The 72,089-nt window shown below is 37.0% G+C and overlaps 1 protein-coding gene and 1 long non-coding RNA gene across 3 annotated transcripts; both read right to left on the bottom strand.

The window, feature by feature from the left end:
* Positions 1-12,281: 12,281 nt before the first annotated feature.
* Positions 12,282-25,048, bottom strand: LOC122291601. Its single transcript, XR_006236715.1, has 2 exons — positions 25,001-25,048; positions 12,282-12,656 (listed from the first exon to the last, which is right to left on the bottom strand). It is a non-coding gene; the product is annotated as an uncharacterized LOC122291601 (long non-coding RNA).
* Positions 25,049-29,625: 4,577 nt separating this feature from the next.
* On the bottom strand, positions 29,626-47,940 carry LOC122291501 (CBL-interacting serine/threonine-protein kinase 3). 2 transcript variants are annotated; one of them, XM_043099230.1, is made up of 15 exons: positions 47,736-47,940; positions 46,687-46,895; positions 46,523-46,585; positions 45,001-45,072; positions 44,751-44,858; positions 44,573-44,653; positions 37,319-37,372; positions 37,091-37,216; positions 36,920-37,009; positions 34,807-34,929; positions 34,598-34,708; positions 30,663-30,776; positions 30,507-30,563; positions 30,346-30,420; positions 29,626-29,989 (listed from the first exon to the last, which is right to left on the bottom strand). In XM_043099230.1, the coding sequence occupies exons 2-15, from the start codon at positions 46,855-46,857 to the stop codon at positions 29,915-29,917; spliced, it is 1,320 nt and encodes a 439-aa protein (XP_042955164.1). In that variant the 5' UTR covers positions 46,858-46,895; positions 47,736-47,940; the 3' UTR covers positions 29,626-29,914. The 2 variants fall into 2 exon arrangements, with proteins under 2 accessions (XP_042955164.1, XP_042955165.1); XM_043099231.1 differs by lacking the exons at positions 46,687-46,895; positions 47,736-47,940 and adding an exon at positions 45,916-45,974 and having other exon boundaries at positions 46,523-46,571.
* Between the last annotated feature and the right edge of the window lie 24,149 nt (positions 47,941-72,089).

Below are 72,089 nucleotides of genomic sequence, written 5' to 3'. Positions count from 1 at the left end.
TGGCATACAAGGGAAACATCTCTGTGAACTTAGAACCACTTTGTGATTGAATGGGAGAACACTAAACATCTGAATGTATCACGTCAAAAGGAATTGTAGACATCCGAGAGGAACTAGAGAAAGGGAGAGTCTTGATTTTGACTAATTGGCAAGACTCACATACAAATAAATTATTGTCACCACTGGACATGGAGATAAGACACCTAGACTTCAAAATTTGTAGGATAGCAGCTGCTAGATGATCAAGTTGATGGTGCCAAGTGAAGAATTAGTAGAAACTCCAAGGAAGGTAGCATAACAGTTTTACTAGCAGAATTTGCAAACTTGATGGGATAGAGACCATTTTTACTGGGCCCTTGTAAAACAATCTGCCTCATAAGATTGTCATTCACAACAAAAAACTTGGATGTGAGTGCAAACCAACAATCGTAATCCTCACAAAAACTCAAATGAATAAAAAATTCGCTGCAAATTAGGGCAGTGTAAGACATTATTTAAATGGAACTAGTGGATGTGATATAAAAACCAGAACCCTTCTTAACGGCATGTTCTTCACCTCCATTATAAGGTTCATTGACAGTAAGGTTGTTGAGGTTTGCAATGTTACGTGTATTAGCACCACTATCTGGAAACTAGATTTGTTCTGCATCTGAACTAGATTGTTTGGCGGCCATGGAAGCAAGCAATGATGGATCGTGATGTCCTCAGTATGAGAAGTTCATGCAATTGAAACAATCCAAAGCTTGATGTCCACTTTTTCCATACAATTTGGTAGGGAGCACGGTAGCCAACATAGAATATATTATCTAAGTTCTTGTCACCTGAAGATGTAGTGGTCTTGGTAGGGTGACTAGTTTGTTGTGAGCACTGTTGTTTTGAATGCCCATTATGGCATTGGGGCTTGTAAGAGCCATTTTTCTTTTTGTGGGAATAGAGTGCAAAGGAACCTAAATCTTGAGTACTTCCAAATTGTGGTTAGTAACTAACATTTTATAATTCAATAGTTTAGTTTGAAACTCATTAAAGGCAAGAGATGGGGTTTGGATCACTAAAGTATAAGGGGGAAACAAATGCATGATAGGAGGTCTTCAAACCACTGATGATATAGGGGATCAAATCGTCATCCCCAACAGGCTTTTCAATTATAGCCATTCGGTGTTAGAAAGAGTTTAATACTTCATAAAAATTCACCACATGCCTTGAAACCATACCAGAGAGATTGAAGTTGGAGCTTCAAATTAGCAATTTGAGACCATGATTGAGAAGCAAAGTGGGAGATAAGAAAGTTCCATACCTGTTGTGAAGAATGAGGGCCATATACCAAGGCTAAAACATTTTCTGAGAGTGGCATTCAACCAATTTAATGAGAACTGATCCTTTTTATACCAAAGGTGTGGCACCCCATTCCTTATGAAAGACTAGGCAAGGTTATGTGGTGCCAAGGTGCTGGCCAATCAATCAATACACTAGAGGAATAATAGGCGTGTAGTAATTTAGAGGAAAGTACACATGTCAGATATTTAGTTTACAAACTCGCATCGAAATAAAAATAGAACATGTGGTGACAACATTGTCAAACAAGTACCACAATACTGTACTTTACAAAAAGGGGCATCGTTCCCTTTATTAACCTCAAAGTCTTACATTGTCCAAAAATACATAAGGTTACTCGCCATAAGTTGGCAGACTGTGATGCCCCTAGACCTCGCTTGGGATTTAACGAAGGCTAAAGTTTTGAGACATGTAACACAAGGTTACATACCCCTTGTTCATGAAAATGAACCTGCAATACACCTAACATGTTACTAACATTATGCAATAATTGCAACGGAAAATTTTAAAACTAATCACAGGTTGAGCAATTTAATATGGTACCAAACAAGAAAACCATTTATCCCAAAACTATCTTGATAAAAAATTTCTCCAACACAAAATAAGGGTTTAAACCACAACCCTTTTCCCATAATTTTCCAAATGTAATCCCAACATTGTTTCATTTCATTTTCTAAGTGCAATTGTACTTCTGATTTAGAATCCTTTGGAATTCCTTAACTCGTTCTAGTATTCCCACTATCATGATCACAGCGTCCTCAAGACTATCCTCATCCATAGGTCGAGAACTAGATGCTTAGCTTCCTTTGACCCTTCGAGTATCCTCATTCCTACGCTCTTCACATTCATGTTTCCCCACTGTCTTGTCACAACTTCTACCATTTTGGAAGAAATGGTGGTGGAAACTACCATAGTGAGATTTCAAGAAATCTCTGCAAATTAAACAAAAAACATACACAAAGATAACATAAACATGTATAAGTTAAACCATGAATATGAATGTATGAGCATACAAGTACTTTGACAAAAATACATTTTTTGCTCATCAAGATTCTGTTTTCAAAAACCATTGATCTTGTAACTGTGTAATAAAATAACCATGTAACAAAATAACAAAGTTCCATTTCTCATTATTCACTTGTGATATCATTCCATATAAAAATGTAGGTGGACACCTCATGGTCACCCCTTGGAATCGTGGGTTTCTTACTAGTTACTTCATCACATTGTCGACCCTTTGACTGGGTGTGAGTATGTTTAATTCACTATGATATGGCAGTTCGTAATTTGTCTTCATCATAATTACAATATGATATGATATTTCATAATTTACTTGGGTTTTATTTTCAATGTGTTGCACCAACTAGCATTAAGTGTGGCTACTTCACTCCAGAATCAATTCAAAATTTGTTGACTATACTTTGTCAACCTAGGGGTTACCACTCTAATTAGGTACTCTAGAATAGACAGAGGAGTTACACTAGGACACTACCCCATCCTAGCATTGAGATCGTGAAAAAAATCTTTTTCTTTCAATGCACAACCCAAAAAAATTTGATGAAGTCATGCAACTTTTCATGTAACCATGTCATCTACTTGTATTCAATAAGCCAATAATGTATCACGTGAACGACTTGAAATAATTAAAACATTTAGACACATAAATATGAATATAATATTTGAAGACTCAACATGGCATATATCATTTTCCAAACTCCAAACATGTCATTAAAATTATAAAATCCAGCAAGTGTCATATGAACATACAAGGTATAAACTAATCATGGCATGTAACAAAATAGCAGTTCATTAACCAAAAAAAGTAATCAAAATGCAAAGTTTACACAAAAACATAAATATATTATCCAAGAGTAAGTTAGAGGCTAACTTGCAAAAATCTAAAAAGAATTTTTCCAACGAACAAGCAAGCTGAAAGTGTATATTGTAACTATTAGACTTTTGAAAGCAAAACATTAAAACCAAACATGGGTTTTGTGCACTAGGTTTTAGACTTGCTAACCCTAATCGGTCATGAGCCCTCTCTTGTGATTTTCATAAACATGGTTCACACATGCTATGAGAACCCTAGGGCCGAGTATGTGTGTATGTGTAATAAAAAGTATGGTTTCATTCCAATCAAACCATGGTGGCCAAAAAGTGATTGCACTCAAGATTATGCTTCCTCAAGTGGTTACTAAGTAAAACTCTACATGAAACCCTAGTTATGGTTGAACAACATCCAAGAGCTTTCTCCTCACTACTTATCTTGCCATCAAAGACTTGGTTTTTGAAGAAAACCCTAAGGACTAACCATACTTAAATCTGGATTTTGAGCATGATTCATTCTTCCATGGCTGAACCTACTACTCAATCACCTCCTTTGTACTTCTTACAAAATGCAACACCACTTGAGTTCTACTCAAATCGAGATCTCCCACCAACTCCTTTAGCAAGTTCATGTGTGTGTGAGAAAAGAATAAGGCTAGGGATTGAGTGTTCTTACCATGCTAGACTCGAAATGATGTTCTTGACTCTTCATTCTATGCTTGGACATAAATGGTGTTTGGAAGGGAAGAAATGATGTTTAGCTTCTAGAATCCTCAAGCCTCCCAATGAAAATGGGTGATTGATGGTCAGATTGGACCAAGTGTGAACTATGGAGTGACCCACAAGGTCACAGACATTGTGAGTTACTTTGTCACTGACTGGATGTTAGAGTATTGGACAACTTAGGATAAGCGTAAGTTCCTTGCAGATGTGCGATTTTATTACTTTGACACTCCTTATCCTTTTAAGTATTGTGCTGATCAGTTTATTTTTCACTTTTGCCATATTAAGGCCTGTGGAGGCCATTTGGCAGCTATGAAAAGTGTTGCTAAAATTCTGTAAAGTGGACTCTACTGGCCACCATTTTTAGAGATGTGGAGTCTTTCTGCAGGGCCTGTGAACCTTGTCAAAACCTTGAAAAAATCACATTTGATTGTTGGGGGATTGACTTTATAGGACCATTCCAAAACTCATTTGGGCATTCCTACATTTTAGTTGCTGTGGATTATTTTTCAAAATGGGTAGAGGCCATACCTTATAGAACAAATCATCATAAAGTTGTCATTGGTTTCTTGAAAGAATTGGTTGCACATTTTGGCATGCGCAAGGTGATCATTAGTAATGGGAGTTTGCATATTTGTAGCAAACATTTTCAAAAACTTATGTAGAAGTATGGAGTGACCCACAAGGTCTCTACTCCATATCACCCATAGACTAATGTTCAAGTTGAGTTGGCCAATAGAGAGATCAAGCTCATTCTTGAAAAAGCAGTCTGTCCCACCTAGAAGGATTGGTCTGAAAAATTGTTTGATGCTCTCTAGGCTAATAGGATTGCATTCAAAACTAATTTAGGGAGGTCACCTTATAGATTGGTTTATGGTCGGACTTGTTATTTATCCATTGAGATTCAACATTGTTCTTTATGGGCTATTAAGAAAATTAACTTTTCACTTGATGTTGCGAAGATTTAAGAAAGTTGTAGATTTTGGAGCTTGATGAAGTAAGGAGGAAGGCCTACAACAATTCCTGCTTGGAAAAGGAGTGAATGAAGGCCTTGCATGAGAAAAATATCCATGACAAACATCTTCCCTGATTAGAAAGTGCTACACGGCAATCCAATACTGCATCTTTTTCCTGAGAAGGTGAAATCCCGATGGATTAGACCTTATGTTGTAAAGGAGGTTCATTTTCATGCCGTAGTAGACATTGTGTCAATCCAAAGAATAGCAATAGCTTCACTATCAATGGATAAAGTCTCAAGCCTTTTATAACTGCCTTCGATCTAAATGAAGAGATCTTACTTGTGTAAGATTCCGTGAAAGTTTTTTGATCTTTTTCACCTTTATGACTTTCTTTAATTATATTTTGTCTTTTATCTATATTTGTTGTTTTACTTTGATTTTATATCACATGCTACGTTGTTTGTTTTGCTTACTTATTCTTGTGCATTTTGTTTTCCTTCATTCATTTCATTGAAGATCATGTCTCACTAGTTGAGGGTAGCGTGTGTGCATAGGATAACACAATTTTTACATTAATGTGACGTGCATTGATACACAAATGATTGATACACTATTTCTAGCATTTTGTGACATTTGAGCATCTTGGTGGAATGGTTGAGTAGACTTATTTTTGTGCATATTTATTTTCAAGCCCGAGCATAAAGCATGATTTCTGATGCATCATATTTTGTTGGTAAGATTTATATAGAACGAAGGGTAAGTTTTGAAGGACATTTGGCACATGCTTACACTTGTAGTGTTTCTCATTTACTGTTCACTAATTTAACACAAGAGAAGTAAACTGTAGGACTATCAAACTTTTTTTAAATAATAATAATAATAATAATAATAATAATAAATAAAAAGATCTGAAAAGAATAGAGAAAAAAAGACGAAGGTGGTTTAAGGAGCTCTCCTATGTAAAGGGATAGAAACAATTATTCAAAATTTTAGGGATTTGAACAACCTTTAAGTAGAGTTGGTGTGAAAACTGCTATTTAGAATCAGTAATGATTAATCTTAAGGTTAAAAAATCTTAAGACAAATCATGTCTAGTAATGAAGAACACACAGCCAGTTTTGCTACATATACACATCTAAGTTTTGAGATGTTTTATCCAATTCTATGCGAAAGATTATTGAGACAGTCTTGGTGGATATAGTTCCCGGGGTTGAGTAGTCGTGGGTTACCTTTTGTGAGAATTCAGAATTGTGTTTGATTGCTTCTGTTTGGATTTTGATCTTTATGCAATATTCATCTCAATTAATTTTTACCATTTTGCTCAAGGATTAGCAAAGTGCTAGTTGGGGGGGTATGATTGAGCTCAATTATTGCATATTTTATATATATTTAGAACCAATATATTTCAATTATTTCATGACATTATTATTGGTTTTAGATAAAAAATTATTAAGAGGCATAAATCCGAGTTGCGATTTAAATTGATTGATAGAATGGTTTATGCTTAATTTTATAACTCGTGATTTAATTAGGCAATATTTCTTGACATTCACAACACATCTTTTATATTCTATTATTCCCTTTACTTTTTTTTTTGGTTTTCTATTTTTTCATATAGGCCAAGACATGCACCGACAAAAAAACACATATACACAATCAAAAGCCTAGCCGTTCAGACTCCTCTCTCTAATTTCGTGGTGCGCCTAACCATCTCATGCTGATCCCCTATTGCCCTTAGGAGAAAAAAGAAAAGAACAAAAACATATGCACACGGGAAAGCAGCAGTTGGGTTTTAGGGGAAAAATGCAGAGGGTTTTTTGGTTCTCCTCTCAACACACAACAGTTTTTTTGTTTTCCTCTCAACACGTAATAGTTTTTTTGGTTCTCCTCTCAACATGCAATTCGAAGAATAGCATTGCAGCTTGAAAAGCCCCTCGCAAGGTCTGAATTGCTGCTGTCCAACCTTCCACCGTTGCCTTAACATGACTCCTACCGCCTCTATCTCTAGCCATTTTTCTAGCTCTTTCCATTTCTAAACTTTCTATTTGGTTTTAGTTTGAATTTTATGGTGTATTTTTTAGATCTTTGGCTTAGAACCATTCGATTTTGGGTATTCTATTTCTTGCTTGTTTAACTATGATGTTAGTTGTTTTTCTCTCTCCGTTAAACTTCCGTTTGACAGGTATTACTATTGTTTTGAATTGATTTTGAGAATTTTTGTCATTTGAATACAAGGATGAACCCTAGAATTTTGATTTTAGGGCTTTTCAATTTCTAGCTCGTATTGTATCAATTATTTTCTAATCTAGCTTAGTTCTTAGCTTAGTTTTGTTAATCTCTTAAATTCCATTAGACATTAGATTGATTAAGGGTTAATTAGGACTTAATTAATTTCAGTTTCGTTAATTAATTTTTTGTTAATAAGATTGTTTAGCTTCGTTGGTTTCTTGGTTATTTAAATTCATTTTGTTAGATTTAATTGTTAGTTTTGAGTCTTGCAATTAGTTTGGAAATTTTCGTTGGTTAGTAGGTGGGTAATTTAGATCTAATTTTCTATTTTACCTCATTAGTTGGTTAGTATTTGATGAGTTAGCTGCTTTATAATTTGGTGTTTAATTAGTTTCGGATTTAATATTTAATGTGCTGTTAATTAAATTAGTTTAGTAAGTTTCCTCTTGGTTAATTAATTTCAGTGAGTTTAGTTTAGTTATTAGTTTACTATTTTGCATATTGGTCTTTTACTTTTCCTTGCAACACTAAAAAATCCAAAAATATGAACCTGGTACACAACCAGTGCCCTTTTTATTTTCGTTGCACTCTTCTATTCATTGCACATATCACCACTTTTATTTTTTCTTTGTGAATTTTTTCACCATTTTACACGAGTTTGATTTTAAGCAACTTTTCCCAATGAGACGATTTTAGAGTTTTATTCCTAATTATTACATGACACCCTCCTGCACTTAGGACTGCTGCATATTTTTGAGTGAGTCATTTCTCTTCATCATTGGAATCATCTAGAAGCCTGAAACTACCATGCATGAGGAACAAGTGGGGTGTAACTCTTGGGAAGCCAAATCCTCTCTTTATCTCTTCCTCATGGTTTCATCTCTCCCTTTGGGAAACCTAAAAGTCCAAAGTGCATGAGTGCCAAATGGCACTTCCTTCCTCGTGGAAAAAAATGGCCTTCCTTCTTCTATGGTGGCTTCTTCTAAAAGCCCTAATGCCCTATGCATGTTTGCCAAGTGGTGTGCCCTTTGGCAAAAATCGAAATCCTCATTTCCTATGTGCCTAGTGATTGCCACTTGGAAACCCTAAAGGTTTCCTTCTTGCTTATCTCCATGTGGCACCTCCTTCCTATTCCCAAAGCCCTAATGAGCTTTTCTAAAGCCCTCATCCTTTTAGTGGCCGAAAATCCGTTGGCCTAGGACTTTCTCTTGGCGTTGGGCACCAACTTACTAAGCAACAAGGGCAAAAATTAATTCCCACCTCACTAGATTCTAATTCCATGGCCCTTAGGTCTTTACTCACTTAGGCCCAAGTAAAACTAAATCTCAACCTCAAGAACCGAGCTTGGGCTGGGCTAACTGCAAGGCATAATGTTGTACATCCTATGAACGGCACAAGATAGCTATGGCAAGTGTGATGCTTCCAACCTCTGCCTGGGATTGGACAGAGACTTGGATGTAATATCTTGCTCCTTTCTCTCTCTTATGGTCATGAGTCTCGTTCTACGTGCTAAACCTCGATGGTGTATTTTTAAAGATATCAAGTGATTTCTAAAGCAAGCCCAGTGTTTTAAAGTCCTTAAATATTTTAAATGTCTTGGAAATATTTATACGGGATATTTACAGTGTTATTGGATCAAGCTTGATTTTAAGTAAAACAATTATAATATTTTTAAAGAACTTCACAAATATTATAATTGTGAAAAATCATTTTAATTAAATTATTTTAGTCATTTAAAAATATTATGAGATTTAAATTATGTTGAAAACTCTAAATTTATTTAAATGGTTTTATTCTCTTAAAGATAATTAGCAAAACTTCATCATTTAATAGATGATGAAGATTACATTTTATAAGCTAAAGTTTAGTTAAAATAATATTTTATCTTAACTCCTCTCTATGTTTTCAGTTAAATCAATGTTTACGCATTTTCAAATCAGTATTTAAAACCCACCATTAGATCATTTTGGAGACCCCAAGATGAAGGGCTTGGATTAAATACCCAAGCCCCTAGCATTTCTCCCTCACTTTTTCCTTTCCCTCTCCCTCCTCCCTCTCCCTCAGCTTGCACTGGTAGTAGCCCCTTCCCCTCCACTAAACCTCTTCTCCTCCAGCCCAGCTCCATCGTGAGCCACCCAACCTCACCGCCACCATCAGCGGCTCCCCCTCACGGCGGCAATCCTTCATTATGGAACCCAACCCCCCATGCATCTCTCTCTCTCTCTCTCTCTCTCTCTCTCTCTCTCTCTCTCTCTCTCTCTCTCTCTCTCTCTCTCTCCTGTAGTAGCTCAACCCGAAATGGATTTCACCCATTTCTCTCCTCATTGGGCCGTCGTACGTGGCCAACCACTCCACTAAAGATCCACCGCCCTATAGCCATCATATCGCCTCCACCTCACCACCACAACTCTACCACACCTCTCTCAAGTCCTCAATGACTAGCCAACAACTAGCCAAGCTTACCCTCCATTTCCATGCCTTGAGACCCACGGATCCCCCTTGAAACCCATGGCTCAGCTGTACTCTGCCACCCCATCCACCAAGAGCCTCTCGTGGCCTTCCCTGTGCCAATTTTCGTGGTGGGCAGCCACCATACAGGGTGGATAGACATCGTATGCGATTTAGCCGCCACATACGATTCTTCCGATGCCTTTGACGGTGTCGGGTAGCAAGCAACGCACGGGTTAATCCTGATGATGGTATAATCCTCTCTCCCTCGTTATTTATGTTAGATGTTAGTTGGTTGATTGTGGAGTTTGCTATGTAGTGAAGTGTTGGGCCTAGTTGTGTGGTGCGCTGTGTAGTGTTGTGGACTGTGCTGTGAAGTGTGAGTGTGAAGTATGTGCTGTAGTAGTAATGTGGCGTAGTATTGTAAAGTGTGTGTACTCTATGTTGTGTAGCGTTGCACCGTGTGGTGTGCATCATAATGGTGTATGGCATAGTGTAGATGGAAGGGTGTTCACGTGGAGTGTACTCTATATAGTGAAGTCGTGATGCACCGGATGACGTGTCACAAAGGTTAGATGGCATAGCTGAGGAGCATAGAGCATGTGTGTAGTGTCGGGAACTGTTGAACAGTGTCCCAAAGTAGTCATGAAGTGACCCGATCATAGTGACAAGTGTTACGATGTAGCTTGGGAATAACCCCGAGTTACGCCCTCGGTAGAGGTGTAGTTGCGAATAGAGTCTTGTCATGTTAAGTGTTGGGATGAACTTGTAAAGGGCAGGGAAGTAGGAAAGTCTTGCCGACCAAGTTTGAATAAAAGTTGGTATCGAAGTATGAAACTTGTTTACACAAGTGAGCATTTAACGGATTATAAGTTGATCTTAGGTAATAAAAGGGGGTAAGGTACGTGTGTAATCTGGTTAGACACATGTGCCATACGAATTTACTATATGTAATGGGTAATCCGTCCTAAGCATGGGTACACGATGTTTAAGTCTCAGAATTGGCTTAAAGTCATGTGGCATGTATGGATGAGAATGAGGATGAAGCATAAGCTAGGATACCAGAAGGAAGTGACGTATGTATTGTCTAGGATTGGGATGCGTGACTTAGTGTATAAAATGTGGTTAATAGGAAGAGTAAGACAAAAGTCTTAGTGTCTTAACCCTAAGGTGAATTATGGAGGCTCACTTTAGTAGATGAGCACTCGAGGTAGAGCATTGAGTTTGGAAGAGGTAGTGACTGTAAGTGGATCCTGAAGGTTTTAGCATAGTAAGGAACAATAAGAGCACGAGATAGAAGGAGAGTATTTCCAAGTGAAGTGTCATTCTATTTCTAGTTTAGTTGCTTATGTACTGGATTGAGAATGACGTTGAGGTTATGTGTATGCATGTAGGTTGCCATCTGACACGCATATGAATGGATTGCATGAAACGAGTATGGCATGAAGTCTAAGTAAGTATTATGTTCATACTCTTCTAGAGTTTTCTAAAGATATGAAAATGAAAATGAAATACTTTTCCTTTACGATGCTTTACGAAATGACACGAATGACGTTTTATGAAAGAATGTTAAGTATAAGTTTTTAAGTATATGTATGTAACGACCCTTCTTGGTAGCCCCTTTTGCATCCCAAAGTATTAAGTGTATGCATATGAATGGATGGTATACGTAGTAAGTATTGGACGTATTTTCATGAAATGAAATGTTGAGGCTTATGCCTTATGCCTTAAGCGATACTTTAAATGATGCGAAGAAAGTGTTTTGAATGTCCCTATGAATTGATATTTTTAAATGATGCCATGAAGTGATGTTTTAAGGATGCATGAATGGATGTTTTAAATGATGACTTGAAAGATGATGTTTAAACCTATTCTTTTAAATGACGTTTATGAAGGAATGGACTGAAAGAATGAATGAAAAGACCAAATATTTAATGTATGAAAATACGTAATGACCATGATTAAATGAATGGGTACCAAAGGACTGGGTAGATTGCAATGCCGTGTAAATAGTACTAGTAGTGCACCCAGTGCTGCCCCCTGATTGAGGGATTCTCAACTCGCTGCCACAAGCAGAATTAAGTCTAAAAGACTGCTAACCCCAACACACGGGACATAACAGTATGTAATGGCCAATAAAAAGTGATAAGAAAGAATGCATGTATGCTTAGACTCTTCAAGAAATGAAGGCATGAAATGTAGGGAAATGTTTTACGAAAGAAAAGAAACGTTTTATGAAAGAGAATCCTTTTCAAGGAAAACCCCGCCTTGAAATGTTTTAAATGAATGAATGTCTTATGCATGGTATGTATGGAGAGATGCATGCATGACCGAAAACTTATGTTATTATATTTTGACTATATGAAGTAATATTTATATTTTAGTTTTTATGTGTGCCCTCCCGGGGACAAGATGAGAAGTACGCGTTAGGACGGACGCAACCCAAGGGGAAGAGCATGGAGCCTAGGCACAATGTTTTGTATGAAAGACTTTTAATTATAAAGTTTAATATTTTCTGCTGTAACTCTTTTTAAATTAAGAAACACGTTTACTTTATAAACATGAAGTCTTTTGTATCCTAGCATGAAATGAAAAGTTGTTTTAAAAGAAACGTTAATCCTCCTCATCTTTCTTAAAATTATTTTCCAAAGGTCCTACCACAAGGACGGTCATTACATCGAAGCATTAGGACATGCAATACATGATGTTAATATGCAATGCATCCTAATATTGCATCCTAGTATGCAATAATCACAGCAATAATAAGGATGACCAAAATATTTGATGCCAGAATGAACTAAACATCCCAATGATTAAAAAACCATAAATAGATACTTCCTCACCTAAGAGATCTACATAAGTTCAACATAAAGTGGGAGATGAAATCTCTTTAATATAGATGCTACATAGTCAAATAAACTCTCACATCCGCTCTATGGTGTATAGAGCCATTGCTATAAACACAGATTAAGTCCAGGCTCTTCTCAAGATTGGGCTCATTCGTAAACATTTGAAGCCAGGGGTTCCTCGTGCTTGCTATATGTTGATCTTGACATAACTTCTACCATTCTAGGGGGAATGGTAGTAGCTCCATAAGGGTGAGATTTACTTGAAATCTCAGTAAGTTAAACAACCAACCTGTACAAAGATAAGATATACATCATTAATGATAAACATGAGATTCATGCCAAAAAACCCGTATTTGTCTCCCATCTAGATTTCTTCATGTTTTCAAAAAAACTTTTATGCACATTTTCTTATAGAGAACATTTTTCACTTCATCTTTTTCAAAAACATAATTCTTCATCGTTATTAAAACCATCATTAACAATAACATAACACATTATATCATCACAACTCTCTTATATGCACTGTGAGTACTTGTCGACGATTGTAGTACCACTCATGTTGAAACTACATTGTCTGTAGACTCATTATCCAATGCATTGGTATCATAAAATTTTATCATAACTTTACATCATCATAACATATCATCATAATGTACGCACCCACAACATTAGGTGTCATAAATGATTTCGCTCCAGTATTCTTTAAAAAGAATCTATTCGAAACCTGTTGATGGTTATTTGTCAACCCAGGGGTTAGCATTCCATTTTTACTTACTCTGGAGTAGACATAAGAGTTCCACTAAGATAATTCCCCATCCTAGTCTTTGGGGTCATAACAAAATTTATTTTCATGCAATGCTTAAAAAGAAAGTTCATGAAATGTGCATATATAGTAAGCTTTTCATGAAAAATGACAATTATATATGCAATATCCCAAAAGGTTGAGAATTTCACAAGTCATTTAAACAAGTAAACAAATATTCAATGATGTATCATATGATGTTCACGCTTAAAATGACATTTATAAAATGAATGTGGTGCTTATACAAAAATTATAAATAAATTATTTAAGAGTTAGGGTTTTAGGGAATTGGTGTGACTGTAATAAGAGTTATTCTTAGTTAGTAATTACATAACTATGAAAGATGTTCATAATCAAAAGGGTTCAAACAATATTTATGAAATTACCCCTACAATTTTTCAAAATTGCCATTAAGTCCCTAGATTTTTCACCATTTGTAATTTGACCCCAAAATTAACCAAATTTTACAAACCTCATATTTTCCATGTTTTAAATCTATATATGACCTTAGAATTTCAAGAATCAATTAACTTCTATGTCAAAACCATCCAACACGTGGCATGCAATTTGGTGACCATTTCTGCGATTTCAAGCCTATAGATCCTTTATAAACGTATAGGATTTATACATTTGGAGGATTTATAACTCTAACTTCTGGTGTGGATTTGACGTGGCACTAGAGTTTTTTTCTCTCAACTTTGAGGCGATCTAGGTTACTCGTGCATGGTGTTGGGTGCTAGCCCTCAGCCGTCACCGGTTGGCTGTGGGAAGGAAGGTGAGAATTACAAGGATCTGGCAGAGGAATGTTTGTCTATAGATGGGAAGGCTGGGATGAAGCGTATGGGACACCGATTTGTGGAAGTGGTGGGTTCCAATCCACAGATGCTTCCTCATGTTCCCATTCCACATAGAGATCCAAAATTTCAAGATGGAGAGATGTTCTTTGTTTTTTCCAAAATAGAGGTGCACTTGTCGGCAGAATCGTTCTGGTTCTCGGTGCTTTTAAAATTTCTACAGAGAAGGCCATCACTTGATCAGATTAGGGGATTTATACAAGGCCGTTGGGGATTAAAAATAATACCAATTATTGGTCAATTGCGAAATCCTCAAAATATTTTGGTAAGAATGGTTCAGGAAGAGGATTTTATTTCGGTTATGGCAAGAGGGAATTCGGATATCCTTGGATTTCCGTTCTGGGTTTTTCATTGGACTCCAGATTTTATTGAAGAGGAGGATTCGCCTCGGGTCTTGGTGTGGATGACGTTGCCTGGTCTTCCTCCAAATTATTTTCAAGAATCAATTTTACAAAGTATTGGGGATGGTTTTGGGAAATTCTTGAAGAGGGACAATGTTATTGCTTGTGTTACACAGCCTGAGATGGCTCGAATTTGTGTTGAATTGGATATCTCTTGTCCTCTGAAGTAGTCGTTCTGATTGGGTCCTCCTGATGGAAGGTCTAGTCATTTTCAAGAGGTTTATTATGAGGCAGTACCTAGTTACTATGGTTCATGTTGGAGACAAGGGCACCAAGAGTTGAAATGTAAAAGTGTACGTGATTTAAAGCAGAAAAAAGATGTGTCGGCGGTTGGGGGAAATAAAAAATCTGGGAAATTGGCCTGGAAGGAGGTCACAAATACAATGAGAAAGGATGATATGATGAAAACGTAGGTTGAAAAGGAGAGACATCAAGGTCTCGACATGTGGAGATTCTGGACAAGATTTGTGAACGGAAAAATGAGGGAGTGGGGGGTGTTGAGCCACTATTATTTCTTTTAGAATCGAGTGTGGTTTATGATCATTGTGACAATGAGCGTTGTAAGAATGACCGAGGTGGATCGGTGCAAGAATTTCCAGGGGTAAATACCTCTGTTCCGTGCACTTCAAATAATAACTTGGATTTGTGTACAGAAAATGTGGTACAAGATGGCTTGTTGGAGGTTATTTTACCAGTGTGAATTCATGATGCTAATCCGGGAAAATGGAGTGATATGGTTGAAGAGGATTCGTCGATTTCAGAAATGGAACAGGGTATGGCAGCCTCTAGTTCTAGAAGAACACTGTCTATGGTGGATGAGGCATTGGAGTTTGAGCTTGGTGGATTGGCTAGAGAAGATGTTTTTGTACAGTCTGATATGAGGGACGTGGTTGCCACTTCCAGGGCAGTTTCTGATGGGGAACAAGAAGGTGAGTTGAATGAGTTGGCTGCAAAAATTTTTTATTTTGACCCAGATATGAATGTTCCGTTGAAGAAGGTGAAGGGGGTGAGGAAAGAAAAATCTATTGTTGTTCTGGAGCATTGTACTCGTTCCAAAAATTTAATTTGATCTTTATGTCTATTCTCATATGGAATATTAGGGGTATTATTTCGTTGAAATTTAGGCTTCGGCGTATTTTGAATAAAAGTCGTCCGTTGGTGATGGCTATTTTAGAACCTTTTCTTATTGCTAATAAATGTAGCCGGTGGGCAAGATGGATGCGGTTGCCATCCTTCGTTAATAACTCATATGTGGGGGCCGCGGGGGGGGATTTGGTTGTTTTGGGCGGAGGAAGTGGAGTTCGAGCTATCTTCTTTTTCTAATCAAGCCATTTTAGGGTGGTTCTCTTTTGGTTCGAGACGTGTATTTGCTTCATTTGTGTATGCCAGTTGCTTCCGTGAAAAAAGGTTTGAACTATGGGAATATCTCAGGATGCAAAATCCTCAGGGGTTGCTGTGGTTGGTTGGGGGGGATTTTAATATTATTCGTAATGATAGCGAAAAAGTAGGGGGGTGTCTCAAGCTCCTCATGCTAAGGCTAAATTTAATCAATGTATTTATGATTGTGCTCTGATTGATCTCCCTTTCAAAGGGAATTGTTTGTCACAGTGCAATGGACGTCTTGGTGGGAGACGAATTTGGGATAGATTAGATCGTATTTTGGTGAATTTGCATTTTCTTCATGGTTTTGAGGGGGTGAGTTCTAGTTATCTTCCACGTACTTCATCAGATCATTCACCTATGTTGATTCATTTTTGTAGTAAAAGAGAGCATATTGCAAAGCTATTTCGGTTTCTTCAGATGTGGGTTACTCATGATGACTTTCTTCCTTTGGTGAGGAGGTGTTGGGAGGGTAGTGTCGAGAGAAGTGCTATGGTGCAGATTAGCAAAAAACTTAAATGTGTAAAAAGTGAGTTAATGACATGGAATAAAGAAGTGTTTGGCCGTGTGGACGTGGAAATTCAGAAGCTAGGAGATCGTGTTCTTTTGTTGGAAGAGGAGGTGGTAAGGACGTACTCTACCCAAGCTGAAAATGAGCTGCTGAATGTTAAACATTCACACCTCCAGTGGATTTATCGGGAGGAATTATTGGCTTGTCAAAAGTCAAGGATCAAATGGCTAAAGGAAGGTGACTCTAATTCGAATTTTTTCCATGCTGCGTTGAGAGTGAAGAATTCGAAAAATAAGGTTGAGAAAATGGTGATGAAGGACGGTAGAGTGCTTGATTCTGGTGAAAAAATTCATACAGAGGCAGTGAATTTTTTTCAGAGGACATTTACGTGCTCTAGCGTAAATACAGAGGTTCTGGAGATGGACCTGCTTGTTCCGGTTGTAACTGCAGAGGAGAATGCAAAGTTATGCAGAACGCCGTCTATTAAAGAAGTGCAGGTTGCTCTTCAGTATCTTCTTGTAGACAGCAGTCTGGGCCAGGATGGTTTTTCAGCTTCTTTCTTCTGTTTAGCTTGGGATATTGTGAAAGAGGATCTTGTACAGATGACAAAGGATTTTTTTTTGTGGGGCAACCTTTCTCTAATTTCTTCGGGGCGGCAAATTTGGCTTTGATTCCGAAGGTAGAAGAACATGTGGGGTTTGGACAGTTTAAGCCAATTAGCCTTTGTTCGATGGAGTATAAAATTATGACGAAGATTATGGTTGCTCAATTGGTCACGGTGCTTGAAAGAATTATCTCTAAGGAATAGGCATTGTTTATTCTAGGTCAGAGCATTTTTGATAATATGGATTTGGCTTAAGAGTTGGTGCAAGGAATAAATCGAAAGGTCCGAGATGGGAGTGTGATGTTGAAGATTGATATAGCAAAGGCGTATGATCGTGTGAATTGAAAATTCTCAATGGAAGTGTTACGTCGTTTGGGCTTTTCCGAGGAATGGAGGAATCTAGTTTATAATGTTATCTCCTCCCCTTTTTATTCGGTAATGTTGAATGGTTGTTCTAAAGGTTTTTTTCCAGCATCACGAGGAATTCAGCAAGGTGATCCTTTATCACCTTATTTATTTATCTTGTCTCAGGAAATTCTCTCGCGCATGTTGCACCAGCAAGTCAGATTGAGTCGTATTAAATGCTATCACCCAAGTGGAGGAACTCTCATATCTCATTTATTGTATGTGGATGATATATTGATCTTTGCTAATGGCGGAAAGGGTTCAATCAGAAGGCTAACGTCAACTTTGCATCGTTATGAGGAGATGTCTGGCCAGCTGATCAATCCAAGTAAATCAACTATTTATTTTTCCTCCTCTATTGGTGTGGAACGGAAGAGGGATTTAAAATTGATATCTGGGTTTGAAGAGGGAGGGTGGCTATCTGGATATCTAGGAATTCCTTTGTGTGTGGTTCAGTTAAAAATAAAATGCTTTGATGGTTTCTTGACCAAGATACAAAAAATTGGCGGGTTGGAAAAGTAAGATATTATCCTTTGGGGGGAAGATCATTCTTCTAAGACATGTGTTAAACAACATGCCGATTCATATGCTTTCGGTGTTGAAAATGCCTAAAGGGGTGTTTGTAATGATAAAAAGAATTTTTTCAGACTTTCTTTAGGGTTCCTCAATGGAATCTAGAAAACGAAAGTGGGTATCTTGGAGTGTGATTTGTAAACCTGTGGATGAGGGGGGTCTTGGTGTTCGAGACTTGATAAAGGTGTAGGATTCTCTCTTTATGAAGTTTGCCTGGAAGTTGCTTAAGGGAGGGTCTATTTGGGCAGATTTCTTCAGGAAAAAGTACCTTGGGCGAGAACATATATATAAGGCAATCCAGTTGCAAAAGGGATCACGATTTTGGAAGGGTGTTTCTGAGTTACTAGAGTTTTACAGAATTCTAAATGGATGGTTGGAAATGGGAATTTAAATTTTTGGATGGATAATTGGGTTGGGTATGGTCCTTTGCAAGATTTTTGTCCGGTGATAGGGGATAGTGGCCTTTCGGTTGCTGAAGTGTTTGATGATAAGGGTCCAAAAAATGAGCTTATTTGTGATTTGGTTTGGTCTGAGGTGCTGCAGCAGATTAATGCAGCTAGTGTGCGACTGAAGACTAATAAACCAGATGTGTTGATTTGGAAGCATTTGGTAGAGGGTAACTTCACAACAAAGTCTGCCTGGGAGATTTCTAGACAAAGGGGACAAACTTGTGAATGGAAAAAGTGGTTGTGGCAAGCCAATATCCCCAAGAATATGTCTTTTTTCTGCTGGAGGGCGAAACGAGGGGTTGTGCCTACAGATGGATATAGTCCAGCGTTTGGATATCCCACTTGCATCTAAATGTCATTGTTGTGTATTGCCGAGTGTGGAGTCGCTGCAACATATATTGTGTGAGGGGTTGAGTGCTCAAACAGTTTGGAGGTATTTTGCTAATAGCTGTCAAATTCGATTACCACAGATCAGAAATTAGAAGGGAATGATGATGTACTGGTGGCAGAGAGCAACAAGCAGAACACAAGTAGGATCGATACGGGGTGCACTTCCAATACTGATTTCTTGGGCTTTATGGAAGGCTAGATGCTCAACGAGAATGGAAGGAATTAATTTCAATATAGAAGGTACGATTCGCTATGTAAAATGTCTTCTTAAAGATGTTTCTTGTTCTCTGCAGAAGTTTCAGCAAATAAAAAAGGGAGACAACGTGGTAATGGACAACTTCAGCTTACCGATACTACCAACACATAAGAAAAAAGTAAAGTATGTTAAATGGGAAATGCCAAATGCGGGAATGGTAAAATTAAATGTTGATGGTGGGGCTCGGGATTCAAATGGGAGATGTATTGCTGGTTTTGCGCATTGCTACGAGAATGCTAGTAATACAGTTGCCGAATGTCGTGCATTACTAGATGGCCTATGCCTTTGTAAACAGTTACGATTTCAGAACGTTTTAGTAGAATCAGATTCATAGGTAGTATTGAATTGGCTAGCCTCCAGAATTTGTCGTCTTTGGTTTCTTTGTGATTTTTGGGAGGAGATAAAGGAGATTTATACAGAGATTAATGCGAGTTTTAGACACATTTATCAGGAAGCAAATATGGTAGCTGATTTTTTGGCAAAGGAAGGAACACATGTTGTAAATTCTGACTTTTTTGGCTTGGGATTTGAGATCTCACGTTTGCAATGTTTGATTCGTATGGATCGGTTGGGGATGGCTTGTATTAGAGAGAAGTAATTTTTTTTTTCCCTTTGTTTGAGATTTTTTATGGTATTCCTCCGATACAAGTGAGGATTTTTAATAAATTTGGGACGGGGCTGCTATGTGAGTGGCTAGTGGCTCTTCATAAAAAATAATAATAAAAAAAAAAAGATCCTATATAAACATTTGTAATCAAATTCCAACAATTAGCAAACGACAATCTCATCTTAAGGGCATGTTTATAACTTAGGTTCATGTCACACGAGTTTATCCCAATACTTATGCATTGAATAACACCAAATCATCAAAATTCTTCAAACCTTGTGTATGCATTATGTTTCTAGCTTCTCTTTGTCAATGTAAGTTTTAAAACCTAAATGAATCATGCATTTCAATCCCTAACATGATGTTAAATGGTTCCTAAAGGTTAATAATACCATCTTTGGGAAAACAAATCATGATATGCCATGGTGACTCTCATACAAGTGCAAACTGAAGCCTTAGATGATCAACACAAGATATTGGCTTATAAACCTATCATGACATGTTGTTTCCCTCAAATTTAAACCTTCAACCAATCCAAGATGTTAACTAAACTTAAGATAACATATCAAGACATGTCATGGCTAAAATTCTCATACCAAAACAATTTATACATGCATAACTTCAAATCTGCCAAAATGCTTCGCTTTGAGTAAAACCTTTTATAACTCAATCAAACCCTCATTCTCATGCCTTAATTCAAAGCCTAACATGTCAATCTAATACTCAACACAAGATAAGGCAAAATTACATACAAGAATCATGGCCCTTGAGCTCTCAAAACTTAACTCACTTTAGGAACCACACTCAAGCTACTCAGCTCCAAACTTCTCTCATACTATGAATGTTTTGCTCTCAAAAACACCAAACGAAAGCTAGAGAGAGTTGTGTGAAGAGTGAGGGGTGAGAGGTGAAGGGGCATTGGGCTTGGCTAAAGGGTGTGGGAGGTGATTAGTGGAGGTGGGCGGTGGAGTGTTAAGTGCAAAAATCCAGTTGTGTTATCCTTTAACTAGTTGAATAGTGACCTAAACTTCACGATTACACCATGGTCAAGTATTAGAAGATGCGATAGGTGCAGTGGGCTGCATTGGTGTAGAATTTGAAAACAAAAAAAAAAAAAAAATCTCAAAAAAGCATGCCATGGCTAATGACTGATTGGGGTTTCAAGGTTGTCCAGATTTTTTTATCATCTTTTGTCCCATCTTCTTGGTCTAAAATTGAGGGTATAATTACCACCATTTGATAGCTTTTCTAGGTGAGGAGAAGAGGGGTGATTGGCAGCCATGTGATCATGTTAGAGCAGAAAATGAAAGGAGATGAAATGGGTGGTGCTTTCAACCAAATGGTTCAAGTATGCCACTCCTTTTGCCAATTGGTTTTGCTGTCTTAGGGGGGTAATTGGACAAGCATACACTTGATTAATTTGTAGAAACTTCCTTGGGACTAAAGGCCAGAGGTGGTGGCATGTGGGGGTGGTTAGTTTTGGTCCAGAAAATCCTTGAAGATGGAGGTACATTCGGTTTAGTCAAGACATTAAGTTTCTAGGTGAAATAGTTGGGTTTTTGGCTTGATCTATGGTTTTTGGCTCCTTTTTAGGTCAGATTTTAGGGGATATAATGGTGGTTGAGAGGTGCAGAATACCACTTGAAAAACTTGTGGAAGAGGCGTTGGTTCGGTGGCTTGTGTGTGGGTTACTCGGTTTTCTTCATGTGTGTCGATTGGTGGGTTTAGTTGGGATTGACATGCCTTAGCTTCAAGTGACAGGTTGGGTTAATTCTAACCTTTAAGGGCTGTCTAAGAGTGATTTAAAACAAGTGTAAAAGACAAAAATTTCAGATCTAAAATCAGGAAGAAAAGAGTTTCAAAAAAATTATGCAAATTCATTATGCTTGAGTTACTATTCATGGGTGAGATGAATAGTGATCTTTAAATAAAGTTAGAAAAGTTACCAAGGTTGAAGGGAAACCCTAGGGGTGTGTGGTTGGAGCATTGGTAAGATGGGATGGAAACCAATGGTATAGTGTATGTAGGTCGCATTTGGAAGGGTGAAAAGAAATACAAGGCTTGAGTTTCAATTGGGCCAAAGCCATGAATCTTACTAAGTTGGGCCCAATAACCTTATCCTTACTAGGTTGGGACTAATAACCTTATGTCTAATAAGTTAGACTCATAGTCTTGTGCTCAACAAGTTGGGCTTAAGCCTTAGTCTCTCTTCTTATGTCATAAGCTAGGACCCTATTAAACCAATCTCTTGGGCCTTCCCAAATCCATCTAGCATTTAACCAAATCACTTAGCCCATTGATGTGGCAAACCTCATGTAAGGGGATTTTCCCCCATGGGCTGAAGGCCCAGAAGACAAGCCCAAATACGGAGAACTTAGCCCAACTGGATAGCCCCTCAGCTTGTTAGGGGCCCTCGGCCTAAAGCTGAAGTCGACTCGTGGCCACAATCACGCGGGAAGTTCCAAAATGTAAGGAAGGATGGAACACATCACCCTGGCACTCCTCTATGACACTAGCCTCAAAGAATCTGTGCAGGTAGTTGGACAAGAAATGTGAGGAACCCTTGATCTTCTGACAACAAATGAGGAGGAGCCTGACGGCGTGCACTTGCAAGATAAAAGGGATAGGAAGCCACTCCACATTAATGGTGCCGATCCTAGGACTCCACGCTGTATTAATCATGCCACCTCAATAACCATGTCGGATTAAAGGATTCTAACTAAAATAATAGTTACAAGGACATAATATACCCCTGCCACAAGGTATGGAAAATTCCCCCCCCCCCCCCCCCCCCATCCTTTCCCCTGAAAATCTAGTATAAAAACCGATCACCAGGTATGAAGAACTCTCTTTGATTCCTTGACACTTGCATGAAATACTGAGATACTAACTTAAGCATCGAAGACTTCCTGGCCTCCACCAAGGCCCAACTCTCTATGTTTCCTCTAAGTGTACAGGTGAAAGACCGAAGGCCCAAGTCACTGGAACCTGGCCCAAAAGTGTACGAAACATGATGTTAATAGTAGTGCTATCTATGGGATAACTACAGGCTTCACGTCCTTTGTATGCTTGCGACAACCTGTTCTTAGGCGACTTAGGGACAAGAAGAAGTGACATTGACAAATATGGAAGAAGGGCTCATAACAATGGAATAGCTGGTAGGGAAGCTAACTACCGAGGTGGAGATCCTTCAGAAGGAGAACGAGACACTTAGATGAGCCACTAACAAGCTAGAGAATGACGTAGAGCCAAGTAACAGTAAGCATGTAGGCTCCAGGAACACTCCAGGGGGAAGCGACACAGAGGAAGAAGGAAGACCATGTAGAACGAGATGCGTAACCTCAAAGGGATGTACAAAGATGTGGCGAAAAAGATGGGCACGTCATCGTTAATAGACCAACTGCTCACCAGCGTGGGCCTGCCTTACAGTGAAGAGGCGAGATGGTTGTATCCTTACCACTGAAGTTTCAGGTTCCCCTCATGGAGATGTACGATCATACCAGAGACTCTTTCGAGCACTTGGAAACCTCTAGGGCTGACTTGACCCTACACAACTTCCCAGGAAAGGTGGCCTGCAGAGCTTTCCCATTAACCTTGAAGAAGCCAGCGAGGGTATGGTTAGGGTCCTTGGCACCTAGGTCCATAGATAGTTTTAGGGAACTACCCACCTATTCCTCACGTAGTTTATGGCAAGCAAGAGAAGGCGCCCTGCGGTGTACCTCTTCACCATCAAACAAGGGGAAGGCGAAAGCCTGGAAGCGTACTTGTCCAGATTCAACAAGAAGCGCATGATGACAGATGACCAAAACAAGAAGATAACTCTAGCAGTGCTCCTAGGAGGAGTATGGCCCCAGTCCCAATTCATGGCAGAATTGGCAAGGATAACTCCCACCACATTGCAAGAGTTCATGAATCAAGTCGATAACTTCATCAATGCTGAAGATACACTCTGTGTGACGCCCCCAAATTCCGTTTGGGATCGGACAGACATTTGAAGCGTCGAGACATGCAATACAAGGTTACCTGCCCCCGTTCATGACATATAAGATGCAATGTTCCTAACATGCATCTAACATTATGCAATATTTGCATCAGATAATTTTTTTCTTTAGCAATACTATGCACCAAATTGAAAATATCCCAAATGCTTAAAACATATTTCATACATACAGACCCATGGAATAACTAAGATCACAACACTAGTCCAAAATGGTTATGATCCAAAAAGTACTAGAGATGCAACTCCATCGTACAAGTAGTAATTTACGTTAACTACTATATTAACATTGACGTTGCACCGTCGCTTAGTCAACTGTGTCTAGTTGATCAGCTCCTGATTCTCCTTCAGGTCCTGTAACAAGATCTACCATTCGGGGGGAATGGTAATTGGGACTACCAAAGTGAGATTTGATTACAAATCTCAGTAAGTTAACAAAAAACTTCCACACAAGCTAATGATGCATGGATGACAGTAAAATCATAAATGCATAATCAAATTCATAAGTAATTAAAACATAACTTGGCGTACAATATAGCATAATTGACATAACTTAAATTGAAACATGAACTGAACTTGACTTGACATGAACTTAATCTGAAACTTGACTTAGTATGAATTTGCTCTGAAACTTGAATTAACATGAACATGATATGAAACTTAACTTATCATGAATTTGTTCTGAAACTTGACTTATCATGAACTTGTTTTGAAACTTGACTTAATATGAAAAATACATACTCCACAGTTGTTGTGGCCCCATGTATTCTACGTGTAAATACATACTCCACAATTGTTGTGGCCCCATGTATTCTACACAAACTTGACTTAACATGAAAAATACATACTCCACAGTTATTGTGGCCCCATGTATTTTACGTGTAAATACATACTCCACAGTTGTTGTGGCCCCATGTATTCTACACATTACAATGCAGTTAAATACATACTCCACAGTTGTTGTGGACTCCATGAAACTGAATGTACTCAAAATGAAACGTGACTGGAATATGAAAGGACTGAAACTCTGACGTAACGTAACGTGACTTGAACATAACTTGAAATACATGACCAACTTGAGATAGAAACATTTCGTAACATGGCATAACATATAATAGATAACATATTTAACATGACATACTTGCAACAGTGAATATTACATGACTTGACATACATGTAATAGATGACATACTTAGCATGACGTACTTGTAAGGTACAGTAATACATGACAGAATATATTATGTAACAAATAAAAATTGATGACAGAATAAATTCTGTATAGTAGACAATTACGTGATAACTTGGCATGGCATGACATATATGATAATACACATACATACACTGTAATTCCTTTACTTAGCACACATACACAGTAGACTGCTAGTAAGTTAAAAGCTAACTTACCTCGATCTTCGCGTTTCTTATAAAACCTTAAGCGCGATCACGAGGAACTGCAATTAGTGACTATAAAAGTTAGCACTAAATTACTAATAAATTGAAATATGGAAAATACTAACTTAAAGAGTAAAATTTCCATTTTACTCTCTACATGTAGGAAAATGACCGTTTTACCCATAACTTAAGGATTTTGCATACTAACTCCAAAAGTCACCAAAATTTACATGCCTCATGTAAATTTTATCCTCAATTCAAATATCAATTTAGAAAAATTTAAAACTAATCACAACTATTAAAACTCCATAGGGCCGAAATTCTCATATGCTATTTCTATTGATTTTTGTTTCCAACTTGTTTTGATCAACCTTTTGATCTATGACTTATAAATATGTGATCTTCAAACCAAACCATCACATGGTTTAAAAAGATGTTCTAAAACATATATAATCTTCTAATTCAAGATCACATGGTTAAAAATTAACCAAAACATAAATTTAGCCAAGAACATCCACACTTTGGCTTATTTGAATATCTCTTTGCATAAAATTTCATATCTTTGAAACTAACATCAAATATCTTCAAAATAATAATATAACATGTATATAAGATGCTTAGAATCCTCCAATAAAATTATCAAAGTCATTGGAATAGGTTTAGACCACCAAAGAGTTAAACTTTCTCAAAACAGAAACTGTTTTTCCTCTTCCAGTTTCTAAGTTTCTAAATCTAATAAATCTTTCATCAAAACCTTTAATCATGAAAACATCCTCAACCAATAATCATATACACATGTTAACAATACTCTATAAAAATTTCGGACCAATATCTATCTATTAGCTTGGTCAAAAACTCCAAACTATAACATATTCTTCAGTTTATCTCCCAGAATGACCTTTCTATAGTTTACATAATATTTGATGGACCAAATGATCTTTAAATAGGACAAATAAGATATTCACGTAAACTAGACTAAAAAAGGAACAACTTATATGAAGGAGACTTTATGATAAAACACTTGCAGAAGCTTCGAAATGGGCGTGCAAAAGAACACCTAAAAGCTGTCCGAGAGAGAGTGTTTGATATTCTTTTAATGAAAAGTGTAAATGAAGATAATTTCGTGGGGAGGGGTGGCTGGAGATACTTATGGATGCGATATGGAAGAGATGAGGCTGGAGTGAGAGTTAAGTGTAGGACTCTCTTACCTGAAGTGAGAGTTAAGTGTGGGACTCTCTTACCCAATAATATCCACGAAATTAGCTTAAAATATTTTTATCCAATAATATCCACAAAATTAGTTTAAAATATTTTTATCCAATAATATCTACAAAAATTAGCTCAAGATATTTTTATCCAATAATATCTACAGTTTTGAGCAGACATTTCGTCCGAAAATATGAAAAAGTGTTATTGCGCCATAAGACCTTAAATAACCCTCCGAGTCTAATGGCACAAACCATAATACATTTTGACACTTCTAACTATCTCCAATAATCAAAAACACACTTCGGATACCATAGTAAATAATAACACTAACTATGTAGTTAGACCAAAACCTATACGATTAATGGATTCGTGAAAACTCATGGGGTCTTCACGAGATTCCTAAAGCTAATAGAAATTTTACAATTAAATTTTTAGCGGGCTGTTACACTCTGTGCCCTGACTGAGCTAATGAGGAAGGAACTAGAGCATGCAGACAAGAAAGGGAAGGCCCCAACCAAAGGCAAGGCTCGCATGAAGACAGAGAAAGGGCCACACAATGGCAGGAGGGAAGAAGCCCTCACGAGGGCCTAGGACTCTGATTTGACTGGTTAGCACTCACCATCCAAAAAGATGATCTTCAACCCGCCGAAGACGATGACCATGAGAGTTACTAGTCACCGCTATTACACCTACCACCAATCCACCACCCATAATACCGAAGATAGCATTTTCTTGAAATGGGGAAAATAGCAAGTGGGTTGGCCAAAGCCGAGTGTAACACCCCGCTTAATTACCCATTAGAATTAACCTTTGAATGCCCTTAGTATAAGCTTATAATTTTGGGCCTTATATATATATATTTATTATTATTTTATATTTTATTTGATTTTATTGACATAGTTAGACTTATTTAGACTATAGCACTCAGTATTGTTAATGGTTAAACTTGAGGGTTAAGACTAAGCAGTTTAGTAAGCAAGCTCATTAGTGCTTCACTCAAGGCCCTTAGAACCTTTTGAAAGTTATGGGCCAAGACCTATAAGCCTTATAAGAATTTGAGTCTTGGTGGGTTAGCCTTTGAAAGGATTGACCTAAGTATGAGGAAGGCATAAGGCTTTTTGGGCCTAACTTGATGTTAGGTTTGACCTATGGCCCATTTATGATAAGACATGTCTTTCAAGCCCCATCTTTGTGGATCTTGAGGCCTCTCATGATCTCTCAAAATCTAGAACCAATGCCTCCCATCAACTCACACCCAAAACCCATGAACCATGCAACTTCCACTCAAGGTCTTTTGAGCCCAACGAGGCCCAAAGCCTTGTCTTGCATTTTTCTTTTTCACTCTTCTATTTGAAGCCTAGTACACCATACTATTAGTTTCCTAGAGCTCATATGGTACCCCATGCTCTAAGGAGTTCTTTGGACTCAAAATTAAGTTTTGAAATTGGGTTAAGAGCATTGATCAAATTTACTCATGATTAATGAACTATGATTAATGAACTTTAAACCATGTTGTGAGTTTAATTTTCTTTCCTAATCTTGTCTTTTTTATCTTAACTTTGTTATTTTTATTATCGTCTTTCATCATTCTTAGACTAAATTAAAATATTAGTCTTGATCCCACACATTTCATTAAGAGCAAAAACGTATCATTGCCCAAAAATCTACCAATCAGCTCACACATGCACTTTCTTGATTGCATAAAAACAACCCCTTAACCCACACAAATTCTAGCTTATTTTTAGTTCCAATCACACCTCATGTCATTCCTTTAGAATCAAACCCAGCATTGGACAAAATTGGTTGCAAGAACCAAACTAAAAATTCCAAATTGATTGCACCTAAACACTAGTTGGATGGAAACTGGATTGGTTATGTTTTGATCTCACTTCTGCCCATGGCTAAGCCACAACCATAAGCCATCTCCCTTTCCACCAATCCCTAGTAAACCATCAAGGCACTCATGAGTTAGTTTGTCACCTTATACCCCAAAAAAGATCCAAACCGATTTGACAAAGGAGAAGGATGAGGTATGTCACGGCTAAACCACCACCACCTTACTCTTCTTTTTCCTACAAGTAAATGATCACTTGGCAATCTATGATGCCCCCAACCTCTGCTTGGGATGTAATGAAGACTTAAGAGCGTCCGGACATATAACACAAGGTTACATACTCCGTACATGACAATTAACATACAATGTATTTTATAAGTGCAACTAGCAGAATGCAATATTCAAAGTGGATAAAGAGTGACAACAAAACTTATGCCAGAATAACTAAAAACATCCCAATTCATTAATAATCATTATCAGTTCAAACCAAATAGTAGCATTATATTAGTACAACTAATCATTATAAAAAGTCTCCAAAATTAGATCAACTGCTTTATGTGTTCTAGAGCATGAAAAGTTAATGCTATAAACATTAGGATAAGGTCTAGTCTTTTCTCGAGGTCTAGCTCTTCCTCAATCAGTTGGATCCACCAGTCCATCCAGTTCGTCCTCCTTAAGTTTTGACACAACTTCTATCATTCCAAGTGAAATGATAATGGGTCCATAAGGGGTAAGATTTACTTGAAATCTCACTAAGTTAAACAACTAATGCACAAGGATAAATCATGCGAGATGAATGATAAATATGAAATGCATGTAATGCGAAAAAATCAATGTATATCTCCCATCCAGATTCCTTAACATTTTCAAAAAAACTGAGACAAATTTTCTTACAGAGAACACTTTCAGAAAAATATCACAACGTGTGGTATCGTTATAGTTCCCCATATGCACTATGAGTACCTGGTGGTGACCATAGTATAACTCACATTGAAACTACGTTGTCTGCAGACTCATTGTCAATCATTGGTAGCATAACATAACATCGTAACGTGTACACCCACCAATCTTAGTTAAAAAGAATCTATTTGAAACCTGTTGACTGTTCTTTGTCAACCCAGGGGTTAAACTACTCCATTCTTAAACACTCCAAAGCGGATAGAGTAATTCTATTAGGATAATTCCCCATTTTAACTTTTGGAGTCATGACAAAAATTATTTTTCATATTATGTTGAAAAAATATAATTCATGACGTGCATATGTAGCAAGCTTTCATATGAAAATGATATTTATATGCAATATGCTAAAAATGGTAAAAATATCACGTCATGTAAGTATGACTCCTAGAGATTGTACCCAAGAAGATTTAAATCTTAGAGCTAGGGAGAGCATATCCCTACCCAAGGCATTTTCCATCTGAGCCAACGGGTTAGCCCCTTTTTACTTCATTAAAAGAAGAGAAATTTTATATATATATATATATATATATATATAATTGTTTTGTAAGGAATTCTTTCTTGCTTTGGCATTCTTGTGGTTCGATTTCAATATCAAATCCGATCTCATATTAACAACTACTGGAAAGAGGACAGGTGAGAAAAAACACATCATTCTCATTTATAGTATCAAATAAAGATCGTTCTGTTTCAAGTGTCAAAAAAGACAAACATTGATCCTCTATGGGAGCTGTCCGTGCTTTCCAACAATAATAACATGGAAAACAATCGATAACACGTTGTCTAACTAAAGAAAGGGGGAAGAGGTGGATGGAGAAAGGAAAGAAAGGAGGACAGAAAAGAATAAACATTGAACAATACAACATTTTGCAAGGTACAGCATGAACAAATCGTTATGGACAATACTTTGAAGTGGAAACAGGAATTTACTTCATTTCTTGCATGTCTTCCTCGGTTTTCCAAACAACATCGTCCAGGCAGGTTGAGAGGCTTTTATAAAACTGCACAGAGAATGGGGGAAAAAGAAGATCCAGTAATTAAAGTATGTCAACTCCACTGCTCTGATTATTAGGCCTCTGCATCTATTCTATTATCTATATAAATTTCAAAGAATGTCTTTTACTTCTATTGTGTCACCTCAACACTTTTTTAATTAATTTTATTACAATTATTCATACAATGTTGTCAGTATTGACAGGTAGAAGTATTACTTGGTGATCTGTATGATCACGGGTACAGTCCCGTGAAATGTGGGAGGGAGTTACCAATCAGGAAATGAAAATCAGGCAAAATAAAAAAATGAAATAGAAAAGTTCAAAGCAAAAGAAGTTATCACAAGAGAATCAGAGATGCATACCTTATGAAACTCCAAAGTGTCCCCTTTTGCTTTCCGAACTTCAACCATATGAAGAGAAGGTGCCACTTGAAATATCTGATTAGAGGCATAAGAACAGGTAAAAATAGCGTGCCAAGCGTACCAAATTCATTTCATCAGTATCAATAAAACTTGAAATGTACCTCTGTAGCAACATTAAGGTTTCCCTTTCTTCCAGCTTTCACATTTTCAAGCTTCATCTATGGCATTTAATTAGATACCCATTTATTACACCCAAAACAGATAAAAGTACCATAAATCTTTGTGATTAATTTACATGCTAACTCTAACTCTCTCACCTTGTAGTTTTTCTTCTGTACGTCAAAACCAAGAGGCTTTGCGGCTTCTTCAATCTTATTGATGATCTCATTGGCAGGGCATTTAGATGTAAATCTCGTTTCTCTCTTAAATGCCTGCATCCAACAACATTATGAAGAAGCCCTCGCACAAGCATTAAACAATATATTTACCTAAAAACTTTAATCACCCTACTGACCAGATATATGGTCTGCCTACAAAAGATGGAGATATTCGCTACATAATATGCACACAGCCCTTTCTTTTCTTCTCTTTTTCCCTAGAAGTTGATTAACTCGCAGCCCTAATAAGCAGAAACCTCCATGGGTCTATTTTACGATAAAAAGACAGAACAAACAAACAACTCCCAAGATGAAAATATGATAGATAAAAAACCAAAAAACATATTACCAATTGATGTCCTAACCAAATGAAAATCCCTCCTATCACCAACAATTTTAATGAGAATTAAAATGGATTAGAGAATTCAGATCTAGGGAAACTTCTTCTGTAAAGTGATACTCCTTGAAATCCTGTTAGTCCTTCCTTAATGAAGAATAAATGAATAAGACATATACGGCCAATAGGGTAAAGAAAAAAAAGTACTATATCATCTTACCCTCAAATATGCCGTTAAATAATGACTTGTGACAATTCATCCCCCAAAACCAACTATTTGTTACAAATTGTCCCTCGAGTAAATTTAGGGCATTAAATTGGATAGTTTCTAGAAAATGACATTATTGCTCCCCATTGATAATAACAGTGACATAGTTGTCCTCCTCTAAAAAAACATTTAAAAAAAAAAAACAAAAAACTGAGTTTCCATGGCCCTCGCTCCTCTCTGAACTTATATATATATATACCATCAGTAACAAAGAAGCTTTATTAATGATTGTAATATACAAGAGCAACACCCATGCATGATTGTCTAAAGATACAATTACAATTGACCAATGGAATAAAGTATTTAAGAAAAAACATTCTAAGCCGTCTATTATCCGTTCGTGATCACTGAAACTATTTCATTTTTCTCCATCCACATGCACTGCCAAAGACAAATTGGGACCATTTTCCACATAGCTACAATTTGAGGATTAGTTTGGATGCCTCTCCAACTTACTAGCAAATCGACCACTCTTCTTGGCATCACCCAAAATAACCCCACTCTAGCAAAGATATCATTCCATAAGCTTATATGGCCACTACACACAGCAATAATAAGTGGTCAACTTCCCCCCTCCCCCCCCAAAAAAAAAAGAAGTCCCACTGTAATTTCTCTAACCAGAGAGCCACCTTGCCGGGTAGTGGAAATATTGATAAGAAAAAAGTAGGCAAGATGGAAAGCATGCTTTGTATCAACATAACCTTACAACTGTTGGACAAGTACATCCTCATCCAACTAGCCAATCTAGGCTCCATTTTCTCCAGCACTTCTTCCTATATACTTTGACTTCAACGAAGCACCCAATAGAAGACCGAGGTACTTTTCTTGGGCATTCCTGCCCTATTTATTTCAGTTTACATTAACATATAAAACTCTTACATTGCCTTTGACCTAAAAATCTCTTCGCAATTTATTCTCGTACTTTCTATATTAGGCTTCATTTTTTGTTAGACGAGTTTGTTAGGTTAGAAGATTTATTAGTGGGAAGAGTTTGTTATAGGGACATTATATTGTAATTTTGCAGTCCGTATAATAAAGGCTTGAGGGAGGTTACCTAACATCTTAGCCTTCCCTTTCTCTCTGCCTTCTATTCCATGTATACCATTCAACAATTTCTACACTTGTTTACCAAAAACACCATTCAACAATTTCTCATTGGCAAAGTGGATATAATGCTCTAGGTTAAGGGGAAGTGTTGGAAGAGGTTTTTAAGATCAGAAGATCGTCAGAGGAGTTTGTTAAGTGTATTTCGGATATTTTGTAGTAGTTTTCAAGTCTATATAATAAAGGTTTAAGGGAGGCAACGTAAAATGTTTAGCCTCCCTACAAGCTTTTTGTACTTCCCATGCGAACTGCTAAACATGGCAACAAAGACTAGCGTTTAACTCTCTTCCCTCTTTAAGATTCTTCCCAGCTTTTCCAGCTTATAATTTTTCTTTGTTCCTCATATCGGGCTTAATGCTTGTGATTGGCAGTAGATGGCACCATCATCACTATCATCATTCTTTTGATTTCACCATCATTTGTGTCATCCATTCTGTATCAACACCAGGACAGAAATCATGGATGCTTTGATGTGAGTTGTACCCCATATCAGAAAAATCAATCAGTTGTAGTTTCACCGTGGGGTGGTTGACAATATTAACAGTGGCCAGAAGTCAAACTGTGGTGGTTTCTCTTGGTTGTGTAGCAGTGGTGGTTTGTGTTTTTGGTAATTCAGTTTTGTTCTTCGCAGCGTTGTGATTAGTAAATCACCCTGTTGTTACCCTAGTAGTGGTTGCCACTTGCCAACAAAGTCTGTGTATCAATGGAAGATTTATGGCAGAATTTGAACAAGTCCTTCATTGCTTACAAGTAAATGATGTGAGCTATCCATTCCAGTCTATGGAAGAGATAGAAGAGATATAGGATTTGGTTTGGGTAGAGTTGAACCCAGATTCAACTCATCCCACAAAGGATCAGAAAGTGCACAAGAAGTCAGAAGCCCAACCCAAAAGAGATTCAATAACAACAATCCAAACCAGACCCACCATCCACCCAGGTCAAAGAATAATCCAAAATCTAATCGGGACAACCCAAGATTAGTTGGGCCAACTTGCCACCAGCAGTACTTGTCAGCCGGTACGGCATATTTGAGGGTAAATTTTGTATTCTTTTATACCATTTTGGTGGTTTGCTACAGATTTATACTGATACAAGGTATTTGTTTTTTAATTCAAGCCTTATTTCAGCCTGTTCAGACCAATTTGCATTCTTCTGATGCTGATACACAGCTATGTTGGCCAGTTAAATGTTAATTTGAACTATTCTTAAGAATCTTGCACGTTTCAATAACTTTTCAGCACTGCCAATGGTATTTCTGCTCACTTTGGTAATTATTGTGGGTTCTTGTAGGGGTATTGCTCTAGTTGGTGCCTTTTTGGTTTATTTGTTGCTGTTGGTGAATTGTTTTGCACGTTGAACAATCATGATGACAACAAAACCAGATATAATTGCATATTCTCCCCTTTCTGCTCCTATGACTTCAATGAAACTAAATGGGAGGAACTACGCTTATTGATCGAGATCTTTCGAGGTATCTGTTAGAGGAAAAGGTCTGTGCGATCACTTAACAGCAGAGAAGCCTAAGAATACTGGTCCTAAAAGACTTTGGGACCAGGAAGATAGTAGTCTATATAGTTTTGTAAGATGTTGTGTAGTATTGAGCCTGGATCATCTTGTATCTATTTTCCAACCACTAATGATATATGTCATCATCTCCAAGATGGATACTCTGGTATTGGGAAATATTACTCAGATTTATGAGGTGCAAACAATATTTTGAGCTTGAGCAAGAGCAACAATCTCAAGAGTACAGATGAGTAATACAATCAGGTTGTTGCCATATAAAAGAAGCAGAATGTATCAACCACTTTCCACTGATTTGAAAACTATGGACAAAGATGCCATGATGTAGATGTTTGGTTTCTTATTCGCTTGAAACCTGAGTATGAATCTGTGTCCCCGCAAATTTTGGGTTATTTTCTTGATCTAGAACAGATATTTTTTTCTTTTACCTGAAAATGTTACATAAGCTTGCTTTTCTGGGCTTTAAACTGACACAAAAAGAACCAAAAAGCCTGCTTTTGTTAATGCGCTTCGCTTACCAAGAGCAAAGCACTTTGGCTTCGGTACTTTGTGCTTGCGTGCACTTCTTCCAACAAATTCTATGGTAATATGATATATCAACTTAATAGTAATAAAAGAAAAGGAAGACTTTTAATATGGTACCTGTTCAATATCAAACAAATTCGAAAGGTTTAGCCCTTTTGACATTGAAATTAGCTCGAATGCATTCATAGCCGCTGGCTGTTCTTCCTTCTTCTCTGTCACATGATGCTCCTGTTATAATCTCAAAATGTCAAAATCTTATGAACTACAATACCGCAATTTCTTTCAAAGTCAATAACAACACTTCAGCAATACTCATCTGGACATACTTCAGAATCTTTAAAGACAGCTTCCACATCATCCAAATTTGTATCCTCTTTTTCCTCAAATACAGGGGGCTTATAGTCTTTCTTAAACCATTCATCTTCCAACATTTCAGGTATAGTAATACGCTGACATAGATAGATTAAAGTAAAAATCAGAGGCATAGATCATATATCAATTTTTATTTTTTTTTTCTTTATGGGACACAGATCATATATCCAGCTTGTAGTGAGAGAGAGTCACGAAACCGCATAACAATTTCAGCCAATGTAATTTGGTTCTCTTTTTTGTGGGAGCAGGAAGAGATCAGATTTTGACGTTCCAAAGGATCAAACTACACTAGTGTGACATAGTCAAAGAAGCAAACTCATGCCTATGCAACTGGAGATGAGGGGCTGGCTGAAGCAATGCATGGTCACTACCTTGGAAATCTAATAGCTTAAAAATACAAGGAAAAAAAATCTTTCGCCAATAAAACATTATTTTGTTTCAAGAATTGTTATGATGCCTTTTGGAAATTTAGAAGATATGAGTATATAAAATGATAAGATGAAGCGGATAGAATTATACATTTTAATTCTAAATTTGCAGATTTCTAGGTTTGAGTCCCCCACTGTTGTGCCTACTAAAAGAAACACATTATTAAATAAAGTATATTACAAGGTGAAACTGAACAAAGTGAAACAACACAAGGTATAATGCCTTTAATGTATATTCACAAGCTACAATTGTAAGGCACCAAGACAAAATGCAATCCCCTTTATCCTCTTAGATGGTTGTGTCCTAATTGAAGATTAGTGTAATAAAGCACAAAATCTACAGCTGTAAAGTTCCAATGTTTATATATTTAGGAGATTTTGTATCATGCTTTTTGTTGCTTATAAATCAAATTGTTTAAGATTCTTCCTGCACAAGTAACATGAAGTAGAATGTAGAAAACAGTTTTGTTCACAAATGTAAGCCCACACAATTCATTGGTTCTTACCTCTTAAGAACCTTATAATCTAACAAGACCTTGAAACCCTAAGGATGCCTTTTTTTGCTTTTGGGCATCATTCGGGAATCCGTTTGATTTTTTCCTAGACAATCACTGGCAACCACCACCTTTCCGAGCTTATGGCATATTAGATAACCTCACCAAATAGATCTAATGCCTTGTTAGCCTAGATGAACATATGATTGAAGTTCTTGAGAACGATCACAAGGCGTCTAAATGGTGAATGTAAAAGAGAACCTAGGCATCTCAACTTGTTTTTTGATAATTAATAAAATTTTCAATAAAAGGCACAATCCAAGTACCAAGTATGTTAAAAAAAAATACAGGTATCTCAAAGGAGAAAAAGAAACAAGAAAATCTAGAAAGTTGAGCACGTTAGAAATCTATTGAAACTCTCTAAAGGAAGTGTTAAAATTGTCATGAGTAGAACATCCCTTGCTGTCTGGTTGAACTTTAACAAATCCAGGTAATGGAGTCTGTTCAACTGTATATTTAAAATCTGTTTGCAAAATGTTTGATTGGTTTCATTTGTTCAACAGAAATGTCATCACAATTTTGAGTTTTTTTTTTTTTTTAATGATTTTAGCAAGTATTATTTATAGAATGCCACGGTCAAAAAATTATGATCAATATATATATATATATATATATAAATTGTATGTTAATATATGAAATTATATTTCCCTAAGGGCTGCTCAAGTTGTAAGAGCCTTGGTCTTGGTGGTAGCTCCCTTCAGGTCTAAGGTCTGATCCTTGGATGCAAATAATTTTAGGAGCCATCCGAATAGGGGAGTTTCCCCTTGAATTAACCGATGTGTACTTGTAAGAAACTCCTTGCAGGGAGCTTGTGCACCCCCAGTGCCAATCAAAAAAATATGCAATGATATGCTCAAAAAACATTCAGTTTTTGCTGAAAGCTTTATATTCTTCTTACTCAATTTGGTATGAAAAGGCTAAATTTTCATCATGAACTGAAATCCTTGCATTAATTGATACCATGAAAAATCAGAATCTACACTTCTAAGATACAAAGTTACCTACGACAATCCGATTCAATGTTTATGAGATATAGGGAAGACCACAAAATCATTAAGAGAATGTACTGTAGTAAAATAACTTACAGTCATAGGGTTGGGATCCAAGATTCGGGTTATTAATTTCATGGCGTCAAAAGAGAGCCATGGAGGGCAAACAAATTCAGCAGCTGAAATCTGAAAATACAGAAAGTGGGTGATATACAGAAGATGGAGAATCACAGGAGGATTTTGCTGTAGAATTTATAAAATGCTCACTTTTTTATACAGGATCATAAGATTAGAATCATCAAAAGGCAAGTAACCTGCAAGCAATACAAAGAGTATTACTCCACATGACCACAAGTCTGCAGTTGCCCCATCATAGCCTCTATCATTAAGAACCTAAACAGCAAGATTGCATATAGTTAATGACCTAAGAACAAAAGCATAGAAATGGGCATAAATTTTTAAAACAGTATAAACGTGATATGGAACAGTTCCCACCTCAGGAGCAACATAATTTGGTGTCCCACAGGTGGTGTGAAGCAGGCCATCATCCTGAAAATTGAACCGTAGTGTGAGAAACACAAGCAAGATTCTGACTAAATTTATGGAATAACTGCCAAAGCTTAAAATGGATGAGAGAGAGGTAGCAAAAGCAAATTTCCATATAGTTGCTGAAGTGCTATAAACAAAAATTAGATAATTATACTATTTTATTATGCAGATTGGTTGGAAGTTAATGGAAGACTGATAACTTGACCCAACAATACCAGATACTTCATTCCTTATATAGAAGCTACAAAATCAGGTGGCCCACAGTTAATAAGCTCATGTTGCTTCAATGAGAATTGTCTTTCAATATCGTTTAGCACATTTTTCCATAGCATACCATACCTAGGCAAGGATAAATAATGAATCTAAAAAGGACTAAAGCTCATCGGAAACATTTCCACTTGTAATGTTCGAACATGGTTTTTTTTCTTTTTTCTTTTTGACTCGATAAGCCAATGTAAGGTTCATAAATACCAAGTCTCTTCAAGTTGAAGAAATTCACATTCCACTCCATACATGCTGTCACTGTGTCAAATTAAAGGTCTGTTCATACACCTCTCTCTCCGTAGTGCCAACCAGAACGTGCCCTGAATTTACTCAGACCAGTCCAATACATCTTAACACTAGAAGTAAGATTCATTTGTGACAAATAAAGACAAAATTTCCAGTAGAAAAAAAAAAAAAAATTAAAAAAAAAAAAAAAAGACATTTATTTTTAATTTTTTTTTCAACAACCATCAAGAGGGACTCCTACCCTAGGCGTCTTCAAATATCCCTACAAATAAAGCTAGGGGCCACAAAGCTTGAGTAAGAAGCACAATGCTCATATTTGAGAAAGAGGTGCTTATATATAATGTTGATAAAGGTGCATTAGCACATCTACAGTATGAGGGTCATTTTCTTGCTTGTTAGTGCTTTAGAAATTTTGCGAGGCATTAGCTTAATAACAATTGAGGGCTTTTCACCTCTTGTTGCCCCTCGGTAGAATGATCATTCTTAATGATTTGGAAGGATGCTGAGATCAATTGATCAATACAAATCTCAAGTCTGTACGGTTGAGTGTCACCTCCTTGTCCTAGAGGCTCTCTCACCAAGGAGGGACATACTATCATGACAAAATTCTGCACTATCCCTTGGTTCCTTCATTGTCATTGGTCCTTTTGACACAAGATCCTTAGCCACCCAGTACAATCTATCTCTCTCTATTTTTTTTTTTTTTATAAGTAGGAAATTTATTAATAAACGTAATTAGGCATAGCCCAAATACACAGCAAGTGTACATAGAGAGACACCTAATTACAATACAAGAAATTCCTATAAATCTTTTCAATTTTAATAGAAACCCCAGCCAGCAAAGGAAAGAGAGAGGAAATATGTTGGAAGATTAGATAGCGTAATCTTTATCAAAGTGATTCTACCCCCTTTAGACAAATATAACTTTTTCCAGCCGGCTAACCTCATCTCAATCTTCTCAATCACTCCATCCCAAATCAAAACAGACTTGTGCGGGGCACCTAGGGGAAGACCAAGATACCTCAGAGGCAGCAACGATATCTTACATCCCAAGATATTAGCCAAATCTGAAATATTCGAAACTGAGCCCACCAGAACAATTTCAGACTTGGTCAAATTAATTCGAAGTCCCGAAACAGCTTCAAAACATAATAAAAGAACTCTTAAAGACCAAAGCTGTTCTCGATTGGCTTCACTGAAAATAAATGTGTCGTCGGCAAAGAGGAGATGAGAGACTTTTACACCACTCTAAGAATCACAGCCCACCCCAAAACCCAACAAGAACCTACCTCCCACCGCCACTTCAATCATTCTACTCAAAGCATCAATGACAAGAACAAAAAGGAAAGGAGATATCAGATCTCCTTATCTCAAACCACGTGAACTATCAAAGAAACCAACCGGGTTGCCATTCACCAATATGGAAAATCTCAGTGTAGAAATACAATGCTTAATCCACATACACCACTTCTCACCAAAACCATATCTCCCTGATAAATACATAGAAACTCCCAACAAACATGGTTGTATGCCTTTTCCATATCCAATTCAATCAAAACTCCAGATTCACCCCTTTTAATTCTATAATCCAAACATTCATTAGCTATTAAAACAGAATTCTAGTATTTTTCTTCCTCTCACAAAAGCTTTATGTGACTTCAATATAATCTTTTCCATCACCACACTCATACGATTGGCCAGCACCTTAGATATTATCTTGTAAACCCCATTAACCAAGCTAATTGGCCTGAAGCTGCCCCCACCCTTTTAGGAATCAAAGCTATAAAAGTAGCGTTGAAACTTTTCTCAAATTTCATAACAGAATGAAATTCCAGAAAAACCTTAATAATGTCTTCCTTCACTATCCCAACAAGCTTGGAAAAAAGCCATAGAAAACCCGTCCGGACCCCTAGCCCTATCTTTTGGCATTCCTTTAACAACATCAAGCACTTCTTCTTCTTCAAAAACTCACTCCATCCATTCTGCACTTGCTTGGTCAATAGCATCAAAAGACAATCCGTCTAGCTTTGGTCTCCACGAATATTCTTCCTTGAACAACTTCTCATAAAAATTGACAGCATGTTCCTTGATGACCTCTTGATCCGAAAGCATGTTTTCACCATCTTGAATAACTTCAATTGCATTGTTCCTTCTATGAGAGTTCGCCATTTGATGAAAAGCTTTTGTACACTGATCACCTTCCTTCAACCAACGAACTCTTTTTTTGATAAATTTCAACCAACGAACTCTAGATTTCTGCCTCCAAGAAATTTCCTCCATTAAAGTGATCTTTTCTAGTTCAGCTACCACCCCTTTTTAACTCTCCAAATCCTCACCTGAAATAACCCCCAACAACTCCCTTTCCTCCAAACATTGCAGCTGTTGTAACAAAAGCTTCCTTTTCTTTTCAATGTTCCCAAACTCCTCAACATTCCATTTTTTCAGATCTTTTTTTAGAGCTTTGAGTTTACCAGCCAAAACAAAACTCGGAGTGCCATAAAACAAATATGAAGACCACCACTGCCTCACCCTTTCCACAAAACTCATCCTCCAGCCACATTTTCAAATTTAAAGTATTTACGGCCAGAAATCTAACCAGCCTCAACCATGTCCTTCCGTTGGACCACGTAAAAACCCCTCCTGCCATCGGTAAATCAATAAATTCTAAATCAATAATCAGATTAGAGAAATCATTCATCGCATTAGCGAAATGAGAATCCCTCACTCTTTCACTAGGAAACCTCGTAACATTGAAATCCCCTCCAAAACACCAAGGAAGATCCCAATAACAGCAAATGCCCGCCATTTCATCCCATAAAGCTCTCCTATTAATCTCCAAATTAGGGCCATAGATGCCAGCAAAAGCCCATTCCACTCCATCATCCACATACTTAAAATGACACACCACCAACTATTCTACCACAAAATGATCTATCAAGCCACAACCCTCCCATCCCACATAACAATGATTCCACCCGACGCCCCATCTACTACTAATTCCACCTACCCCACACAATGACAACTCGACAAACTACTAACAATTCCACCTATTTCTGAATCAGATTTCTTACCCGAAGGCCCTTACACAGGTCATTCAATCCCCGTACATTCCAAGAGAGAATCTTTGGCTTCATACCACACTATTGCTCACCCTGTCGTTGTGCCTACCTCTACTAGCACTACCTTCCCTTACATCATAATTGATAGAACAAACCAATCTCTTAAGCTCTCTTTCTTTTCTTGAGCAGGATCTAGCCAACAAAGGCATACCCCCTTCAATGGCGATAAGAAGAGCTTTAAATTACTCTTTGAAGCCCTCACATGAAATTCCTATGCAATCGTGGATTTCGTCCACCTTCTGTAACACCCAATCAAAATGAGCTCCTGCCCATGAACACACTGGAGGCACAGAGAAAATGGGACTAGGCTCTTCCCCCACATCTTCCAATCCATTACGCAAAGCCTCCACACCAGACCCCCTGGATACCAACCGTAAGTCAAGTTCTTCAATAGAAACCTCATCCGAAATGCCCAAAACCTCATCCTCAATGGTGCACAAAAGCCTAGATAATTCCTCCTCAACATTCAACTGAGGAGACACTCTCACAAAATAGTCAAATACGGCTTCACTAGATACTAAAAATGGCAACTAGGAAGCATTGGTTTGGTTGGGGACACTAGAAACACCTTGAGGATCAAGAAAAACCTCATTTCGCATTGCCGGATAGGTATCCACGGCCCCTCCACCACTTATTTCCATGCTCAACACGGAGATTGGAGCTAACTCAGGAATAGGATGGTCGCCGATCGCCGGCAACCTGTTCTGTTACTTCAGAGATATGGCCTGAACAACTGCCGGCGATTTCTAAGAGGTATTTGCGCTCAAGCCCGAGGAAGAGGACCTGATAGGATGTTTGACCCTCCACGTTTTGAAAACGGGCCTTGAAGTCAGGACTCCGGCCTTTTTGGTTCAGCCCAGCCCATCACCACATCCATTTGTCAACTTAAGTCCTTTATCAATAGATGAGGGTGGGTTTAAATGAAATGGGCTATTCTTCCCCCTGCTCAAGCCCATGACCAAATTCAAGCCCATGTCTATTTTGGTCATTAATCCATAATCTTCTTCATAACTCCCGATAACTCTGCTCTAGCGGCCAACAACACCCCTTCAACTTCCGACCATCGGAATAACCACAAAATGTAAACCACCCACCCCACATTCCTCCTTATGACGCCACTTGTCAACATGAAATGAAGACTGCCGACCATTTTGAACCTCAACGCCAATAACCTTCCCTTTCCTCTGACTAACATCCTCCTCACTGTGTGATCTATTTCCTGCCGGAATACATGCTAGTTTCTTCAAGACAAGCACCCCTTTAGAGGGGAACCTTCCCCGAAGGCAGTGAACCATTAGACCCCTCCTTATACCTTACTTGAGCTTGAAAGACATGAGCACTTTGAGCTTTGTTTTCATCAACCGGAACAAAGACTTTAGAGCCAGCCACTACGTGAGCATTGAACACGAAATCTTCCCAACCTCTACCCTTCAAACCTCCAAGAATAATCAGAGAACCCCTCTTATTCCCATTCCCATAATCGTCCACTAAAAGAAAGCGCCCCCTCGAATTTGCAAGACGCTGAATAATAAGGACACCATGACCATCCCACACCTTTCTGACAAAACCAAAATGCCAAGGGTGAGCCAAGCAATCTCCTTAACCACCCATGACATTGCCGAGACACTATAAGGGAAACAAGCTTGACCACCCTTTTGCTTCTCTCAGTAATGCGAATAAAATTACCCCCTCTTTCGAACAAAACAAAAGACTTCGATTCTACTTTCAAACGGCTGAAGCTCGACATCGAACCCTCTCCTTCACTAGTCTATCAAGTTCACTCAACCCTCTCCTTCACTAGTCTATATTTATACGCAATATCTTTAAGTCTAACTACTGATTCTTGCTCTTAGTTCCTCTCTTGTTGGTGCTTGTAGTGCACTTGTCATACATTAGTTTATGCAATAGCAGTAGTGCTTATAAATTGACCGCACTCGGTCACTATAAGGCCCTGTCAGGTATAGTACAGGAGGTGGTCCATGACAGGTTAAATATAGCATAGGTGGTCGTTACTCTTACCTTCTTAAGTGTGTGCATCCTATGCTGATTGCTATGAACTTGAATCTTCTACTCATAGATTCACATTTCTAGATCCCTCCATGCTTATTATCCAAATCTCCCAAGTCTCTTCACCATTTTGGTCCATGCCTCCATTATTGGAGGAGGAGCCCACTGTAATAATGCTTCATCTGACATTCTTCTCATTGAACAAACTTGCTGGCCCAACTGGAGGTGGGATCTATCTTGGAAAGGTCAATAGAAATAGCTTTGAGAAGCTTTTTGATTGCTTTCTTCTATCATGCCCAAAGGCATCTACATGGACAAAGAACAGGTCATTCAACATGGGGGGGTCCAACCCAATCTATTGTATATATAACAGGAAACACACCCTAGATGCATTCTGCAATGAAGCCACTACATGTTTGTGATAAAACACCCATTTTGCAATCCTTTACAGCTAAAGAACATGACTGCAATCGAAATCCCACCATAGAGCTAGGTAAGACAATAGCATCCTAAACCTAACTTTTGCAGATGGATCTCAATTAACATTAGAAACGGGAAATGTACAAATTTATGGACTGCACGGCCTCATCAAATTAAAATCTCCCATCCTACAATTATTGTTTTGAGGTTCTTTCCCGCCATCCATGCATCATAGGTCAAGCTTATAGATTTTTCATTTGTGGGGAATAAAACTATCATGCACCTTGCATTTCAGGTGCTACGTATGGAATTCTATATGATGGCAATGAAACAAATGAGTGGCACATCAATACACCCAAAGAAACGGAAAATCCAAAATTTTTTGAATTTATGGTTTTTTTTATCAGTAAATAGGATTTTTATTAAAAATAGGCGAAGCCAAGTACACAGGACATATACAAGAACCACACTGACATAACATTGATTCAATATACAGTTAATAACAGTTTTTTTTTTTTTTTTAATTTACAGTTAACGTTGATTTAATCAGCACTGACATAATAGCAATATTTCATCTATCAGCAAGGATTTCCAAATGCCTAAAAGAGATTGGTCACAAAAAATGTCAAATATTTGACATAATCTGTTATCGTTGGCGACAGAACAGTTATCTCCTAATCATTAGACCGGATCTCCTCTCCAATAGAGAAATCCATTTTGCCAAGTAAATATATCTAGATTTTTCTTTTTTCTGCCCTTTGCCGAAGTAAAAATTTTGTTAACTATGCCACTTTGAACAGCGTAATATTCATGCTCCAAAGTATAAGGAAGAGAAAAAGACACGACAGTATCTCTTACACTACCCCATCAGCATTAACCATGTCTTTTCCAAAACATTTTCCCTTGTTACAAGAAAATTAAAATTTCATAGAAATTTTAGGAAGAGATATACTTTTAATTTTCCTCCTTTATCACAGAAATCCAGGAACATTTGCCTTTCATCTTTTTTAGCGTCAGTCTTAATAACATCGGTATACTTCAAAGCTGAACACAATAATGAAAAGACACTTAAGGAAACCAAGCTCAAATTGATAATTGAACATAAACAAACAAGGAGATGTTTAGAAGACATGAAATTATTTACCCTGACTTGTTGGGACAGGGCACTCAATCCAAAATCAGAAACTTTAAGGTTTCCATAAGCATCCAACAGCAAATTTTCTGGCTGCAAGAAAATCCATCAAATTAAATGAAAATAGAAAATGAGTCTTCCCTGCTAGATTAACTGATTTTTGGCTGGGGTGGTTAGAAAGGTCATGCACCTTCAGGTCTCTGTGATAAACACCCCTGCTATGGCAATAATCAACGGCATTAATAAGCTGCTGGAAATATCTGCGTGCTTCATCTTCCCTCATCCGTCCATGGTTTACCTTAATAATAATAAAAACTCTCATAAAAAATTATTTACTATCATTGCCAATCTATGTTCAGCAAAAAGGGAGAAACACAGCATTGTGGAAGTATTTTAAGCAAGTGGGATTGGTGAAACTGCATTTTAATTCGACAACTCACAATCTTATCAAATAGTTCTCCTCCTGTGACAAACTCAATAACAATGAATATCTTCGTCCGGCTCCCCATTACCTGAAAAGAAAATATTAATTATTCAGAAAACATGCCCAATAAGGAAAGAAAACTATCATCTAAATCAGTTTTTGTTAGTGTTCCTTTTCATGTAAGTTCTTTCCACATGCTTGAGGGTACTGCAATTACCCTCAAAGCCTCCCAAGTCAAATCTGAGGACTGGAAACACCCACAACCCCATCTTGCACCATGTCTGCTCTATTCTAGATGGAAAGCATGGTTACATCATGTATGCAGTAGAAAATTCCCAAAAACATGTTTGTGATGCTTGTTTTCTCTTTGGGAAGGAGATATATCATAAGAGAATGACTATAAGCAGAAAGTCTGAAAGAGAGAGAGAATGTAAGTAATAGAATCAAATTTTCCCAAAAGCAAATCATCTAAAAAAATGTTTGTCAAATTGTGATGGTTTGAGAGATTTAATTTATATGGGATTGACAGCCCAAAAGGATGAAGGTTGATAGCATTCATCAAGCAGTAAATGTACTTGTCAGATGTGTGTTGAAGTGGTTTGCATACTTGGCATGTCCTGATGTATTTTATTTCTAGCACTTGAAAGTGTTTACTTTCATCAATGATCCGTTTACACACGCTTTGCATTGGCATAACACGGAACATGATGAAGGAATGGACTATCCATTCCTCATGGATAGGAATAGGGCAAAACATTGTAATATTTCTCGGATTTAGATGAAAGAGTAATGAGTATGACAGATAAAAGGCACGAAACTGAATTCATTGCTGGATTTCAGTTCCTTTATTGGCAATAAAACATGCAGTAGAGAAGGCTAAGAGAACTCAATAGAAGGTAACCCAGAGTTTCCACGTTCTTCTTGCACATACATGACCGAGTGATCACTATGATGCTCCGTTTCCTCACGTTATCCAGGATAAGAATCTTCCTGAAGCAGCAGTTCAAATGAAGAAGTTCACTCTATGGGGCCCTATTAATAAACTTCCATGGGAAAGGGGCCAACAAAACATTGTAAGATGAGTTTACTTCAAACATTCCTTTCATTCAAACATTGCTACACCCAAGAATTTCCACCAGACTAGCTACATTCCCAACCCAATAAACAAGAAGCAGTTCTGACTTAACCAAATTAAACTTCAAGCCAGAGGCGGGTTCAAAGGAATGGAATAAGAGCCGCAAGTAATCAAGGTGATCTTCGTTCGCCTCATAGAATACAAGGGTAACACTTGGAAAGATCATATCAACCGAGCATAAAAGAAAAAAGGGGGACTTCTCTTAATCAAAACTCAGCTTATGAACATTTTCAGAAACTGAAGTTAGTCGAGCTAATTTCAAATCAAAACCGGGGGTAATCCATGTAAACAAACCACTTTTTTTCAATTGCACAGAATTTAAGGATACTGGGTCGGAATATTATTGAATGATTCAGAGAACTTTATAAGATGAGAAGACGAGAGAGAGAGAGAGAAAGAGAACCTCGTATAGTTGAACGACATTTGGATGCTTTATTAACTTCATTGTTGCTATTTCCCGCCTGATCTGGAGAAGTGATCAAAGAGAAATATTTATCAAACCTTTCCTCAACGAAAGAAAATAAAAATTTGACAATTAAACAAAAAAAAAACAGCGGCATTATCGACCTGTTCAGCCATCTTGTGTTTGAGAACCTTCTCTTTGTCGAGAATCTTAAGAGCCACGGGTTCCCCAGTCTCCGAGTTTCTAGCGAATTTCACTTTGGCGAATGTCCCCTCGCCGATCGTTCTTCCCACCTCATATTTACCCACACGACGCTTTACTTTAGCTTGATTCATTCTTCAATTGCGGGTTGGACTCTTCTCAGATAATCTTGCTGAAAGGCATGACCAAAAACATAGGTATAACTCTTACACATTTCACATAAAAGAAAAATGAGGTCAATGCATGAAATGAAATGATCATTCTTAAAAGATCTGCTTCAATGTGTACACACGACTACCATTATCTCCAACAGACCAAAATGTCAAAAAGGATAGCAAGAAACATTTAGCAGTAAGCTCAAAACTTTCTGCTAAAAAGAGCCATACCGAAGGAAGAAAAAGCACAACGAAGTCTTGCGCATAGATTTCTAGTTAAATAACAGCGAGAGATTGGCAGACAAATAACAACTATAAAACACTTGTATTAAAATCAAATAGCCGAGTGGAATAGAAATTGTGGAAAGTGGGATCAATTCAAAGCACAAGAACCCCAAGACTAACACCAGTGATTCCTATTTCAGAGAGAGGGAGGAAAAGAGAAGTTTTGGGAATAAGCGATGATCACCTTAGGTCCAACAGCGGAATTGAGTCAAAATCCAAACAAAAAGCTACTAAAGAAACCCGGAAAAATTCAAACGAATCAATCTTCGAAGGTGGGCAGACACCAAAAACTCAGAAAATCTCAAAAGTTAAATCCAAAAGTGGTAAAGTTTTTCATTTCAAGAGATCGACTTTTGAGAACCGAGACTGAATCGACAAACAAAGCAAAGAGCTTTGTGGACAAAGCTTAAGGCAATTTGAACAACCGCATCACGCATATGTATTATAGACAAATAGATCAAGAATCATTTTTAATTAATTAAAGATAATTTCGTAAATTGATTCTATACATATATGTATACACATACACAGAGAGAGAGAGAGAGAGAGAGAGAGAGAGAGAGAGGATATACATGAAAATTTAGATAAGGAGAAGGAAAGTGGCAAGGCTGGAGCTGATTACAGATCTTCAGCGAATGGCTTTTGAGCTGGCTCAGAGGGCAGTATGTGCGCTACAGATGTTGATTATTTCCGGTTGTGTATGATCACTGCAACCAGACAAAAACTTCTCGGCAGCCAATTTTCGAAGAACCTCTTTACTCTTACTAGTAACCGATACACATAATAAATCCAACTGTCCGATTTAATGCCTTACTTCTTTATTATTATTACTATTATTATTATTATTATTATTATTTGAAAATGAATTCTGGAATATGATGTCACATTAAATATGATGTCCGATTATTCTCTTAATATTTTTTAACATTGTATTAAATAATAAATTCACAAATAAAATATAATAAATAATTTTTAATTATTTAATATTATATTATAAAATAATAAAATAATAATATTAAAAGAGACAATAAATAACATTATTCTTAAACATAAATTATCATAAATAGCACTAATATTTTAGAATTTTAAGTTAAGTAATCGGATTGAAAAAATTCGACATAAAATACTTAGGAGTGAAGCTGCCATACTGCTCACATTTTTTATACATGTTTAAATATTTAAAAAAATTAAATACATAAACCGTCAAAATGAAGAAAAAAACTCATTAAACATACTATTATTTTCCTGCATTTAGAGAGAGAGAGAGAGACTACTCTCAGGACTTGGTGTAAACCTAGGTTTTACATCTTTCAATCCAAAACAACCAACTCATTGTACATCTATTTTTATTATAAGCTAAATAACATCATATTAAAATTTATTAAGATAAAAAAAAATTTAAAACACCAAAAAATTGATATTAATTATTTTAAAGACAACTTTCAATCACCGTTACAATCATCACTTAGGGTGGGGGTGACAATCGACATTATGAGCCATTATGGAAAAAATCATCGACACCTTTTCAGATGACCAAAAAACTTTTCGGCACCACGGTTGCCGTATCGGGCTGGATACGGTACCACACTTGCAATGTCCTTGTTTTAGTTTTATTTAGTTTAAACTTTAAGACTTTTAATTTAGTGTGAGTTTATTTATTGTAGGAGTCTTATTTTTTTCTTTTCTTTTTTTTTTTAAGAGGGTTTTGAATCGAAATTTTTCATTTGAAAAATCAGATCATATGTTATCAAGCTATTAAATTCTTGACAATATGTAAAAGTTTAAACCTGCGTTTTGGTTACTAAATTTATCTCAACTTATCTTATCTAATAATTATAACTTTTTTAATTTTTAACATAAAATATAATAAATAATTCAATTTTAAAATTTTAAAATAATAATAATATTAAAAAATAATATTTTATTCAACTTTCATATCAACTTAACTTACTATCCAGATCTGTCCAACTTATTTTAATTAAAAAAGTTATTTTATTTTTATTAATAAATAAATAAAATAATCAAAATACTACATATTTTACATTTAATATTTGTAATATATTCTTTGAGGGAATCTTGGCCAAGGAAAACAAGTCGATATGCACAAGAATTTATTGATATTTTAATGGCAATAAAAAAACATTTTAATATTAGACAAGAAAGCGAAACTTTTTTTTAATAATAAATATAAGAGAATATGGACCACGTGTTTTTTGTGGTGCTTTCCTGTACACACAATTCACCAACCAATCCCACGCAGAGATATGGCCTACTATGCATTTTTCATAAGGTAATGCTCAGAAATCCTTTTGTTGACGAATGACAATTGTCAACTTGTAGAGGGCAGCAAACTTTCAGGAAGAACCCGAAGAAGTTCGGTTGACGGAGACTCTAACTACCAAATGCAAAAAAATAAAAGTTCTTTAAAGGAAATGATACTTTGAATTAGAGTAATTGAATTATGACGGAATCCTTTTTTTTTTTTTTTCATAAAAATGATTTTTTTAAATTACTTTTTATTATTAAATTTCCATAAGATGAAAAAAAAAAAAAAATTCAATGCAATTACGATCATTCTGTTTCGTCTGAGTAGCTATACTCTTCTTAAAACTCTCTCTTGCCCCCCCCAAATGAAAGGCTGCGCTTGATTTTCACTTTTGTAAAATTTAGTATAAACGTATCTAGTAATTCCATAAGAATTTTAATTTAAAAAAAAAATTCAGGTAAGAAGAATTATCAAACTCTTGTGGAGAAATCCTTCCTAGGGCATGTTTGGACACTAAAAGTGTTAAGGATGTGTTTTGCACCTTCATGCCTATGCTCACTACGTTCTTCATTCCTGAAATCAAGAAGGCTAGCTCGACTTGGCACATATGCATGCGAGGCGGCCCGAATTGGTTAATCAAAACTAAATAATCTTATCTCATCTCATCTTATCTGAACTGTATAACTAAACGGGACTAGTCTGATGAGCTTGTTTAGTAGGCTTGGTTAGTTGGTTAGGCCTTTATTTTTCGATGTGTATTTTGGGTTCAACAGGTACCTCGTAGATTGTCGTCATGCACATGCACGACTAGAATTTCACCATAATTGTTGTATACTGCTAATAACATGTTAGGTGCATTGCATACTAACTGTCATGAACGAGAGTTACGTGACATTATGTTACATAAGCTTCAATTTCCTTCAAATCCCAAGCTGGAGGTTTGTGGGCATCACAACCATTACAGAAAGCAAGGAATATCGAGGCAATGGGAGAACTTCTAAAGTAGGAAGGTAGATTAGCTTCTAAGACAGTGCTGGGTAATATAGGATGAATGTTATGTGTAAGAGGCATTGCATTATTCCTGTAACTTCTCTTCCATTTTACAAGCATGAATAAATATTTCATGCATTATGTTTTTATCTATATTTACTTGTCGATTTCAATGTTTTAAATGTTTTCGATGCTTTAACTATTTTCGATACGTTGAGACCCTTTGTGGGATCCCTAGATATTGGGGTGAGAGAGAGAGTATGTGTGTGTGTGTGTGTGTGAGTAGTCGGTATCATGAGTCTCTATTCATGTTACGAGACGAAGAATTTTCTAGGACCATTCAGCGAAACGTTACCACGTACATCACAGGAGAAGGAGAATACCTCATGAGGAGTGGGGTGAAAAGAAGTCATATTCGGCTTCACTTGATAGTCGGGATGTGGGATACCCTAGCGTATCATGTGTTAGTGTCTTCGAGTTGGTTGACCAGATAGAGCAGCATCCCTAATACAACAAGTATTTTTGTGTGTGTGTGTGCACGTCCGCATGTGTGGCAACTAAATGCCTACATGTAAATATCTATGTGATGAGCATCCGTGTAGTGGAAGAATGTTACTTGACTGAAATAGGCCGAATAATGCTTTTTCACAAGATTTCTACTTAAATGGAGATGAGTTACTCCTCGTCATCATATTACTAATGTGCTTTATCTATTTTGCATAAAAAGAGTGCAACATCCCAAGAGGGTGATTTCTCGCCATGCCAATATATATATATAACTCAAAGGGTAATTTCCTTGCCAGGTTTAAAGTGAGGCTGATCCCTCTCCACATATACGTGTTCATTTAGTATTTATATGAAAAGTTTTTATAGCATCTTCGGTCGCATTATCTCTTAATAGCAGTCTTATCATAGCTCATAACCTACCTATGATTTTGTTCACGAGACCATGGACTTTAATGTAGGTACAGACCCCGGTATGATGCCTAAGGAAGAAGAGTCAATCATGCTCGAGTCCTAATTACAAAGACTAGGACCCATCTTAGCACCAGTACCCACCATAGCTATCTTGTGCCTTTTGTAGGATGTACAACATTAAGCCTAACGCTTACTGTAATTAGTCTACCATCTTATGGCTAGTAACCTTATGTATTTTTTATGATATAAGGTTATAAGGTTAATAAAGGGTGAGAAACCCTTTTTTCGTAAAGCATAGCATTTCTCATACTAGATCGACAATGTTGTCATGTGTTCTATTTTAATTCCGCTGTGATTTCAACCATGATGCAGCACCTCCTTCCAAGAACTTATAAAAAAGGTAGACCAACATCCATAAATTAAATATCTTACATGTGTACTTCCTTCTCGATTATTACATGCCTATATTTTTCCTTTGGGATTTTGAGTGATCGGCCAGCACCCTTGGCACCACGAAACATCCTTTCCTAGTCTTTCATGAGGAATAGGGCACCACAAAAATCACTCTTCGAGGAATTATCCTCTTGCGCAATGTGTTTTAAAGCATAAGTATTATTTAGGCGAGAAATCATCCTTCATTGTAGTAGATCAAAACCATTAAATCATATTGGTTCTAAAGGCGCAATGGGCATCATATAGATATTCGTCACACAGAAAAGCCATTTTACCTCGCCTAATGGGCAAACAAGGGATGAGCTGCTTCACTATTTGAAACCAAGAAAAGCCATTTTACCTATCTGATGGGTGCAAGTTAGCTTTGCCTAGACCCCAACACATGTCAATTCTCTCACAAAGATAATATGTTGCACCAGGAAAATGTCTATAACACCCCTACCAAATCATGCAAAGGGACCAAGAAGACTTTGGGATTTTGGCAATAGTGACTAATGAATTGGGCTAAGAGATTATATGGAATTTTAGAAGAAATGATCTTTTAAAGTATTTAGGGTTATAGCCAAATAACTTCTATTACTTAAGATAGGATCTTTGGGAAATCCTTGGATTAATGGGCTTGGAGATGAACCTATAGCATGCTATGGATCTTAGTTGGATATAAGGAGAACTCAAACATAGTTAAATAATAGATCAAACTTTTGAAGAAATAAGCCAAAGATGGGCCCAAGGTAAGGCCTCATATGAAGCCCAAGATGAGAGCCAATATGAAGCCTAAACTTGAGGCCCAATTTGGTAAGATGGTGTGATGAGCCAGACTTAGCCAAGTTCTCACCTATGTTTTAGTCACCACTAAATTTAATCTTTGGGCCAAGTAGAGAGGAGGAGTACACTTAGGAACATGGGTCTTACTTGTATTCTTAGGGCATTGGGCGTCCAGGCCCACAAGAAGGCCCAAGAGGCGCATGGGGTTTTCGGCCACTAGAGTTTAAGGTTTAAAACCCTAGTTAGGGTCTAGGGTTGAGAAGGGAGGTGCCACATGGTGGGCAAGACCTTTTAGTTTCCCTAAAAGCTCATCATTTGAAAACCTAGGGACGTGACACCCTAGATTAGCACATGACTAACACTGGTCATGCATGAAGAGAGCAATGAGAGTTTCTAGAAGAAGCTAATGATGAGAAAGATGAAGAGATGCACAGAGAAGCCACACACACGCAATCACCAAGATGGCTAGCATGGGAAATCAAGGAACTATATAAAGGGAAGCTTAAGGGGAAGGTGCCCAAGGGGCACACTAAGGAGTCACTCTGCCACTTCTCATTTTCAAATCATTTCTCTCTCTCTCTCTCTCTCTCTCTCTCTCTCTCTCTCTCTCTCTCTCTCTCGACCACCCTTGAAGGAAGCCCACTTCCTTATTTTCTCGCCTTTTCTCACCAATCAAACGCCACATATGTCTCACACATCTCCATCTAACCAACCCCACTAGTGAAAGGAGGAGGCTGAGAGTCCATCTAAGGGAGAGGAGCTTGCATAGTGAGAATCACTTGAACTCTTACTTCAACCACTTCACACACACATGGCCACATGAAATGGACGGTGATGGAGAACTCGGGTCTAAGATTCTTCTCATGACTTGGAGAGGGGCACATGAATCAATTCATGTTTTGATTCGCACAAGTGTTGTTTAGAGGGCTAGGGTTTATCCTTAAGGGGAGAAACCAAACCTTCCTAGCACATATGAGAGGAAAAGACCTCGTAAGGGGTGAGATAACTTTGGCGACAATTAGGGTTTTCCTTTATTAAGATTTTAGGTTAAGAGAATGATGAGTACCATGCAGGGCACGCACCACACCTGCACACATGCCATGCACACCACTAGGACCAAGCCATAGTGAACACGAAAGGGCAATCGGTCTAAGGCAACCCCTTAATGCCGAACACATGGGAAGCTATAAAACTTGACACACACCCACTCTCAAGTTAGGGTTTCATTGTCCAATATTGTTTAATATATTTTCAGCTTGCTTATTTTTTACTCCTTGGATTTTTGAAAGTTGACTCTTAATCACTCTCGGATAATATGTAACATGTGAACTTTTCATTGTTTGTTAGTATCATGTAAACCTTGCATTGCTTGTTAAATCAAATAAATAAAGAGATCTTTAGTATAGCATGCTTTGCATTCGATTTTATGTGATTCTTGTAATGTCTAGATGCTTGTAATGTTTCGGCCATGTATAGTTGCCATGATTACAAAATTGTCTCTTGCCATGATAAGCACCGATTGTTATTGCCCATGTTTTGTGACTAGTAAATTGCATTTTCTAATGCTTTCAAGCCATAACAAGAGATGCTTTGACGTGTTGTTTGATAACATGACATGATTACATACTACATAGCATCTACATGTTCAAGTTACACATGCAAGAAAAAGAGTCTCAAGTATATGTCACTTGCATTCCAAGTTATGCATAGTTTTCAAAAGAAAAGTTTGTGACACATTTTGTCACAACCCCAAATGCTAGGATGGGGGAATGTTGATTAAGCCAAATTATTACATATTTTCTACATCTAAAACTAATATATTTCAATTATTTCTTGACATTGTTATTGGATTTAGATGGAAAAATGGTTAAGAGGTATAAATTCAAGTTGTGATTTAAATTATTTAATAGCATAATTTATACTTAATTTTATAACTTCTGACTTAATTGGATAATATTTCTTTTCATGTACAACACATTTTTGATATTCTATTCTTCCTTTTTATTTTTTTTTCTGGTTTCTATTTCTTTAGGCCAAGAAATGCACAACATTAAAAAAGAAAAGAGACAAAAAAACATAGCAGTTTTTGGCTCCTCACAAAATGCAACACAGTACACATTATTCCATGTTTCAGTCTTTTGGTTTCTCTCAATACACATGCACATGGGAATCAGCAGTTTTTGGGCTTTGATGAACAAAAACACTGAAAGTTTTTGCATTTTGGGAAAGACACACACACAGAGGTTGGAGGTCTTTGGGGGGGTCCTATGCACACGTTTTGAGAAGAGGTAGCAGTTTCCTTTTTTCATTTTGAAAAAAGCAATAGAGTTTTGGTTTTACGGTTTTGGATTTTACGGTTTTGGATGACACACGAAAAGAGAGAGCTTTGGATTTTAATGGAACTCCATGCAAAAAGGAGCCCAGTTTCTGGGAGGGCTCTTTTTGTGGGTTTGAGACAGAGGCATTTTTATATTTCTCTTTGGAAAAATAAAGCTTCAATGTCGTTGAAGAACTCCTCAAAGGGGTTCAACTGCTACTGCCCAGCCTTCCTCCACAATGTTTGAGATGGAGGAATTTTGGGTCTTCCTTTTTTATTTTCTGTCTTGACCCAAATAGATTTAATCCCAATAGATTATGGAGGCTAGAACAAAGTAGACCTTAACCATTGTTAGTGAGATAGGTGCCCAAGACCAAAACGAAGCCCAAAGTCTAGTGATTTTGGGCCATAAGGGTTTAGGGTTTTGGGGGATTTTCAGTTTTGGCAAGCATGCAACCAAGCTTCTTGAAGAAGCTTATAAGAAGGAAGGGAGAAATGTCATTTTTGGCCATAGGGAAGGAGGGGCAACTTGGCACACGTGCAAGAGGGGCCTTTGAGTTTTCAAGAAGGGAAGAAGCCATAGGATTTAGTTTTGATAAGCCACAAGCCACTTAACCATCATGCCATATCCCACCACTAGGTTTATTATATTTGGACTCAAAAGCGGAAGAAGAAAGGGAGGAAAAGAATTTTCGAGCATGGCAAAGGACACACACTCTACTTGCCACATGACATTCATGCATTAACTCCCTAGGGTTTCTAGAAGATTCTAATCATGATGGGAGATATGGTTTCAGCCATGAGGATCTACATGCCAACCTTCTTCTTTTCCATGGGTTCATTGAACCTAGACCACAAAAGAGATAATGACAAGCTTTTAGTGTTTCGGCTACGGCAAGAAAATGCCACATGTCTTTCATGCAAGAAGTGCCCCTTAGGATTCCCAAGAAAAGCAATGATTAAAAGGAAGAGGAATGAATTTCAACCATGACAAGAAGAGGGCACCACTTAGGTGTTATGGCCTTGTTGCAAGTCCCATGGGACAAATGAGTGCTTGGTTCGACCAAAAGAGGGCAACTATTCACAACTTTGCTTGGTGTAGTTTGTCTAGAGTTCCTCTTCCAAAGGACTCGAGCTTGAAGACAAAATGGAAAAAAGAGTTACCCTTGTAAGGGCATGACATGTTCAGCTCTTGCTGTGGTTTGTATAAGATTCCACTTAGTCTTCTTGCAATAAGCTTAACCTAAGGGTTCCATTTATTTCAATCTCTAGGGTTTATACCAAGTAAGCCACACACACCTTGCATGCACAACTGCATCCTTTGCACCAAAAGTCCATGAGTTATGTGAGTCACAAAAAGGATCTTATAGCTGATAGGGTTAAGAATAAAAAACCCTAGTTCATGTCACACATGTTTAGTTTGATGTTAAATCTGAATCTAATGGTTTAAAAACATATACTTCCAGCATGTTTGGTCATTGATATCTTTTACACCTGTAAATTTGTAAGTTAGTCTCTAACTTACTCTTGGATAATGTATTTATGTTTATGTGTAAACTTTTGAATGATTTTTTGAAGTCTCGCATGTGGTATGCAAGCATATGTTTCGGCATGTTCTAATTCTTTCAAGCATATGGCACAAGTACATGACATTATTTCTTGAATACATGGCCACATATCTCATGTTTTTGGGTTGTGTATTGAAAAATGATTTTTGTCACAACCCCAATGCTAGGATAGGAGAATATGTATTCTTTTTAAATTAGAGTGGTAACCCCTGGATTAACGAAGCATAATCAATGAACTTCAAATAGGTTCTTTTTAAAAAATTCAAAATAGCATCTAAAGTTAGTAGGTGCAACACATTGAAAATGGGGTGAAGGTGAATTGTGAACTGCCATATCATATGGACTTCATTGTATTCATAATCGGTCAAGAGAGCTAGCAATATGTTGCAGTAACTAGCAGAGAGCCACCAGCAACTAGCAGGGAGCCCATAATACCTAGGGATAGTCATGAGGTATCCGCCACATTGTTATATGACTTAATGATTACAAGTTATTAATATGAATTGAAATTGATATTTTGTTACTCTTTTACATGATTACAAGGTTAATATTTGAAAAAGGACACGTACATGAAAGAAATGAGTTTTTAGTCAAGTTCATATCCATGCATTCATATTCAAGGTTTGCCTTTATATGCTTATATTATTTTCTTCTATGTTACTAGTTTAACTTGCTGAGACTTTCTTGAAAACTCATCATGGTAGTTTCCACTACCATTTACTTCATAATGGTAGAAGTTGTGACAGGAATAAGCAATAGCAATGAGGATAACCCAAAGGGGAAAGAGGCCAGAAGAGCTCTGAGTGCTCAACAGAGCCAATGCTAGTCGAACGGCTTAAGTTGGTCGATTGCTTTATATGTGAAGTGCTAAAACTCTTTGAGGACCTGCAGAAGATTCTCGATAAGGACAAGGGCAAATAGGACATTTTTTGACTTATGTTAAGGAATAATATATATATTTTTTTTTAATAATTGGATTTTGAAATCACAAGAGTTATGGTTTAAACCCTTTTATTTTGTATTGGGAGATATTTTGAACAATTATTTTGGGATTAATATTTACTTTGTTTTGGTACCATATTTTAATTACTCAAAACTTTACTTAGAAATGACATTTTTCAGCTGCGATTATTGCATACTATTGCGGGAATTTTTTCCAAAAAGTATCAGCCCAATTTAAGTGGATGCGGCATTTGGCCGAAAGCCAAGCCTAGGCCCATTTGACTCATGACAGCCTATCTGTAGGATTCCCAGCCCCAGGAGAATGCGGGTCAAGCTGACAGGCTAGGTGGGCCATGGCCTAGAGAGCACCCAGTCCCTATTTACCATGGAAGGAGTAGCACGCCACCTTGATGGGACTCCACGACCTGGCACCCCTTTCTCAAGACCACTCCACATTAAATGGGTTTAGGCAGGAGGCACCCTTGGGCCAGAGGGGCAGGTCATGGGTCTCAAACCCCAGGGGCAAGTATAAAGGCCACCCCCCGAACGTCGAGTGAAAGTAATTGAAAAAACAACCTGGTTTTAGAGTCTCCCCCTTTTCTCCCACTAACTTAGGCATCGGAGGCTCCATCCAACTACCACCCAGCCGCTAGACTTCGGAGTGACTTTGCGTGTGTAGATAACAAGGAAGGCTCGAGCCCCTAGAAGCCCAGCTTAAAGGCATACGAAACACGACGTTAACACATACTATTAGAAATATGCTTGGTGCATTACATGTTAACTGTCATGAATAGGGGGTATATGATGTTGAGTTGCATATCCCAATGCTTCAATCTCCGTCCAATCCCAAGCGAAGTATTGAGGCATCATAGAGGATGGTATTAGAGCAATTACATCTTTGGGTAAACTCATAGTTGTCTTAGGGAAAACGGTACCAAAAGTTTGGCTTAAATGTCTCAGTTTATAGGCTTCAATCCTTGTAGCTTATAGGCTGAAAGCATATGCGTTTATAGACCAAAGATTGGAACCAAGGCTATCATGTTTTACAAATAGGATCGATGCATGTCAGCTTTGTATGTTTCAGGAAAAAAGGAGCTCATGGCACGTGGAAGACATAATGAGAATTCTCCAAGAACTAGAGAACTGGAGGAAAGAAATCATCAACTATAAGGAGGTCAAACTATAGAGGAAGCCATTCACCAAGTGAAGAAAGTGGTGCGACAATAGATGGCCCATGGGTAGACTAATAGACAAGAGCCACCAAGAGTGGAAGGTCGTGGTTGTCCATTCGAGAAGTTTTTTCATATATTGATACCTAAATTTCATGGGTACAGAAGCAGCTTTAAGAGCTAATAAGTGGCTCATTGACTTGGAAAGAACGTTCGCTATAAGTGGATGTACAGAGGAACAGAAAGTCCAGTATGTCAAACACTTCAAGGAGAGGCCAATATATGGTAGGACACCAAGAAACAACTACTAATACAGGAGCTTGGGAATATAACTGCTTTTACATGGCAAAGATTTAAGGAAAAGTTCAATAATTGATTCTCACCTGAGTCTACCAAGCAATAGAAGACCTAGGAGTTTACTAATCTGGTGCAAGGAAGTCAAATCATGGAACTATGAAAGTTTGCCCTGCACCTGATAGCAACAGAGAAGATACAGGCCCAAAAGTTTCAAGGAGGCTTGCAATTAAGAATTTGAAGCCATGTTGCTTGTCTGAGGATTGAGAATTTTTTAGAATTGGTTAATTTTGCTTCGATAGCTGAGGTAGAGCAAAAGAGTCTAATCACTCAGATCAATGTGGATTGAAAGAGAGCGATGTCGTACTCACCTAGAGGGAGCATAGAGAATAAGAAAGTCCCTTCCTCGTGGATAAATGGAAAGGCGTAATAGTTGGAAACCCATAACTAATCACACTGCCAGTACATAGTAGATGTGGTTAGAGACATAGCGGTGATTGTAGATTGACTACAGGAGCTTGTTTTAAATGTGGCCAAATGGGTCACTTGATTCAAGATTGTCCCTGCAACACACCTAGTGGGGGAGCAACACCCGATTCCAACCCTAAGACCCTTGTGAAATCTAGAGTCTATCCATAACTCTAGGAATGGCAGACTTCGGAGCTGTTAAGGTAGTAGATGTTGGAGTAATCATTGATATCTCTCTAACCCTACCTTGGTGGGATTGTTAGCTTTGATTAAGTTCTTTGGATAATATTAGTTATCTTGATAGGTAAGGTTAAGTTGTTGCAATATTTGGCATATGCCTTGTTCGATTTAGAAGCATCACAATCCTTTAGGTCTACTACTTTAGTACAATTGTGTGATTTGATGATGAAACCTTTGCCTCAAAGGGTTCTGATGACTATTTCAAATGGGAACGTAATTGGTAGTACTCGAGTAGTCAAGGATTGCCCATTAGTGGTTCCAGGGCTTGTGCTAAAAGAAAACTTGATTGTATTCCGTCTAATGGAATTTGATGTTATCCTAGGAATGGATTGGTTATTTAGACACAATTCTAAGATCGATTGTTGACAGAAGAAAGTCGAACCACCCACTGCTGATAGGATTTGCTACATAGGAGAACCCATTAAGGTGTGCCCATTGGTGATTATGGCTTGCCAGGTTAAGAGGAGTATTCTATAAGGTGCGACCACCTACTTACTGTTTTTGGTGGAAAGTGAAGAGGAATCCAAAAGAGTGTAGGGAATACCTATAAGAAAAGAATTTCTCGAGCTGTTTGCTAAAAATTTACCTTCATTGCCCCTAGATAGAGAAATTGAGTTTATCATAGAACTAGAGCCAAGAACCACCCCTTTACATAGAGCATCTTATAGGATGGCCCTTGTGGAGCTAAAGGAGCTAAAGGCTCAGATTGAAAAGTTATTAGAAAAAAGGTTTATTTCGACCTAATTTTTCACCATTGGGTGCACCAATGTTATTTGCAAAGAAGAATAAGGGATCCATGACGATGTGTATTGATTGTCAAGAGTTGAATAAGGTAACCATTAAAAATAAGTATCTGTTACCTCGAATTCATGATCTCTTAGACCAATTGCAAGGAGCTTCGAATACTCTAAGATAAACTTAAGGTTAGGGTACCATTAGCTCAAGATTAGGGAGCAAGATGTTCCTAAGACCACCTTCAAAACTTGATATGGACATTACGAGTTCTTAGTAATGCCATTTGGATTGACTAATACTCTGGCAGCATTTATGGATTTGATGAATCAGATCACTAGGCCTTATTTGGATAGTTTTGTGGTGGTCTCATTGACAACATTTTGGTCTATTCCTGAAGTGCAGAGAAGCATAGGATACACTTGGATCTGGACTAGAAAGATTACAAGAACACCAATTCTATGCAAAGCTCAATAAGTGTGAGTTTTGGCTTTAAGAGTTGAAGTTCTTAGGGCATGTGATTTCTAGCAAAGGTGTAATAGTGGATCCTACTGAGATAGAAGAAATAACAAAATGGTAGAAACCGACCAATGCACATCAGATACATGGTTTCCTTGGTTTAGCTGGGTAATATCGAAGATTTGTGAAAGTCCAAACTCTCAGGACCTTTTTGTACTCTGACTAAGAAGAATTCTAGGTTTATTTGAAATGAAAACTACAAGAAGAGTTTCCGAAAGTTGAAGCAACAATTAAGTATCGCTCCAGCATACTGCTCTAGTATTAGCCTTACCTAAACCCCAAAAACCTTATGTGCTTTATAGTGATGCATCCAAGATGGCTTTGGGATGCGTGTTAATGCAAGAAGGATAAGTAGTCACCTATGCCTCTCGAAAATTAAAGGATCATGAGCAGAACTACCCTACTCATGACTTGGAGTTAGCTGCAATGATGTTCGTACTAAAAATTTGGAGACATTACCAATATAGGGAAAAGTGAGAAGTTTTCACTAATCATAAAGGCCTAAAGTATCTTTTAAGCCAAAAGAACATGAATATGAGGCATAGAAGATGGATCGAAACGATTAGTAATTACTAGTGTGAAATAAAATATCACCCTTAAATGGCCAACATAGTGGCAAATGCCCTTAGTTGTAAGGCCTAAATAGGAACGAAGCCCTTATTAGCAAGCATGAGGAGTCTGCTAATTGAAAGATCTCGAAGAACTGAGGCATTAGCATAAATACAGGAGATTGCCCTTGAACAATGTTGAAATAAGGGAACAACAACAAAAGGATGAGAAGCTTAGTAGATCTTGGTAGAAAATTTTGGAATCTAGAGGGCCCTAGCATTTCAGCATTCGTGACGACATAATCTTGTGTTATAAGAAAAGAAAAAGGTTAAAATGGAATAATTGGTGGGATAACTTTGTCGCTAAATGTATTATGTGTCAATTAGTGAAGGCAAAACATCAAAGGCCAGTAGGTGAGTTACAACTATTACCAATTCTGGAGTGGAAGTGGGAAGATGTCTCCATAGACTTTGTAATCGAACTGCCAATGACATCGACGAGAAAAAAAAAATTATATGGATTATCATTGACATGTTGACAAAAAGTGCTCACTTCTTGCCAATTGCCAACACTGACTCTATGGACTACTTGTCTAAGATATATGTTAAGGAGACAGTTTGGTTACATGAAGTACCTAAATCTATTTTGTCAAATCGAGATAAGCGGTTTACATCATATTTCTAGAAAAGTCTATAGAACCTACTAGGTACCAGCCTGAAATTTAGCAATGCCTATCATCTGCAAACCAACGGAAAAACATAACAAACTATGCAAACCTTGGAGGATATGCGCTTGTGTATCAGAAATTAAAGAAGATTAGGAAGGGCACTTGCTTTTGGTGGAGTTTCCTATTACAATAGTTTCCAAGCCACAATTTGGATAGCACCTTATGAGGCATTATATGGAGGGAAGAGTAGATCCTCATTGTACTGGGATGACGTCGAAGAAAGAAAGATACTTGGTCCTGAATAATTACACAAGAAATTAGGGAACAAGTTTTGTTAATTAAAAAATGAATGCAAGCCGCTCAAAATAGACAGAAGAGCTACACTGACAGTGGAAGGAAAAACTTGGGATTCTTAGTAGGTGATTAGGTGTAAGTTAAATTGTTACCCATAAAAGGAGTTTTCCGTTTCGGCAAGAAAGGGAAGCTAAGTCCCCAATATGTAAGACCCTATGAAATTGTGGAAAAAGTTATGCTGGTAGCCTCTTGGTTGGATGGACTTATAGAAATGCAAGGTATACATGACATGTTTCACACATCTTTTTTTAATAATAACTTTGGAGAACAACGACAGGTGGTAATGGAACCAAGTAATATTCAGCTCCAGCCTAACCTATCTTACAAAAAATGTTTAATTCAAATTGTTGATCAGAAAGACTAGGAACTAAGGGATTGGAAGATATCTCTTGTCAAGGTGATTTGGAACAACTTCAATTTCCAAGAAGCCACCTGGGAGAGAAAGGATTCGATGAGGACTAAATATCCTTACTTGTTTGTATCTTAGAGACATAAGTACTAGTTGATTTTGGTTGGAATTCTATGTCTGTTTTGATTGTACTCATAGATGACTTAGTAATAAGATGTTTGTTTGATTGCAACTTTTAATTGATGTTTATGTATGGTTGACATAAGTACTACATGTCAACCATACATTGATAACAAGGCATCGTATGAACTAGAACAACTGCACGTATGTCTACGTTGTATGTAGCCAAGATTAGGAGTATGCAGGACCATACACAAAGAAATATGCAAGAAAGGTGGGATCAAATGATCGCAACTATTGGCAGCAAATGGAGAAGTTCGAGCATTATCACTCGTGTGTTGGATGAGGACTTTAGAATAAATATTTTCCTATGACAAGCGTTGCCACATGAAGAGTGACAACCTTCACATAACCCGTTAGTTTGGAAAGATGCTACGAGATTGCAAGTATTAGGGCTTAATCAAGAGGTAAAATCAAGTCACTCTACTAAGACCCGAGTTAGAGGTCACTTAACATTAGAAATCGCTAATACCTCATTTGATCGCCTTCATGTTTGTGAGGAAGGCCAACCTTTGAAAGATGATGAGGCCACCATAGAACACAAGTTGAATGAGTTAAGGATGAATATGTATTATGACCCCGATGTGGATGCAATCTTTTATCTGTCCCAGGACTCAGTCACAGAAGAAGAGAAGGAAGTACCTTAGCCTTCTTCGTCTGAAGACTCAACTACAACTAGCGAACATATTCCTTCAAGTGAGTAGTTACACCTCTCGATTAATTCTATTCTATAATAAATTTGGCACTGATTTGAAAGATGAAATCTTTTCTTAAAGAGGGAGGATCTGATAACCCGGTTTAAGCTAAGTCCTTACTTGTTACTTTTTATTTTCTATGTTGACCCAAATAGATTATGGAGGCTAGAACCTTGTGAGAGAAGTGGACCTTAACCTTTATAAATAAGAGAGGCACCCAAGCCCAAAGTCTAGTGATTTTTGGCCATAAGGGTGTAGGGCAAAATCCTATTTAGGATTTTGGTGTTAGGAGGAGATGCCCAATTGGGAGAGAGACCCTTGAGTTTCCCTAGCCCACAATCATTAGAGCCATAGGAAGGGATTTTGGCAAGCATGCAACCAAGTTTTTAGAAGAATCTTATAAGAAGGAAGAGGGAAAGGCCATTTTTTGCCATAGGGAAGGAGGTGCTAGTCGGCACACATGCAAGATGGTCCTTTGAGTTTTCAAGAAGGGAAAAAGCCATATGATTTCAATTTTGATGAGCCATAGGCCACTTGGCCATCATGCCATATCTCACAATTATGTTCATTGTATTGGGACCCAAAAGTGGAAGAAGAAAGGGAGGAAAATAATTTTTGGGTATGGCAAAGGACATACATGCCACTTGCCACAAGGCATTCATGCATTAGCTCTGTAAGGTTTCTAGAAGATTCTAATCATGGTGGGAGATACTTAGGGTTTCGAACATAAGGATCTACATGCCACCCTTGTTCTTTTGTGGTCTTTTGCATGGGTTCATTGAACCGAGACCACAAAAGAGATTATGAGAGGCTTTTAGGGTTTCAGCTAGGGTAAGAAAATGCCACATGTCTTCACAATCGGCTTGCACACTAACTTTTGAGTTACATAGGTTTTAATTTTAGATCAAACTACTCAATCCAAATTTCTCATGAAATAAATCTTCAAGAAATAACATCATATACCATATTTTAAAGTTCTAAACTTAATCTAAGCATTAAACCTGGATCACATGGCGAAAATTCATAAAACATAAAACATACCCGTGAGCCTAATGGCATGTTATTGCATCGTGAAATCATAAATATTCATCTGAGACTAATGGAGCAAACATATTTTCAAAATCATACTCCTAGGTATCTCAAATAAATACAATCGTGTTTCTGTCATCAAAGTGGGTAAGAAATTAACCAAGGTGACAGACAAAATCTTATGTGATCTCTCAATTTGTGAGCCTTTTTGAGGTTTTCATAATGTTTCCAAAACCTAAAGAAATTCATCTATTAAATTTCTGGCGGCTATTACATATGTTCATGGTATAACTTACTAAGATTTCTAGAAATTTCACTGTAGTAGTTCCACTATCACTCCCCCTAGAATGGTAGAAGCTGGGATAAATACAAAAGAGTATGAACACGATGGATTGGCCAGAGATCATTGAAGATGAATTCAACCTTGAAGGCAGACTTGAACTGATAGCTTTTTATTATAGAGCTCATTTTTTACCTGATAATAGACCTGAAGGAGATAGTGGAAGAAGATGAATAAAGTTTTAACTATGTAGCATAAAACAATATGCTGAACTTCGTAGTTTTCATGAAGGGTCAATGTTTTGGGACCTGAATTTTGATGTTTGGTTTTGTTGAGGACATATTATGTTAGGATGAAATAGAAACTTGATTTGGTACCATGATTATTGATTAAGACCCTTTATTTTTCAGCTACGATTTATTCATATTGCTAGAAACATGAGAGGTGTATTGTATGTTAATTATCATGTACGAGAGGTACATAACCATGAGTTGTATATCTCGATACTTCAATTAATGCCAAATCACAAGCAGAGGTTGAGGACGTCATAAAATATACCTCAAGTTTAATGTAATGTAACACCCCGCCCAATTACCTATTAGGTTAACCCTTTGTCTCCTTTAAAATGAGATTATAATACTATATTATTATTATTATTATTATTATTATTGGGGCTTTATATTTTTAGCATAAGATTTATTATTAGTCTTTACAATTTTTACTTTTTTTCCTTAACGGAGTTAGTTAGATTTGTTTTACCCATTAAACTATGGCACTTAGTATCATTAGTGGTTAAGCTTAAGGATTAAGTATGAATGGTTTAGTATGCAAGCCCATTGGTGCTTCACTTAAGACCCTTAAACCCTTAGAATGTTTTGGGTTAAAATTTAGAAGCTTTGAACCAAGCCTTAAAAGAGTTTAAGTCCTTGTGGGTTAGCCTTAGAAAGGTTTGACCCAAGTGAGGAAGGCATAAGGCCTTTTGGGCCTTACTTGGCATTAACTTTTACCATCTTAGAGGATCTTGAGCCCTCTCATGACCTCTTAAAATCCGGAAATAAGTTCTCCCATCAACTCACACCCAAAGCCCATAAACCAAGTAACTCTCACTCATGGTCTTTTTAAGCCCAACAAGGCCCAAGGCCTTGTATTACATTTTCACACTTATATTTGAAGCTCATATACACCATACTATTAGTTTCACTCAAACCCAAATGGTACCCCACACTCCTTAGGACTCCCAATTTTCCATAATTAAACTTATAACTTGAGTTAAGAACATTAATCAACTCACCCATGATTAGTGATCTTTAAGCCATATTTTAAACTTAATTTTCCTTCTTAATCTTTTTAGCCATTTTAATATGAAATCTTCTTGTTTTATTATTTATTTGCATAATTCTTAAATCATATTATAACCGTAGATAAATCTCCACACATGTTATTAAGGGTAATGACGTGTCAAAACCCTAAACCCATACCAATCGACGCACATGTATACCCTTGTGTGCATTGGACTGATTAGCCCCTACCCAAACCTTTTGTGACTTTTTCTCAAGGTCATTATTCACTTTTAGTACCTCAAAATACCATTCTAAATGCATACTTAGTGGTGGATTAAATTGGTTCCTAGAACCAAACCAAAAACCATAAAACCGAATGCACCTAAACACTAGTTGGATAGGGACCGGATGCCTTGCTTTTTGGTTTGAATTTCTGCTCTCAAATGACCCACACCTTCACACAACCTCCATCACCATCCAATCCCCAAGATATCCTCAAATTCATTATGGAAATTGACCAAAATTTTTCCCACAAAAAAAATGCACAAAACCAATGGCAACAAACCACCACCACTCTGCAACACCCTTCCCTTCATCTCTTCCCTTTGAGTTGCCACTTCATCATCTTCTGGTAGCCAACTCCCACCTTACACAACATGGAAAATACTTCCAAGAGTAACTCATGACCTACTTAAAATAGCCATGAAGAGAGGAAAAGAGGGTGAGTCAAGAAATGATCAAAATTGTCCAAGGATTTCAGCCTTGAACCCGATATGCTTGATGTCATAAACCATTTTCTTATTTTTCTTCTAATGATGCACCATGGCATCACCTTCACCCTCTCCTTGCATGATAATACCTGAAAATGAAGAAAATCATTTGATTTGGGTCAATATTCACCTGCACAAGGTGATGCAACCAAGCTGGGAATTCAATCCCTTCACCACCGCCCACTTCACCCAATCACCATGGACTAAGGCCAACATCCCCTCCCTCATAGCTTCCTATAAATACCTCCCTCACCCTCACATTTCCTTCTCACCAATTCTCTAAGCCTGCTCTTGATCATTGAGAGCCTTCTTCCTTTAGAAGATCTAGAGTGAATCTAAGAGGTGTGCTTTTAAGTGTTCTTAGGAGTTTTTGAGAGTTCTTGTGTTGGGAGCTTTAGAGGGTTAAAAAAATTGTAATTTTTCTTGCCCTAGATCTTATTTTGCATGTCAAGTCTTGCTTCAAGTGTTGAAGTGAATTTTGTTTGAGTTTAGAAATCGTTACCATGCTTAAATCAAAACTGAGTCCATTAAGGTTGGATTCAATGTTAAAATTGTTTTAAGTGGGAATTTTAGCTATGGCATGTATTTTCATATTTTGATATGATTTATTAATGTCTTAGAATGATTTTTGAATGTTTAAATTTGATGTTGAAAGGATGTCATGATAGATTTTAATTCTATCTTGTGTCGATTATCCAAGCATGCATGATTTTGATTAATGCTTAACTTATGGAGTTTTGATTTATTTTACCTAGGCATGAAATATGAACATTTATAAAATATTTTGATTGGTATAATAAGGGAAATGCATGATTTAATTCTAGTTTTTAAAACTCTTCTTGATGAAAGAGACTAAAGTGATATCATGCATGCTCATGGACTAGTTTAATAGAGATTAAGGTTTTTAGCTATGATTAAGTATTGAGATGAACTTGTTTACCTAAGACTAATATTTTAACAGATCAATGACGATTATAGTAATTATTTTTAGTTAAATAAATTGAAAATGCATGCATTCATAAGGGTCAATAGTTGAAATTACACTTAGGCATCAACTAGAGTGCACGTCACGGATTGAGTGTATTTAGACTAATTGCACTTTGATTTTTGTAATTCTAAGTCATAGATAGTTTTAAAATATGTAAAATATGAGTTTCATGAAGTTTGGTTAAATTTGGAGTTTGTTTGCAAATAGTGAAAAATTAGGGCCTTAGTGGCAATTTTGGAAAGTTTAGGGGTATTTTTGTAAATATTTATTTTTGAAACATTTTGATTATGATCGTCTTTTTTAATAGTAAAAATCCTAACTTATTAAAACTTTGATTAGAGCCGCTACAACTTTTCCAAATTCAGGCAATTTGTAAGTTGGTCTCTATCTTATATTTTGATAAGTTATTTATGACATATTAATAAGTGCCACATTTATATTATAATTGTCATTTGGAGTATGAAAACATCATATTATATGATACATTGAGTACATGACTACTTGCTACATGAAATGTGACATTTTCACTATTTTTAGCACATTGAATATAAATATCATTTTCACAGAAAGCTTACTACATATGCACATTTCATAAACTACGTTTTTCAAGCATAGCATAAAAATAATTTTTTTCATGACCCCAAGGGATGGGAAGGGGAATTATCCTATTGGAACTCCTTTATCTACTCTAAAGTGAGTAAAAATGGAATGGTAACCCCTAGGTTGACGAAAAATAGTCAACAGGCTTCGAATTGATTCTTTTTAAAAAAACGTCGGAGTGAAGTCAAAAGTTATGACACTTAAAGTTGGTGGGTGTACATGTTATGATGATGTTATGTTATGTTATCAATGCATTGAAAATGAGTTTACAAACAATGTAATTTTAACATGAGTTGTACTATGATCACCAGCAGTACTCACTGTGCATATGGAGATCTATGACGATACCACACATTATGATATTAATGTTATGATTAAATAATGACGAAACATTATGATGAACTACATATTTTTTTATCATTAAAGTGAAAAATGTTCTCTGTAAGAAAATATATGTCTCAATTTTCTAAAGTTGTTGAGGAATCTAGATGCGTGACATATATTGATTTTTCTGCGTCGCACGTATTTCATATTTATCACTCATCATGCATAACTTATCTTTGTATGCATTAGTTGTCTAACTTACTGAGATTTCAAGTAAATCTCACCCCATGTGGACCCACTATCATTCCACTTGGAATGATAGAAATTGTGTTAAGACTTGATGAGCACGAACCAGATGGACCTGTGGATCAGGTTGTTTAAAGAGGTGCCGAATCTTGACACAAGATTAACTCTTATTTTGATGTTTATAACCCTAACCCTTCATGCATTAGAATGCATGAAGCAGTTGATTTAGCCATGTAGGCTTATTATCAAGAATAATTGTACTAATATTATGCTACCTTCGATTTGAACTTATGATGGTTATGAATAACATTTGGGATGTTTTAGCTTTTTCTGGCATAGGTTTTATTTAGTTATCCTTATTCTCTTGTGGTTATTGCATATGGCTAGATGCATTTATAGGATGTATTGCATATTAACTGTCATGAACAGGAGTATGTAACCTTGTATTATATGTCCCTACACTCTAAGTCTCCGTTCCATCCCAAGCGAAGGTTGGAGCGTCTCATTTAACCTCTATAGTTGTTCTACGAGTGAGTTCAATTTACTAACGATCAATCCGAGTTAGTCTCCACGCGGTGGTCGAGTGTACTAAATAGACAGCCTAGAGTCACACTCAAAACCCTTATACCCTAGATATTTTTCAGGGAGAACGAGTTTTATATATGGTTACCTAGACTTTTGTCATGGAAGAGGAACTAAGATTTTCTAAAAGTATCATCTTACTCAATAAAACTTAGCTGGTCTTAAATGCCATCCCTGATTTCCCATGATCCTAAAAATTAAAATAAATTTGTAAGCTCATATTTAAGGGTGGGCTGTATAGGGAACCACCCCTCACCACCCCGTGTCAATCACCCTGGCCCCGTCTGGGTGGTATGGGAAACTCCACCTGCCCAGAAGGAAAAAAGAGTGCATGTGTAACAGCCCACTAGAAATTCAATACTAGAATTTCTATAGACTTTAAGAACCTTATGAAAACTCCATAAGTTTTCACGAATCAACTAATCGCAAAGGTTTTAGTTTGTCAACATAGTTAGTGTTATCACTTACTATGGTACCTGAAATGTGATTTTAATTGTTTGAGGTAGTTAAAAGTATCAGAATACGTTATGGTCTACATTACTAGACTCATTTGATTATTTAAGATTTTATGGTGCACTAACTCATTTTCGTAATTTCGGATGAAACGCATGTTTGAAACTGTAAAATTAATTTTAGGTGCACTTCGGGATTGATTTTTGGTAAACAATTTTCACTGTAGGTTAATATGAATATTTTGAATTTTTCAGTACTAAGTTTATTATGCATTTTTTGGAATGAATAGTAACCTCGATTAGCGTAGTAAGTGCAATATTTTCAAAATCACAGTATAAAATGTTCAAATTAGGTTAGAAAAGTTTTATTTTGCTACTTAGAAAGATCTTAGCCACACATAGTGAATAATATCAGACACTTGGTACAAAGAGAACCTATTAGATGAATTTGTGAAGGAAATCAAGATGTGAGATCATGCCACCTAAGCAAATCTTTTTGTCATTTGATCAACCAAATTGAGCCAGATCAAAAAGAGTTTCAACCCTAGTTAAAATCTAAATGATTAGAATCCAATTGAAATCCCAAAAACTTGGTTGAAACCGAAACCCTAAACGATTTCCCCAAACCCTAAAGTTGGCCTTCAAATCCTTTTTGATCCAATTTCTAGCATTGTATTTAATCACTTAAATTAAATCACTTTCACATGCTATTAATTCATCGAATCCTTGTTATGACATTATTATCTAACCTTTTAAACCTTAGAAATTTGATTGGACCAAGAAAAATTAGATTTGAGCTTAATAGCATCTCAAACCCTAACTAAACCCCCTTTAAACCTCAAATTGAAGCACACTTGGTTAAGACCCATTAAGACCTACGAATTTGGCCACCTTGATAAAGTTTCTTGAAAAAATTTCCTCCCCCACATGGCAGAACATCGACTGCCCTTGGGTGCACCCAATAATGCCTTGATGAGATGGAGAAACTCAACTCATCAACCTCTATACCTCACAGCTTCTGCAAGCAGTCCTTTCCCCTCACTATTCTCCACTTTATGTCTCATAGCCACCTCTAATCAAGGGTCATTCAAGCCCATATCTTCCCCTCCATTAGTTTAGAGTCATGCAAGCCACACTTCTTTCCCTTTAATTACTTCTTCACCCCGTTCTTAGAGTGAAATCTCAAAGAGCTCTCTCGGGTAGATTTTTGGGTCTTTTTGTGTGGAGCTTGTCGACACCTTATAAGTATTTTCACATGATTAATCATTCATAAAAATTGTTCATCTTTGAGTATAATTTCTATAGATATATTATTCGTATCATATCATGGTCATTTGGTCGGTCAAAAGTATTTTTAATCATAGAAATGTCATTCTGAGCATAAAATTAGAGAGTGTGTTATGTTTTGAAGTTTTTGACCAAGCTAAGTCTCTTATTTTCATGTTAGGATGTTATTTTGAAGATATTTAGTATTAGTGTCAAAGATATGATTTTTCTATGCAAGAGGATTTCGGTTATGCCTAAGATTTAATGTTTTTGAATTAGATCCATGTTTTATTGATTTTTAGCCATGTGATTTTAAGTTTGATGGTTGGATATTCTTTAGGATACAATTTTTAACCATGTGATGCTTTATTTCGAAGATCTCACCTTTTTAAGCCATTGATCAAGAGATTTATCAAAACTAGTTGAGGAAAAAGTTTCTGTTTTTGGACTAAGTGTAAAAACAAAAACTCCAAGTGTTATTTTATGATTTTAGTGGCTTTAGTTTGATGATTTAAAGCATGGTTGATCTTAGGATGATGTTATGAATATGTTAGAAGTAAGATTTGATTTTTTGAAATTCTTGAAGATGTTTTGATTTAGGGTCAAAACTTGTGATTCAAGTATTTGGATCTTTTTACAAAAAGTTTGGTGTTGATTATTAACTTTTTTTAAAT

The sequence above is a fragment of the Carya illinoinensis genome, chromosome 13 (assembly GCF_018687715.1).
Source record: "Carya illinoinensis cultivar Pawnee chromosome 13, C.illinoinensisPawnee_v1, whole genome shotgun sequence".
Lineage (NCBI taxonomy): Eukaryota > Viridiplantae > Streptophyta > Magnoliopsida > Fagales > Juglandaceae > Carya > Carya illinoinensis.
Note: the sequence above shows the minus strand (reverse complement) of the source record. Positions and strands in the feature narration are given on the sequence as shown.

Coding starts and splice junctions, on each gene's coding strand:
- LOC122291501 (XM_043099230.1), bottom strand. CDS start 46,857: ATGAATCAAGCTAAAGTAAAGCGTCGTGTGGGTAAATATGAGGTGGGA. Junction 37,373..44,572: donor CCCTGTCCCAACAAGTCAGG/GTAAATAATTTC, acceptor TTCAATTTTCAG/GATGATGGCCTGCTTCACAC. Junction 29,990..30,345: donor ACACTTTGGAGTTTCATAAG/GTATGCATCTCT, acceptor TTCTCTGTGCAG/TTTTATAAAAGCCTCTCAAC.